The 72,089-nt window shown below is 30.3% G+C and overlaps 3 protein-coding genes across 3 annotated transcripts; 1 reads left to right on the forward strand and 2 right to left on the reverse strand.

Moving 5' to 3' along the window:
• Positions 1-10,614: 10,614 nt before the first annotated feature.
• On the reverse strand, positions 10,615-30,190 carry LOC119613021 (the record flags this gene model as incomplete). The annotated part of the gene is made up of 3 exons (XM_037968954.1): positions 29,427-30,190; positions 10,763-10,910; positions 10,615-10,693 (listed from the first exon to the last, which is right to left on the reverse strand). Coding segments are annotated over exons 1-3 (631 nt in total), but the record flags the coding sequence as incomplete, so codon positions are not given.
• On the forward strand, positions 13,679-15,412 carry LOC119613022. Its single transcript, XM_037968955.1, has 2 exons — positions 13,679-13,821; positions 13,885-15,412. Exons 1-2 carry the CDS (start codon positions 13,774-13,776, stop codon positions 15,334-15,336), a joined length of 1,500 nt encoding a protein of 499 aa, XP_037824883.1. The 5' UTR covers positions 13,679-13,773; the 3' UTR covers positions 15,337-15,412.
• Positions 15,342-16,304, reverse strand: LOC119613023. The gene is made up of 2 exons (XM_037968956.1): positions 16,067-16,304; positions 15,342-15,994 (listed from the first exon to the last, which is right to left on the reverse strand). The coding sequence occupies exons 1-2, from the start codon at positions 16,121-16,123 to the stop codon at positions 15,410-15,412; spliced, it is 642 nt and encodes a 213-aa protein (XP_037824884.1). The 5' UTR covers positions 16,124-16,304; the 3' UTR covers positions 15,342-15,409.
• Positions 30,191-72,089: the final 41,899 nt, after the last annotated feature.

The following is a 72,089-nucleotide window of genomic DNA, read 5'->3' on the forward strand; positions in this document are numbered from 1 at the left end:
GCGCCAGCAGTCTTAATATTAACATCATCCAACCAGGTTGTTTCACTGTGTTGTGCTGATGATGATAATGATGATGATGATGCCTTTAAATTGAGCAACCGATTGATTGTTTAACAACATGTCAATTGTCATGATGACAATCAATAAACTTTGCGCACAAACAGCAATGTTCTTGTTGCTGTTGTTCGCTGTCAATGTTACTGTGTTATTTGCATAACATCATCAACACATCATTGTCAAATCAGCATACATCAGTTGTCAATCGCCCCTCAAACAAACAACCACATCGTTCGCATGCTAGTACACAGTCAAATTGGAACTACTACATACTCCAATATTCCAATCGTACGTACATATATAGAAGACGACTTACATCATCACTTGGTGGACAATATCTTCTTTTGATGTATTAAGCTGGTTAAATCATCAGATCAACACAAATTTGTTTGTTTTTTTCAACATACACTTAAAGAAAAGTTTAAATGGATCGGTATATGCGATAAGTTTCTAATATTAATAAGAATTTGACAGTTTACACTCCTATTTATCCATTTGAATGAACCCAATAACATCTCGAATTGTAAGAAAAATTCCATTCAGTTGTACCATGCGCTTATATTTTAATGTGTTTTCCACATCACTTGATCACTGATCGGTAATTTGACAGTTTAGACTCCTAGTTCTGAACGAGTTCTACACGAAACCAATACAATCTCAGACAGTAAGAAACTTTCCAGGAACACTTGATGTATCGCCGTGCTGCAGTGTTGTTTCCTTCTCTTAATAGCGATCATAATATATTATATGATCGTGGACCAAAACAGTTTTGGAAAATACTTCGAAAGTGCTATAGTGGCCCGACTATACGTTGGTACTGCAGCACCCACAAAGAGTGCTGTACGCAAGCAGTTCGAGTCGTGGTACGGTTTTACCCACTATAATGAACTTTCTATGGACAAAAGTGCACAACTTGCCCGCTTACCCTTACATCCATCCCGTATCATATACGGCTTATTTCCAAGGCTTAGTGCCACCTCTGGGGGAATCAGTTGTCTCGGCAACAGCACCGAACTTATCCCTAGTGCATACAATGCATCAGTATTTTAACCAACATTCTCTTCCCAAGAATTTGAATTCAAACCACAGCCACCACGTGCTCCAATAACGGGAACAAGACAAAGTCCGAAACTCTGCCCTGTGGGCTACCGTTTCCTGTGGTACCAGATTATAAGGCTTCCTTATAATCAAATGTATCCTTCCGAGGATACATTTGACTGCACCAGTTTATAGTCCCGGCATACTAGAGGTACTGGTAGCACCTCTTTTCCCCCGGATTGCAATAACGGCAAGATGAAGGAAGATCATTAAGGTGACATGTTCGGAGGGTTGTGGGGGTGATTTAAATCACCAGAAATCAACAAAGTTTTGGAAAATTTACAACTGGAATACACAACATGAGAAATACATATAAAATCTAATCTGTTGTCATGAATCATGCCAAAAGCAAGTTCAAAAATTCCTGAAGGAAGGGATCACTGATGCTGTGCGGTAACTTTCCTTATACAGCTGAAAACAGATTATGTTAATTCGGATACATATATAGTAAGGATTTGATAGATCTATCTTTATTCACTTTTCACAAATTATTATTTCAAGTGTATTTTTTTAAATAAATAAAAACACATCTCTCATCATTTTCTCAGCTTCTTCTAAAAGTGTTCGAAAGGTTTGACGAAATTGTCGATTGATTGCTTCTTAACATACCTCAATAATACTGGACAAATCCATCATCAAATAATACACTCGCCAGTATTTAATGTTGACAACTAAAACAACAAAAGTCTTGACAATTGAAGCAATAAAATACAAGTGTATGAGTATTTGAGAATGGATGAGAAGTAGCTGAGAAGCTTAAGCTTGTCAAGCTTTATTTAATCAATCTTATTTCAATATATAATTCACTTGCGGCACTGTCGTCATCACCATCACCAACTATCGTCATTGTCAGTCAATTCCAACTCTAAATCACTACAATGTGACATTTGCAAATCACTTTCGTTTATCATTGATCATTTTTGTTTTTGCTGTTGCTGTAGCTTTTTTTGGTTAACAATACAACAACGTCCAAGTGTCATTTGCATTCCAATAAAGTAGTAGCCGGTCAAGCAGCCAGCCAGCCAGTCAGTCAGTCATTCCGTTGAAAAACAAGAAACAAACAAACATTTCATTGAGTCTTTGTTTGGGGGCCCATAAATTACTGAGACTGACCCTTAAGTTTGGTTTTGTTTTTGCAAGTTTTTCTTGGTTGGTAAGCGTAATTGCATTGTAAGTTACATAAGTTTGGTTGATACGTTATTGTTTGCGACATTCTTTATCCAATCGTCATCATCATCATGGACATCTTGGTCGCCGTTGTCAAGGTTTATTTAAGGTTGACTTTGTATTTGGAGATAGAGATCCTGCTTGATTCATGATCACAAATGCCATCTCTAAAATACACTTTACTAAACTATTGATTGACAATAATACATTGTTTATACCTCTTTTCTTCTCCGCTAGCTCTGGATTCTTTTGCTGTTCTTTGCTGGGAGTTGGTTGTTTGGTTGACTGTTATACAAAAGAAAGCAACCTTTTTGCCGAGGGATGTGCAACATGTACAACAGCAATAAGAGTACAGATATGCAAAATAGTTGACCTGTCATTAAGTTAGCAGTCGTCAACTAGATTTAAAGTTATGTCCGTCTGTCCCCCCGTTTGTCTGTCTGTCTTTCTCATTGTTTCTGTCAATACTTTAACTCGTTACTTCAAGAACGTCTACGTCTAAATGTTGTTTTTGTATTTATTTATTTCTTGAGGCTGCTGAGTTGTTGTAGTTGTTGTTGTGGTCCCCAGTTGACATGAGATTTCCATATTGGTCTTGAAGTTATTGGGAAGTTAGTTGCTCAGAATGCAAACGACTAAAGATTTATGGTCGGTATTATTGTGTTGTGGTATTCTTCGGATACATTTGGGAAAATATGGAAATTACTTTATTTTCGTTTTTGGTAAAACCGAAATAGGATACGACGATGTATCGACTACAATACAAATTGTGATAGTAGTAGTTGCAGTTGATTTTTTCTCTTTAAACTTACTTTAAATTGTAAGGATACCAAGACAAAAAGGTTTATTACTTCTTTTTTTAAATTGGCCCTAGTCATTTGTTGTTGTAGTATATTTTCTTCCAACAATTTTATCAGATCAAATGTTTTCTTAAAATATTTTCTTAGACTTCCTAAGAGTGAGAGAGTAAGAGTTAAATCCTCCTTAACATTGAGTCAATTCATCTCTCAAATGTATCTCATTTAAACCTAACGGTATTTAATGATTAATGGTTTTTGAAGGATTTAAACAAAAGATACATTTCAAATAATATTTTTTTTTCAATGTATAGATTTTTATGTTTGTGTTCTTTTTATTTGCTTCTAAAGAACGGATAAAAAAATATTGACAACTTATTTCCATTGTCAATCAATTAAATAGGAATTAATGTTAAGCTTAATATAAAATTTGAGTGAAACAAATTATAATTCTTTTGGTTAATAATGTCCATTAATAAAAAAATTTAAAAGTCATACTTTTGACAGATGACAACACCGCTCAAAACTTTTTTCAATGATGAGGAAATAACCCAAAAATGTGCTAAATTGTTTTTAAATAAGTTATAATTCATAGTCGAATATTAATTTCTTGCTCCGATTTTCTCAATGTCTGGTTATTTTTTAACATAACAATTTTAATATAAAAATTATTTTTATCGGCAGCATTTCTTGCCGTTAAATAACCGGAGATTGACATAATGGACATTTTCGAATTTTTAGTGAACTAGAACCGAACTGAACTAGAACTAAACTAGAACTGAACTAGAACTGAACTAGAACTGAACTAGAACTGAACTAGAACTGAACTAGAACTGAACTAGAACTGAACTAGAACTGAACTAGAACGAACTAGAATGAACTAGAACTGAACTAGAACTGAACTAGAACTGAACTAGAACTGAACTAGAACTGAACTAGAACTGAACTAGAACTGAACTAGAACTGAACTAGAACTGAACTAGAACTGAACTAGAACTGAACTAGAACTGAACTAGAACTGAACTAGAACTGAACTAGAACTGAACTAGAACTGAACTAACTGACTAGAACTGAACTAGAACTGAACTAGAACTGAACTAGAACGAACTAGAACTGAACTAGAACTGAACTAGCAACTGAACTAGAACTGAACTAGAACTGAACTAGACTGAACTAGAACTGAACTAGAACTGAACTAGAACTACTAACTGAAACTAGAACCTGAACTAGAACTGAACTAGAACTGAACTAGAACTGAACTAGAACTGAACTAGAACTGAACTAAACTGAACTAGAACTGAACTAGAACTGAACTAGAACTGAACTAGAACTGAACTAGAACTGAACTAGAACTGAACTAGAACTGAACTAGAACGAAACTAGAACTGAACTAGAACTGAACTAGAACTGACTAGAACTGAAATAGAACTGAACTAGAACTGAACTAGAACTGAACTAGAACTGAACTAGAACTGAACTAGAACTGAACTAGACTAGAAACTAGAACTGAACTAGAACTGAACTAGAACTGAACTAGAACTGAACTAGAACTGAACTAGAACTGAACTAGAACTGAAACTAGTACTGAACTAGAACTGAATCTTTTAATGAAAAATTGGATATTTTTAATGATACAACGATTAAAGAAACATTTTCTTTTAAAGTCGAGTGAACATATTTTAATAAAAAATGTTATCTTAAGTAAAATTTTGAATTTTAGTCAATAGTCTACTAGGCCAAGGTCCAATATATTAAAAAATCATTGCTCGCAGCATTATATATTTGGGAACCCTTTTCTATTGGCCCTCGTTGCATAATTCACCTTCAATTCCGGATTTTACTTAATTGAAAATGAGGCAAACAAAAATGTGTCAAAATGTCTATTAATTTATTTTTCTATCTAATCGCATCAATAAAATACTGTTCTGTATGTTCAACTTGGCCAAGAGACCACACATTCAGATATATTTTAGAAGCCACCTTTGGTTTTTTTTCTGTTTCTGCAGCCTTAATAAAATGCACAAATGTATATTAAATGTAAGAGAATTTAAAATGTCAAAATAAAAAGTCAACTTCATTCATTATTTTGCATGTGTAACGAGCTACTGAAGTTGGCTAAAATATATGTATATCGATGCCTTTCAATATCGAAAAGGCAGGGTTGGGAAAATAGTAAAAAAAATTGAAAAATTAAAATTTTTTATGCCATATTTTGTAATAATTTGATCAATGGTTTCACAAATATCTTTAAGAAATAATTGCATTCTCAAAAAGTAATACATCTTTTGAAAGTTTTAAGATTTTTTAAGGAACATTAACAAACCCTGGCTTAAACTCAATAATACATAGATTACCAGAGAATTTACGAATGTTGACTTGCATCAAGTGATCATGTCAATCGATAAACGATCGATTGTAGCACAATATTTCGTCTTTAATGCAAGAGTAACAAGAAAGAAACGAATTAAGATTTGCAAAGAATTCAACAAGAAGGAACATATTTTTTGAGCTCATGTATACGAAAACCAGCTGTGGTAATGATTACCATGAATTCACAAACATTATAAATTGTTTTAGAAGTTGCTGACGATGATTATTGTTGTCGCCGTTGTCGTTGTTGTCTTTGAAATGTTGTCAATACAACCTAGCAAAAATGTTGATCATTCCAAATATTGTCAAATGATTTTGCAATTCAAAATAAGCATCCACTTTGCTCCTACTAGTTGGCACTTTGGGAACCCTTACACAAAAATTGGCCAATGATGGGAACACATTTTGGTTACGTCTTTGATTTTAATTTATTTAGGTGTGAAATATCAAGGGATTTGGGCGGTAAAAGTAAAATAATATATACTGGATACTATAGAATTAAAGACAGTTAATTTCTATTGTGTTGTGGTTTGTAGTTGTAGTCACATTTCCCAATTAGAAATTATGGCGAATAATACGATGAACAGTATCACCGGTTACACTTTAATTTTCTCACTCTTTGGGAGACATTGTGTGATGATTGTTTTTGAAATAGAAGAATTGGATGATGATGAGGCACGCTTCAGAGCTTCATTTGAGTAACTTGAAACCTCTATTAAGATACAGATTACAAAGAGATTTTGCCTGCTGAAGATTTACTTTTCAGATGTTTGAAATGTGTAAAACAACATAATGGTTAATAAACAAAACTATAAAGTTTTTCGAAATGGATATAAAATCGTTATAACAGTTTATACAGTGTGAGACAAAAGTTGTGAACTGAACTATAATTGAACTAGAAGTGAACTGAACTAAATCAGAACAAGAACAGAATTAGAACAGAACTAGAACAGATTTAGAACAGAACTAGAACAGAATTAGAACAGAACTAGAACAGAACTAGAACAGAACTAGAACAGAACTAGAACAGAACTAGAACAGAACTAGAACAGAACTGAACAGAACTAGAACAGAACTAGAACAGAACTAGAACAGAACTAGAACAAGACTAGAACTAGAACAGAACTAGAACAGAACTAGAAGAGAACTAGAACAGAACTAGAACAGAACTAGAACAGAACTAGAACAGAACTAGAACAGAACTAGAACAGAACTAGAACAGAACTAGAACAGAACTAGAACAGAACTAGAACAGAACTAGAACAGAACTAGAACAGAACTAGAACAGAACTAGAACAGAACTAGAACAGAACTAGAACAGAACTAGAACAGAACTAGAACAGAACTAGAACAGAGCTAGAACAGAACTAGAGCAGAACTAGAACAGAACTAGAACAGAACTAGAACAGAACTAGAACAGAACTAGAACAGAACTAGAACGGAACTAGAACAGAACTAGAACAGAACTAGAACAGAACTAGAACAGAACTAGAACAGAACTAGAACCGAACTAGAATCGAACTAGAACAGAACTAGAACAGAACTAGAACAGAACTAGAACAGAACTAGAACAGAACTAGAACAGAACTAGAACAGAACTAGAACTAGAACAGAACTAGAACAGAACTAGAACAGAACTAGAACAGAACTAGAACAGAACTAGAACAGAACTAGAACAGAACTAGAACAGAACTAGAACAGAACTAGAACAGAACTAGAACAGAACTAGAACAGAACTAGAACAGAACTAGAACAGAACTAGAACAGAACTAGAACAGAACTAGAACAGAACTAGAACAGAACTAGAACAGAACTAGAACAGAACTAGAACAGAACTAGAACAGAACTAGAACAGAACTAGAACAGAACTAGAACAGAACTAGAACAGAACTAGAACAGAACTAGAACAGAACTAGAACAGAACTAGAACAGAACTAGAACAGAACTAGAACAGAACTAGAACAGAACTAGAACAGAACTAGAACAGAACTAGAGCAGAACTAGAACAGAACTAGAACTGATCAAAAAATCAAAATAAGACTTAAGTGATACATAACATTTAAAGATTTTTTCAGTTTCACATTTAATTTTTATTAGAACGATCACTTAAGATCCACACTGTCTCTTTTGGAAACTGTATGCTTATGAATCTTTTCTAGAAAAGAACATCCAAATACACATAATAGTATGTTAAACAAATAAAATATTAATACTCTCAGCTGGCCTGCGGTAAAATTAAGATGATCAAAGATTTTGCGAATTAAATAACTAAATAGCTTAAAACACAAACCGCCTTAGAAAAACTAAAGCACACTGAGACACAAACTAACGTTAACTAAGTAGGAAAATATTGCCAGTAACACACACAAAATAGTAGTAATGCGTCAAAAGTAACATGATATGTGGTCAACTCAACTCAAGTCAACGGGTCCATCTTATGCTTGTACACATACTACCTACTTGTATAAGACTGCGAGCTTAGATGTAGATGAACTAAGTATACAAGAGTTTGTCATGGATATTCATCCATCCATCTAACTAACGTAGGTCTAACTGAAAGCAGTAGCCCACCAGTATTAGAATAGACATTAGAGACGCTGTTAATGTTAAAATAATAATAAAATTCAAATAAAAAATCTAATATACTAAAGCAGTAAACGGCAAACGATCACACACGTTAGGGTTCACTGCTTCCTTTTATTTATTTTACTTCTTTTCGTCTTTTACTCCCTTACTTCCCGGTCTTGGCTCATTGTCATCAGCTTGTAGTTGCTACATATTCGCTGTACTACGAATGTGTTTTCATTCATCTTAGTTGTGGTTATTTTTGCTAAGATTGTGTAATACAATCTACTTGTACGAGTTAAAAAAGTACAGCATAGATACTTTATGTACACATACATATGTACGCTTACATTTGGAAATACAGCTTAATTAAAATGTTAGTAAAATAGGTCAATTTAGCGATATTATTGGCAATTAGATTGCCACTTAGATAGTAAACTTCCATTGCAATTATTTCCGAACAATTCCAATGATTTGTACTCTCCTGAAAATGATCAGTCATGATCGTTGACTCTCTTATATATTGAGTTAAAAAAATCCATATACATTGTCTGTGGCGATCATATATGTAAATTAATTTTGGATATCCCGATCATTCTAGTCCAAATTTTGGTCATGAATAAGTATACTATGCCGATCGTGAAGTTTTATATTTCCAACAGAACGGGTTTCTACCTAAATCACCGAAACTGGACGATCTTTTCAAGCGAACACCAAACATTTTCTTAGATTTTTCTCTGAGTCTATTAAGTTACTTGTATGTACTACATATATTGTTTGCTTTTTGACTTTTGCATGTCTAATAATACGACTTAATAACTTAATGTTTTTTGCAGTTTATATTTTTTTTCTCATACATTCAAACATACATACATATTTCTAAACATGGAAGGATAGATGGTTAGGTAGTGGTCACATTATTATGTCTCTAATGTTTTACGTTAGTGTGTGTGCGACTGTGACTGTTTGTGTGTGGGTCCTCTAAGTCTAACAGCAAATTTATTAGACACTTTTGTATGCACGAGTTCATGTTACGATAACGTCGAAGACGACAACAATTTTGTTTGAAGTGTGTATCTGTATAAGAGTGAGTTGGCACACACAGATTCAGTACATAGAGTTAAATCGCATAGTATAGGTATTAAAATATATTTTATTTAAACAGTCTTTCGTAAAATTTAACGAACAGTCAATTTTAGTCAATATGAAGATAAAATTTTAAACCCTAGATCTAGATTTCTAGTTCAGTTCTAGTTCAGTATATAGTTCTAGTCAGATATAAAAAAAATCTGTCAGTTCTAGTTCAGTTCAGTCAGTAGTCAGTTCTAGTTCAGTTCTAGGTCAGTAGTTCAGTTCTAGTTTCAGTTCTAGTTCAGTTCTAGTTCAGTTCTAGTTCAGTTCTAGTTCAGTTTCTAGTTCAGTTCTAGTTCAGTTCTAGTTCAGTTCTAGTTCAGTTCTAGTTCAGTTCTAGTTCAGTTCTAGTCATCTAGTCAGTTCTAGTGTCAGTTCTAGTTCAGTTTCTAGTTCAGTTCTAGTTCAGTTCTAGTTCAGTTCTAGTTCAGTTCTAGTTCAGTTCTAGTTCAGTTCTAGTTCAGTTCTAGTTCAGTTCTAGTTCAGTTTCTAGTTCAGTTCTAGTTCAGTTCTAGTTCAGTTCTAGTTCAGTTCTAGTTCAGTTCTAGTTCAGTTCTAGTTCAGTTTCTAGTTCAGTTCTAGTTCAGTTCTAGTTCAGTTCTAGTTCAGTTCTAGTTCAGTTCTAGTTCAGTTCTAGTTCAGTTTCTAGTTCAGTTCTAGTTCAGTTCTAGTTCAGTTCTAGTTCAGTTCTAGTTCAGTTCTAGTTCAGTTCTAGTTTCAGTTCTGAGTTCAGTTCTAGTTCAGTTCTAGTTCAGTTCTAGTTCAGTTCTAGTTCAGTTCTAGTTCAGTTCTAGTTCAGTTCTAGTTCAGTTCTAGTTCAGTTCTAGTTCAGTTCTAGTTCAGTTCTAGTTCAGTTCTAGTTCTCAGTTCTAGTTCAGTTCTAGTTCAGTTCTAGTTCAGTTTTATTATTTGCAATTTCATTGCCAAAAACTTCTATTGCTTACTGTACATTTTTCAAGTAACACACTAACAAAAAATATTAAATAAAATTAAATTTCCTGATGCTTAAATTTAAACCACAATAATGTTGACAATGTGTTGTGGTTTTTTACTCACGCTTTTCAGCACACACTAACATACATGTCTTGACATAAATGTGAGTACAATGTGGCTGTATGTTTCCATGTTAAACCTTTAAGACAACAAGGAGTATGTCTGTCTGTCCGGCCAGCAAAATTAAATATAATTTTTCCATAAACTTACAAAAATATATAAAAATTATCAAATAGATTTCTAGTAAAAAACACATCACGCTAAATGTCTCAAATGGCTGTTAAGCGGCTCTAGGTGACATTTCTCACAGATATTTGTTTTAGTTGGTGTCATAATAATGTAATAATATTTACTATTAAAGCGATATTTTGAGTGGAAGTTGTAGCTACCGCTTTAAAATGAAATTTTTTCAAAGTAAATATAATGCAAAACTTACCTTTTTTCAAGAGATTAGAGGCATGAGGATTACGACTTTTTGTATTTAACGATGAACAGTTCCATCTATGCCATTGAAACTGTAAAGGAAATAAATATTTTTACATTTTTTAATTAATCGAATTATTTCGTTTGTTTTTATTATTTACCTGTATTTGACATTCTCTTATGGCCAGATCTAATCCTTCTAAGGCAGCCGTGGTTACATCACTGGCTTTATAACACAATTCCAATTGATCTTTGGTTAAACCGGGCACTGAACGACAAGTCGCCCGACCATCAGGTAAACAATGAAGCCTGCAATGATAATATAAGAAGATTAAATTGTTAAGATTAATTTACTGCAAAAAGATGTGCAATAAAAGTGTCATTCTCCAAAAAAGCTCAGTTCTAGTTCAGTTTTAGTTCTAGTTCAGTTCCAGTTCAGTTCTAGTTCAGTTCTAGTTTCAGTTCTAGTTCAGTTCTAGTTCAGTTCTAGTTCAGTTCTAGTTCAGTTCTAGTTCAGTTCTAGTTCAGTTCTAGTTCAGTTCTAGTTCAGTTCTAGTTCAGTTCTAGTTCAGTTCTAGTTCAGTTCTAGTTCAGTTCTAGTTCAGTTCTAGTTCAGTTTCTAGTTCAGTTCTAGTTCAGTTCTAGTTCAGTTCTAGTTCAGTTCTAGTTCAGTTTCTAGTTCAGTTCTAGTTCAGTTCTAGTTCAGTTCTATTTCAGTTCTAGTTCAGTTCTATTTCAGTTCTAGTTCAGTTCTAGTTCAGTTATAGTTCAGTTATAGTTCAGTTCTAGTTCAGTTCTAGTTCAGTTCTATTCAGTTCTAGTTCAGTTCTAGTTCAGTTCTAGTTCAGTTCTAGTTCAGTTCTAGTTCAGTTCTATTTCAGTTCTATTTCAGTTCTAGTTCAGTTCTAGTTCAGTTCTAGTTCAGTTCTAGTTCTAGTTCAGTTCTAGTTCAGTTCTAGTTCAGTTCTAGTTCAGTTCTAGTTCAGTTCTAGTTCAGTTCTAGTTCAGTTCTAGTTCAGTTCTAGTTCAGTTCTAGTTCAGTTCTAGTTCAGTTCTAGTTCAGTTCTAGTTCAGTTCTAGTTCAGTTCTAGTTCAGTTCTAGTTCAGTTCTAGTTCAGTTCTAGTTCAGTTCTAGTTCAGTTCTAGTTCAGTTCTAGTTCAGTTCTAGTTCAGTTCTAGTTCAGTTCTAGTTCAGTTCTAGTTCAGTTCTAGTTCAGTTCTATTTCAGTTCTAGTTCAGTTCTAGTTCAGTTCTAGTTCAGTTCTAGTTCAGTTCAGTTCTAGTTCAGTTCTAGTTCAGTTCTAGTTCAGTTCTAGTTCAGTTCTAGTTCTAGTTCAGTTCTAGTTCAGTTCTAGTTCGTTCAGTTCTAGTTCAGTTCTAGTTCAGTTCTAGTTCAGTTCGTTCAGTTCTAGTTCAGTTCTAGTTCAGTTCTAGTTCAGTTCTAGTTCAGTTCTAGTTCAGTTCTAGTTCAGTTCTAGTTCAGTTCTAGTTCAGTTCTAGTTCAGTTCTAGTTCAGTTCTAGTTCAGTTCTAGTTCAGTTCTAGTTCAGTTCTAGTTCAGTTCTAGTTCAGTTCTAGTTCAGTTCTAGTTCAGTTCTAGTTCAGTTCTAGTTCTAGTTCAGTTCTAGTTCAGTTCTAGTTCAGTTCTAGTTCAGTTCTAGTTCAGTTCTAGTTCAGTTCTAGTTCTAGTTCTAGTTCAGTTCTAGTTCAGTTCTAGTTCAGTTCTAGTTCAGTTCTAGTTCAGTTCTAGTTCAGTTCTAGTTCAGTTCTAGTTCAGTTCTAGTTCAGTTCTAGTTCAGTTCTAGTTCAGTTCTAGTTCAGTTCTAGTTCAGTTCTAGTTCAGTTCTAGTTCAGTTCTAGTTCAGTTCTAGTTCAGTTCTAGTTCAGTTCTAGTTCAGTTCTAGTTCAGTTCTAGTTCAGTTCTAGTTCAGTTCTAGTTCAGTTCTAGTTCTAGTTCTAGTTCAGTTCTAGTTCAGTTCTAGTTCAGTTCTAGTTCTCTTCAGTTCTAGTTCTAGTTCTAGTTCAGTTCTAGTTCAGTTCTAGTTCAGTTCTAGTTCAGTTCTAGTTCAGTTCTAGTTCAGTTCTAGTTCAGTTCTAGTTCAGTTCTAGTTCAGTTCTAGTTCAGTTCTAGTTCAGTTCTAGTTCAGTTCTAGTTCAGTTCTAGTTCAGTTCTAGTTCAGTTCTAGTTCAGTTCTAGTTCAGTTCTAGTTCAGTTCTAGTTCAGTTCTAGTTCAGTTCTAGTTCAGTTCTAGTTCAGTTCTAGTTCAGTTCTAGTTCAGTTCTAGTTCAGTTCTAGTTCAGTTCTAGTTCAGTTCTAGTTCAGTTCTAGTTCAGTTTTAGTTCAGTTCTAGTTCAGTTCTAGTTCAGTTCTAGTTCAGTTCTAGTTCAGTTCTAGTTCAGTTCTAGTTCAGTTCTAGTTCAGTTCTAGTTCAGTTCTAGTTCAGTTCTAGTAGTTCAGTTCTAGTTCAGTTCTAGTTCAGTTCTAGTTCAGTCTAGTTCAGTTCTAGTTCAGTTCTAGTTCAGTTCTAGTCAGTTCTAGTTCAGTTCTAGTTCAGTTCTAGTTCAGTCTAGTCAGTTCTAGTTCAGTAGTTCAGGTAGTTCAGTTCTAGTTCAGTCTAGTTCAGTTCTAATTCAGTTCTTGACAGGTTTTGATGATATAGATATTGACAAATTCTTCGATGATTTTTTTAATTTTTATGAATAAAAGGCAAACGTAATTGCTTGCATCTAATACAATTTTGAAACCTTACGAATTTGTAATGAAATCTAAATCATCATACGATTATCAATAAATATTACATTATTATTAATAAAGCCTTCAACAGTTTTTCCTAATTAATCTGGAATTTACATCGCCAACGTAAAATCTAGATTAAAATCAATTTGAAACTACGTAAACGTTCACGCGTATCTGGTATTAGTATTAAGCATCAATCCTTCTGTGTCATTATCAAGTCAAGTATACATATATATAAAATAAACACTATTAAAAAAAAACATAAAAAGAAACTAAAATTTACTGATAAGAAATGACCGGGAGAAGCCATGAAATTATACAAATTTTGTTATGAATTATTTCGTTTCAAACTTTTGAATTCAACGTTTGTGTGTAAACAAAATATTTAAGAAAAATTTTATAATAATAAAAATATAATAATAAATAACTTTAAAAAATGAAAACAGTTCCGCAAATTTTAATAGTTCTATTACTAATAACAAAAGTAAGTTTGTGAAATTAAGCAAAAAAGTGTTATTGAATTAAAAGAAAAATATTATTTCAACAGAATTTGGCTCAAGATGAGGAAACTTTGCAAAATAGTGAAATTACTACAAAAATTAGCAGAGAGAATACTACAATAATAGCAGGAGGACTGGATACTGTACAATACATTACCACCGAACATTCTGTAATAAATGTGATATTGGAAACGACTTCGAAAGTTACGACAGATGTTAAAGAAATTACTGGTGAGACTGCTACCACTATAAGCCTTTCCGATAATGAAGTCCATGTTAAACATGAAATAGTTTCTGAAGATTCTAACAAGTTGAAAAATGAAAAAGCAGTGGAAACTGAAATTAATCCTTCAGAAAATGAAGAATCAGTTTCTCAGTTGGAAAATGGAAATGAAGCAGTAACTAAAATAAGCATTTCCGATAATGAAGTATATTCTGATCAAGAAAAAATTTCTGAAGATTTTAATAAGTTGGATAACGAGGAAACAGAGATAACCGTTAAAAGTCCTTTAGAATCTAAAGTACATTCTGAACAGGAAACTGTTTCTGGTTTGGAAAGTGGAAATGAAGCAGTAACTAAAATAAGCTTTTCCGATAATGAAGTATATTCTGAACAAGAAATAGTTTCTGAAAATTCCAATAATTTGGAAAGTGTTAATGAAGTAGTATATAATATTTCTAATAAAACCGAAACGAACAACGAGGAAATAGTTTCTAAAACTGTAAACGAGGAACTTCCCAATATTATAAAGATTTTGAAACCTCTTACCAATAACCAAGAAGAAATTAAAGATAATTCGGAAAAATCTACAGAATCTATAACAACAAGTAAGCAAGAAGATATTTTAGATAACTCTGAAAACTCTACAGAATCTCTAATAGAAGACGCCACAACCACAGTTGTAAATGAACTGAAACCCAAATCATTAACTACTCTAGAGGATTATGCTCTTAAACAAATGAATTTCATATTAGATAATCTGCTAATCGAGACACAAGAATTTATAGCGAAAGTTTTACAGGCTTCGGTTAATATGGTATTCCAAAGAGATCATTTAAAACGTTATGCAGAAGGTTTAAATCGTATACTAAACCCCGATACCGACAGCGAGTACAGTGATGAAATTATAGAGGATTCAAAAATTTTAACTCAAGATGAACTTTATGAAGAAATTATACTTAAACTGAACTTTCTTAAAAGTAAACCCAGCCGCTATCTGCAAAGACATTTGCCGCAGAACTGGATTAAAGAGTATCTTAATAAAAGAGAAGAATTGATCATTTGGTTGGATAAGGCCTCCGAACAAATGCATCAGGAATTTAATCTTTATGTAAACGAAGAAGATGATTATATTAAATATCAATATTTCAATGAGGCTTTTGATGATATTTCACGAGCCACCGAGATCCATCAAAAACTGGCCTTATTGGCTGATTTAGTTCAAATAGTTAAAAATAAGAAACAAATCACTTTTATGGATTTATACATGCAAACATAGTTTTGTTCGTTTTTTTTTTATATTTAGAGTAAATATTTTATTAATAAATTGTTGTTAAATATTTAAAACTACTTTATATTTCATTAGCTTTTAGTTCTTTAAAGCGGGCAAATAATTTTTCCCTTTGTACAATGTTATGTTCATCATTGAGTTCTTGCAACAAATCGAAAAGTTCTCTATGACGTTGTATGCCCTCTTCAGTGAAACGTTGACGTAATACAGTGGCCGCTTTAGCAAATCTATTATTGCATTTTCTTTCCTCTATGGAGAGACGAGCCAACAATTCGAACATGCCCAACAGGCCACGTCTTAAAATAATATCTTCCCTTTCCTGTTTGGCCAAACCGGATTTAATGGTCGCAATCAACTGTTGCAATTCCATTAATAAGTTCTCTTTGTCTTCTATACTGCCTCCCTGCTCTCTGAGTCTCTGCGAATTCATTCTATACTGATACAACATTTCAGCCGTATTGCCTCGCTCCCCTAGTGGTATAGAATCCAATAAAGTATCTGTAAATTCTTGGGTCATCTTCAACATATTGTCCAGTTTAATGTTCATTATAATATCCACATAATTGTAGAATTGTCCAATAATTTTACGTTCATCTTCTTTATTATTTATGTAAGCGGAGTATTGTGTAGATTGAGCCGAGATGACCTGTTTGTTTAAACAATATTAAAACGCAATTAATTTTTATAAATATTTGTTGATTTCTTTATTCCAACTTACTTCTAGACCGATCGCTATTAAAATTATAAAAATTGTTGTTGAAAATTTGAAATTCATGTTCCACCGTTAATTGTCGGAAATATACTGTCTGTCGTCTTAAGCGTTCACTTGCATTTTTCCATTAGATGTAATCTCTGTTTTCAGTTTTCAGTTTTCAGTTTTAATTTCTATTTTAAATTTTAATCTCTCTCTTTTGACAATGAAAACTCATTGTATTCCGTTGTATCATGAATGTTTTTACTCAGTGACTAATTAATATGTGCTTCTTAAAATAAAACTAAGAATCAAAGACAAAAAATGAGTGTGGACTTAGTTGAATTGTTGAGAATGATAAGAGTGCGGCTTTAGGGAATTGAATCTCATTTATTTGATCAACAAATTAAAAGGGTATATTTGGTTGGTTATTCATTTAGTGACGCAGCGTGGAGTAAGAAACTGAACTAGAACTAAACTAGAACTGAACTAGAACTGAACTAGATCTGAACTAGATCTGAACTAGAACTGAACTAAAACTGAACTAGAACTGAACTAGAACTGAACTAAAACTGAACTAGAACTGAACTAGAACTAGAACTCAAATAGAACTTAACTATAACTTAACTATAACTAGAACTGAACTAGAACTGAACTAGAACTGAACTAGAACTGAACTAGAACTGAACTAGAACTGAACTAGAACTGAACTAGAACTGAACTAGAACTGAACTAGAACTGAACTAGAACTGAACTAGAACTGAACTAGAACTGAACTAGAACTGAACTAGAACTGAACTAGAACTGAACTAGAACTGAACTAGAACTGAACTAGAACTGAACTAGAACTGAACTAGAACTGAACTAGAACTGAACTAGAACTGAACTAGAACTGAACTAGAACTGAAATAGAGTTTTAGGGTATTTTGCAATCAGTGTTGATCGTCATCTATATCTCTCTTTCCTAAATATTTATGAGTATCAGTTTAATTTTTTGTGCATAAGTTTTTCTTTGGTTCTCATCGTTTAATTAAATTTAATTGGAAAAATAAAATGAAACAATCGCTGTCCGATTGTCGGTGGCAGTAAGAGACTGCAATTGTTCGAATAACCCCGTATTAATTCAATGATTTATATAGAATTTCTTTATAATATAGATTACTAGAGCAAAACAAACAAAAAATGAGATAATAAAGACAATACATTTGATTAACCCATGTTTACAGCTGTGGTACCGGCGTTTACTTGGTAATTTATTTTGATATACAGCTTTTCTAGTTTGGTCACTTTTGCTTACAAACACATCTTCAAAACTAGTACATTGTAGACCACCCACAATGGGTTAATAAGTTCTAATGATTAGACATCATATGATGCCACCTGCATTGAATGAATGAAATTTTTTGAAAATTCTATTAGTTCGTTGAATTTTGTTTAAACCAAATAAATAACTTTTTTTGGTTAACAGAATTAAGTAGAATTTGTGTTTTTTAATACAACATAGTTTCACGCTTCATAAACTAATAAAATTACAGACTATGGCGCACAGTTGAAAAAAATACTTAAAATTAGAGGCACTCTATACTTGAAGCAGGGTATATAAAGTTCCTCTTCATATTTGTATGATATTAAATGAAGATGTTTATGATATTAAATAAAGATTTTTTTAATTCGTTATTGCCGTTTAAGTTTGTAATTTTTTTCAAAAGCAAATAAGTTTTTTTTTTTTTTTTTTGATATATACATGAAATCAAATTTGTTACGGTCTCGTACAAACTTAAAATGATGAACTTCAACTGATACGCGATACTCGTACAACATTTTTAAACGTGTGTGAAAATGACACGTACGCATTTTAGCGTAGGATTTTTTTCTCATTTAATGTATCCACATTAAAGTTATAAGAAATCCGAAAATAAACTAATGTAAGTTTCGAATAAATAAAATAAAAAACTGTTATAAACCTTTACATTCATTTAGCAAAATATATTCGTACATCTGTAGCAGCAAGAGTATGCGGTTTTAATATTAAATTTTAATTAAATTAACAATGTAATTTTAAGGTTAATTTCATTTTTAAAAGTAATTATTACAATTTAGGAAATTTTGATATTAAAAGCTACTAGTTCAGTTCTAGTTCAGTTCTAGTTCAGTTCTAGTTCAGTTCTAGTTCAGTTCTAGTTCAGTTCTAGTTCAGTTCTAGTTCAGTTCTAGTTCAGTTCTAGTTCAGTTCTAGTTCAGTTCTAGTTCAGTTCTAGTTCAGTTCTAGTTCAGTTCTAGTTCAGTTCTAGTTCAGTTCTAGTTCAGTTCTAATTCAATCCCAGTTTAGACAATTCCAGTTTTATTTCTGCTAACTCTACCCTATGTGCCCTGCTTTCCCCTCCATTGGACAAATTTTAAATCGTATCGAGTGAAAGACGCCACTTAAATCAACATTTGTAGGGGTTTCATTTATTTCACATTTTGTTGTTGTTGTTTTAAAACCAAAGTTATCTATAATTTTAGATCACCTTTTGACCTTGAACATGCCAACATGTTAGTCAAACAGTGATTTGCCACAGCAAGTTTTTCTTAATCTTCTTCTAAACGTCAAGAGGTGTGGCTTGTGGGTTTTTATTATTTCTTTCTTTTTTGAAATTTTTAAGTTCTCTTCGAAAGAAAAGAAGCCACTTTGGACAAACAAAAAACAAAATTGTTCAGTTGCTGCTGATGGCGATGACTCTTTTTATGATGGTGATAAACAAATTATGAAACAATTTCGTTTCAACAAATCTACGTTTTTAATGGTTTTAAGGAACATGTTGGATTGTTGGAATTATGAGCCACAATATTTGTTAATGTCTGTTTTGCTCTGTTAGAACCTGTCTGTCTTGTGACATGTCAATCATTTCGCATACACGTCTGTAGGGCGGTGAATCACTTGCTCATTTTAAAACTCTACACCTCTAGACATTTGGCGTTTGAGACGAATTTTTTTAAAACATTTTATTGCGTTAGATTTAAACAGATCTAATAATCGTAGTCATAAAAAATATTGTAGTTTTTGTTGTTGTTAGAGATTTTAAAATATTTATGATTATTATTTCATAAAAAATATTGTAGTTTTTGTTGTTGTTAGAGATTTTAAAATATTTATGATTATTATTTCAGATTTAATTTTAATTAAATTCTCGTGAAAACAAACAACAGATGAAACAAAAAACAAACATTATTAAAATTAAAATTCCATGAATTTGAAACTAAATCTGATGTTGGCAATCAGTAAAAATGCAGTAGCATTTCATTTGGAAACCATTAAAATATGACGTATGTTTGATTAAATCTGTAAAATGTTTTAACAAAAAAAAGAAAAAAAAAATTAAACTACAAACAATAAATAGCAATTTGTTCTCAGCCAACCCAAGGTTAATTATTTTAGCAACCTTTTTCTAAGATTTTTACTTCGCTATTTCGGTTTTTGTTCTATGAGTTTGTATCTATGAATGAATGTCTGCTTAATTTGATTTTCAAAATTCAAATTCTTTCATTAATGTGAATATGTTGTATACAAGTTTTACATCGTTTTAAACCTCAAAAAATAACAAAAAAAAAAAGTATTTGCTTCTCTCCACATTCCTAATAAATTGAAATTGTTGTAGTTTTTGATTTAATTTTAATTTTAGACTTGCGGTTTTTATTGTATATTGTTGTTTTTGTATTCTGGTTTAACTCTTGAAATGAAAATTGTTAAAAACATTTTTTATTTTATTTTGTTGTTGGTATAAGAAGAGTCTTAACCTAAAAGCAGACAATAGATGAATTTATTTACAGCAATTTTGTGGAGCCCTAAATAAATCCTTCCATTTTTTAATTGACAAAATAATTAAAATGCTGGAAATTTTGTGGAGAAAGGGAATTTTTAAACGTTGTTAACGAGAAATCAACTTGTATAAAACACCGAATAAATATGTCCTTTGCCAAATTGGACGTAATAACCAGTGTTCAGTTCTAGTTCAGTTCTAGTTAAGTTTTAGTTCAGTTCTAGTTCAGTTCTAGTTAAGTTTAAGTTCAGTTTTAGTTCAGTTCTAGTTCAGTTCTAGTTCACTTCTAGTTCAGTTCTAGTTCAGTTCTAGTTCAGTTCTAGTTCAGTTTCTAGTTCAGTTCTAGTTCAGTTCTTGTTCAGTTCTAGTTCAGTTCTAGTTCAGTTCTAGTTCAGTTCTAGTTCAGTTCTAGTTCAGTTCTAGTTCAGTTCTAGTTCAGTTCTAGTTCAGTTCTAGTTCAGTTCTAGTTCAGTTCTAGTTCAGTTCTAGTTCAGTTCTAGTTCAGTTCTAGTTCAGTTCTAGTTCAGTTCTTGTTCAGTTCTAGTTCAGTTCTAGTTCCGTTCTAGTTCAGTTCTAGTTCATTTCTAGTTCAGTTCTAGTTCAGTTCTAGTTCAGTTCTAGTTCAGTTCTAGTTCAGTTCTAGTTCAGTTCTAGTTCAGTTCTAGTTCTAGTTCAGTTCTAGTTCAGTTCTAGTTCAGTTCTAGTTCAGTTCTTGTTCAGTTCTAGTTCAGTTCTAGTTCCGTTCTAGTTCAGTTCTAGTTCATTTCTAGTTCAGTTCTAGTTCAGTTCTAGTTCTAGTTCAGTTCTAGTTCTAGTTCAGTTCTAGTTCTAGTTCTAGTTCAGTTCTAGTTCAGTTCTAGTTCTAGTTCAGTTCTAGTTCAGTTCTAGTTCAGTTCTAGTTCTAGTTCAGTTCTAGTTCAGTTCTAGTTCAGTTCTAGTTCAGTTCTAGTTCAGTTCTAGTTCAGTTCTAGTTCAGTTCTAGTTCAGTTCTAGTTCAGTTCTAGTTCAGTTCTAGTTCAGTTCTAGTTCAGTTCTAGTTCAGTTCTAGTTCAGTTCTAGTTCAGTTCTAGTTCAGTTCTAGTTCAGTTTTAGTTCAGTTCTAGTTCAGTTCTAGTTCAGTTCCAGTTCAGTTCCAGTTCAGTTCTAATTTAGTTCTAGTTCAGTTCTAGTTTAGTTCATATGTTTTGAAACTTTCCAAACATGGTTCTCACGACTTAAAATTGTTCGTTAAAGTTTTAGCGAGAAACAAAAAATATTAAAAGAGTTATTTATACAAGCGCCGATATACATATGTATGTATGTTTTGAACCTTAACTAACTACATTGTATGGGAATAATATTTTGTCCCTTTAAAATATTTCAATAAATTTAAAATTTATTGAATTTATAGTTTGGTCTTCAAAATGAATTCTCTATGGACTTTTTCACAATTTGACGGCAAACAGAGTACAAAAAGATTGGTGTGTTGGTTGGTGTTTAACAAATGTAAATCCTTGATTTATTGATAATTTGCGGTCCATTTGATGAAGGCGCTACAAAAGAATGTCAGCTTTCCATCAAATTAAAAATATACAAAGAATAATAAAGTAGTTTATTTTCTATAAAAGCCAATATAAAATGTCTTTTGTTTTAAACCGTGGGAAAACTTTTAAAAAGCTTTTAATATTTGTTTCACGTGTTTTTTATATTCAATATATTTTGTCGATTCAAAGGTATTTTTGAGATTTGAATGAAAAGAAAATTAAAAGTGCAGCGTCAATGTTTAAGAAAAAATATTTAATGGAACGTTAACGTTACAGAATCGCAAAAAATTACCAAAAGATCTGAACATCATAAGGTGGAGATTATGGAAATAAAGACTGTTATAACAACAACAATAGTAATTATAATAAAAACTCTTAGTCTGTGTTGTTGTTAAGCTGTGGTGATACACTTTCATTTGCTCATAAACAGCAAAATTAAAAAGAACGAAAAAATGAAATACTTTTTATCTAAAACACATTTTAACGCTGATAAGCGCCACATTTAACACAATATTCAGCTTTGTAGCCAGCAGACGGACGTATGGATGCATGGACGAACAGAATGCCCAGATAGAGTTGGATAGTGTGTTAAGAGGAATGAATATCATGGTCATTATATTCATTTATTTTTCAATTTTAAATGCATACCAACGATAAATTTATAAGCGATCAATTATCGATCGCTTAAAAAAAGTTGATTTTTAAATATTTACCTCAACGTTGTTTGCCATCATGAGCAACAGGATCATCATCAATATGATGATGGTGTTGATCATCAGCATCATTATTATCATCATCGTCATTGCGTGTTTTACAATCTTAAGACATAGAAGAGGATTGAGAGATGATTCACCTTTTACACATGCTTTAAGAGTTTCCTGGCCTGATCACTTTACGATCAATTTATTCTTAGTTGTTGCTCTGTTTCAGTTTTTGTTTTGCCTGATTGTAGCTATTTTAGTTTAAATCTTTAGCCATTCAATTCTTATCAATTTTATTGACTTTAATGTTATTTAAATAAACACTGAGAGAAATTTAATACTTTTAGAATTAAAATATGTCTTTATTTATTTATAAATATTTTGATATCATTATGTCATATTTCTTTTACTTTGAAAAGAAGGAAGTAATCATAGCCTTCTGCTTTTTGAACATAATGCTTTTTCTCCGTGTACCCACAACTACTAACTAGTCGTCGCACATACTACTTGTTAGTTTATAAAGCTGTTAACACAAAGTATTTATCTTTAGCGAATCTTTATTTGAAATTCTTTATCGGTTCTTTTTTGTTTTACATTGAGCAAAAAGATGTACAGGGGAGAAAAAAGTAGGAATGTTTTGCATTAAAATTTTTGAACCCAATTAAAATGCATTTTGTTTGTTGCATTATCATATTTTTGCATCGCCATATCTCCACGAAAATGCAAAAGAACTAAATTGAAAAATGAAACTGATAATAAACAGTGTTTTCTTTTATTTATTGCACCAATGCGTTTATTTGCAAAAATTATTGAAATATTTTTGGAAACAAACAAAAAAATGTGTTGAGCATTTTATGGGTTGAGATTTGTAGATAATAATATTTAAATACAACAGTGAGAATGCCTATAATCTATATAGGGATTATATTTAGGAAGAAATAAGTTGAACTTAACTAGAACTGAATAGAACTGAACTAGAACTGAACTAGAACTGAACTAGAACTGAACTAACTGAACTAGAACTGAACTAGAACTGAACTAGAACTGAACTAGAACTGAACTAGAACTGAACTAGAACTGAACTAGAACTGAACTAGAACTGAACTAGAACTGAACTAGAACTGAACTAGAACTGAACTAGAACTGAACTAGAACTAGAACTGAACTAGAACTGAACTAGAACTGAACTAGAACTGAACTAGAACTGAACTAGAACTGAACTAGAACTGAACTAGAACTGAACTAGAACTGAACTAGAACTAAGGCTATTGTACATGATTCTCTCGTTATGCTCTTGCCAAATTTTTTCTCAGTACTAATTGCCTTTTTAAAACCAACACTTATAAATATGCCTCCAATTTATCTAAGTATTCATTTTGCTATTAAAAACATTGTTGAGAATTTTAGGTTGCCTATAAGGAAGTAACTCGTAAGGTGTATATTTCTTTAATTTAAATCTGCCTTTCGTTAGATTCTTTAACAAACTAGCGTTAAAATATCTTGGTTTCTTTGAATAGGCGGAGTAAAATCAACACTTCAGCTAATTACTCGTTGCATGTCAACACAACTTGCGTAAAAGTAACAACATTTCTAGGTGGCACTTAAAATGTGCGTTATAAACCAAAAAGAGTAAAGTCCTTTTGTGCGAACATGTTTTGCCTATACTTCAAAACTGCTTAGAGAAACTGTAGAAACTCTATTCAAGATTCCTATTATCAGTACCTACATATTTACAAGACGTCATCAAGGGCCAATAATACATAATAACTTCAAAGCTTTGTTAACTACACATTTTCCATTTCAGGTACTCCTCGAGAGAGAGTGTTGTGTGTCATTCAAGTAGAAGCGTAATGGCTCGCGGCCATTCAAAATTCTTTAGAAAAAAGTAAGAAAAGAATGTGTGTAAGAGTTATAAGAAAATAGTTAAGTGAGTGCGAAACTTTCTCTTCAGAAAAAGTATTTTCCCCTTCTATTTATTTCGTTTTCTATTTTTGTTGTTTGTTAATTACAAAAGAAATAAAAATTTTGTTTGTGGAGGGATTTTAAGTGAAAATAACAATAAAAAAAGTATTGCATACTTGAAGTTACAATTAAATGTATAAAAACATTGCATATTTTTAGGGGTTTAGTTGATGCTGAGAGTTGGATATAATAGATAAATTTCTATTTTAATAAGCTTGTTTATGCCACCAAAGAGGACTCATGTAGTATTTAGTATTTTTTAAATTATAAAAAAATTTATAAGAATGGAATGACCTCAAAGGGTTGCTGTGTGTGGGTGAATGGTGGGAAAACATGCACAATTTGCTACTCAATTAGGAGGCACATTATTAGAACCTGTAAGCATCATTTGCATATCATACACAAGTGCTTACGTGCACACACCTCAACGCACAGACGCAAGAAGCCAGCCTCGTGATTTTGTAACCACCATTGAATGAATGGCAACACACAAACCCAAGACAACAACTGACAAATCCAAAAACAAAAACGCCTTTTATTCTCCCTCCGAGTAGGGATGTTGTGTTGGCAGAAAAAAAATAAATCATGCTTAAGCTCGTCATGTCATTGCAGCTAATTTATATACTCCTCTTAAACAAAACATTCAGCCATTCCATCCAACAATCTATCCATCCATCCAATACTTGTAATTCTTATCTTCTTCTATTCGAGCATCATTCAAAACAATGCGTGAGTTTGTATTGGAATTTGAAAGTGTGTGGTTGTGTATGTGTCAGGCTCATTATGCATTTGCAATTATGACTTGGTAATGGCGTCAACTACGTTGTTGTTGATGATGATGCTGCAGCTGCTGCTGCAAGATCTAGTGCATTGCAGTTAAGTTTTTAATGCAATTTTTTAAGTCGTTGCTGATGTCTTAAGATGTCAACAAGCCAGAAAATTATGTTGACAACAATAATGATAACAACTGCTACAACAGGGAATCTCATCCTTCCATCCACGTTTCCTACTAACCAGGAGGTGTACATACATATTTGCTATCTGTCGTTGATTGTTTTTTAAAGTAAAACACATAACAGTTACAAATATCGACGACATCATCTCTTGCATTTGCATCTGCAACATCATCAACAGTATCACCAATTACTCAATGCAAAATGTGTTTGTGCCTCCTCTACTGCAGTAGCTACATACTTACATATGTACATATAACGTAGTATCTACCTTAAGAGCTACTAAGGATGAATGCCAGCATCGAGGTTTTAAGTTGTTTGTAGAGTAGTTGTAGTTAATAAGATGTATGTGAGTTGTGTTGGCGAAACCCCCGGTTTGAGTGTAGAGACCACCCTTGTGAGAATATTAAATAAATGCATAGTTTAGCTAAATTACTGTGTGAACGAAAACGCATCTAATTAGTTGCATTGAGCCCTAAAAGTATGCTGTACACTTTCAGTTTATTTATGCCTAGAAAACATGCAAGTTTGAAAAGCCTCTCATGATACAAGTCAATTACTAACCACTGTTACTTTTACATGTAATAAAAACTGTACATTTACTTATTCATAAAAATACTTATATAAATATTTATGCGAGAAGTCCTTAAGTTTTTCTAAGTTGCTAACTTCATGAGAAATTAATTCAAGTGTACAATTTTTATTACATTTTATTACCTTTTTAAAGACATACTTGAGATAGTTTTCACAGCATATAATAATCCGCTTTAAAACTTTGGAAGAATGTAGGGAATAGTGTTTAGCTTAGTTGTTGTGATGTGATTGTTGTTTTGTATTTTCATCAGCAATTCTGTTCATCTCAATTCAAAGTTTCAAATACAGTTTTTGGTCCAAAGATATTCACCTAGACCGCTGTGGTGTCTTTTGAGCACTCCTTTACAAGTATTATAGTTCAATGATCAGAAAATCAACTGCCTGGCAGGTTTCTCTGTAACTCGATTCAAAAACAAAAGTGTCCAAATTTGCTTCTTCATTCCAATCGAAATACGGAGTAACTCTTGGACTATCAGAGTTCCTGAGGGTTGTAATAAATAGATTCTTTATATAACTAACCGTATGGGATTTTCCCCATGTTGTCAATACCCTTCTCGTTGCAAGATCATTTGCTCTTTGATTGCCGATTACTCCCGAGTGCCTTGGTAACCTTAATAATTACTACAGTCATTATAATATACAATTTATAAAAGAAAATACGATTTTCCTTTTTGTTTTGAGCTACATATTTTGACCTTGGTCATAGGTCTCTAGGGTTCTTAAGGAAAGTTTCTCGATAATAGTAATTCGCACTAGATTCTCACGGCATCGCCAGTTACTTTAATAGTAATTCGATACGACACCGTCAATAAATACGAGTTAGTCATTCGTTTTGTAACAAATCGAAATATTGGACCCATATATTCTTGGTTCTCATTAGATTCTAAAATGATCTAACTTTGTCCTTTCGAACTAAGAATGCTAAAATTTTCCACAAATACCTCTTATTAATACAAGTTGTTTGGTATGGAAAATGGAAAAGATTTGAACAGGAGATTTGTCTTCAGCCAAAATGACGGAAGTTTTGGAAATACGAATATTTATGGGAAAAAAAGGGAAAATCCGGTAACCTCATATCTCCTAGTCTGAAAAAGTTGAAACAAAACTTTAATACCCACCGTAGTTCATTAAAAAAATAAGTGGACAGGTGTCCGGTACTTTTTATAGCCTACATTACTATAGTGGGGAGGGTATTATGCGTATTTGCTGAAAACCCAAAAATATTGGTCCTACAAGTCCTTAAAGTCTATTGAAAATGATTAAAATCGGTCCATTATTTTGTATAGCCCCCGTACAACCTCACCCCCCGAATAGGGCTTTTAAGTTCATTAATATGTAAAATGTTCTTGTATCACTTCAAAAATCGGCAAACACTTAGTTTTATATAAGTCTTAATGATACTGCTGATATTCATAATTATTGGGCCTATCGCCCATACAAATTCCCATTCAGAAAATGACCTGATGGTCAAAACACAAATATCACGATGATATTCTGCATAAATAACTGATGTAAACGTAAATCCCTCTACCAAAATTTATAAGGATAGGATAATATTAACCCCCTGCCCTCATATAACTGACTTTCCTTTCATTCGTATTTTATGGAAAACTTAATACGAATTCTGTACCTTTGGAATATTCCGACGTTTAATTGTACTTTTTTTGGTACTTTTTTTCATAAATTATAGTTTTTTGTTTATTGAATGAATGAATTGAACATGAATAGGTACATAATACATGGGTTCCCACTACGATATTGCAACTTTTTAAAGCTAAATGTTTTTTCCCGTAAAGGGAAGAAAAAAAGTACCAAAAAGGGCTAAAACGGGAAATTTGATTTAATTGAAACTTATTGAGCCAGTTTTGATAAAATTTGAAAAATTGGTAATTTTAGTAATACTAAATATTCCAAAAGGGAGTAATTTGGAACTCTGGTAACAAGGACTAAGATAATTTTTTGTTTTTCATAAGGCACTTTTTTAATTTTCTACAATATTGAACCTAGAAACATGAAATTAAGAGCTAATTAAAGGGGACTTTTTGGTGCTGTTTTTCCGAGGTAAATAAGAACCTATAAAATGGTACTTTAGGTACTTTTTCATTCTTCATTCAGGTACTTTTAGAATTTTCTATAATATTGAACCTAGAAACATGAAATTAAACTTGTAGAGCCCGTGGTAAATGTTATCCTATAAAAAGGGACTTTTTAGTACTTTTTAATTCTTTAACTGGTACTTCTTTAGTTTTCTACAATATTGAATGAAGAACATGAAATTAAGAGCTTATAAAAGGAGAATTTTTGGTATTTTTTCTTTTATCAAAAGGTACTTTTTGAATTTTCTAAAACCCGAAGTAAATTATAATCCATAAAAGGGGAATTTTTGGTACTTTTTCGTTTGTCAAAAGGTACAAATTTATTGTGTCCTGATTGATTGAAAAGCTATACAAAAGGAACTTTTTGGTAAATACACATTCTTTTCGTCGATTTAGTTTGATCTAGCTTTTTGGTACTTTTTTTTTATCATTAAATGGTATTTTTGAGTTTTTTTTTATAACACATATTGAACCCAGAAACAAGAAATTAAGAAATTAATGAGGCTGAGGTGAGTTAGAACTTATAAAATGGGACTTTTGGTACTTTTTCATTCGAAAGATACTTTTAGAATTTTCTACAATACTGAACCTAGAAACATTAAATTAACAGCTTATAAAAGGGGATTTTTTGGTACTTTTTCGTTTATCAAAAGGTACTTTTTGAATTTTCTAAAGCCCGAAGTAAACAACAACCTATATAAGGGGAATTTTTGGTAATTTTTCGTTTATTTAATGGCGTTTTTTGAGTTTTAAACTTGCATCACACTGATTAAATAAAAAACTATAAAAAGGGACTTTCTGGTACTTTTTTGTTCTAATTGGTACCTTTTGAATTTATTGGGACTATAATCATAAAATCAAATTCATTGTGTTCTGATTGCTTAAAAAGCTAAAAAGTGGAACTTTTAGGTAATTATAACTTCTTGTCGTCGAATAAGTTTGATCTGCTAATAGTGCCTTAAGTCGTATCGGTATAATCAAATAGCACCCTACTTCATCTAGTAATTTTAAAACAAGTTATATCAACAGTTTCCAACATCTCACTATTAATCATTTAATAACTCATCAATAATCCATATTTTCTTTATTCTTACAGATTTAACATAATTTTTTTAACAAAACTGTGAGGTAAGTGACAATTATTTATTTTTTTTTTATTATACGTTTTTTATCGTTCCTCCATTAGCGCGATGCAAATTAAGTTGCCTTATTAAATGGGCGTATTTACAATTCTATTAAAACTTTAGATATTTAAGGGGTCACATACAGCACGATTTGTATTGTCCGTGTATTTTTTGTTGTTTGTTTTTTGCTTTTTGGTGTTGATGGAATAATTAAATGATTGATTAATTTGTCTTGTCTTAAGCGCTGTTTACAATGAATGTTTAATTTTTTTTATGGTTTATGGCCTGGTTAACAATCAATTTAAAAAACACCTTTTTTTATTTAAATGTAAAGAAAGAAAAAAAATTGTTGTAAAAAAAGTCGTGACGATGACAATGAGTTGGATAGATGGATGGATGGATGGATGTTGTTAATGATGATGGTTGAGGTTTGTGCTCATGAGTTATACTAGAGTAGAGTTTTAGTCATGTTGGTGATGGCGACGATGTTGGCTTTGAAAGTGATAAATTTGTAACGTTTTTTTTCGTACATGATTCGATGGTTCGTTGGTTTGTTTATAAATGATGTACAACATGTTTCTCTAAAAGTGTTAGTATGTATGTGTGTGTGTGGGAATAGGAAAGGGGTACTTACCATCTTGTACAACAGGCCAAGATAATCACAATAATTAAATGCAAATGCAGGTGTAGGCAACGAGGCGTTACAGTTAAATTTCCCGTTGTTGTTGTTGTTGTTGTATGCAGATGAATATTTGTTGTTGTTGTCGTTGCTGCTGTGATAGTATTTCGATTTCTTTTGTTGTTGCTGCTGTTTGTTGACGATGTTGATGATTGTATAGCAGTTACTGATGAAAAATTGTTCAATGTTGTTGTTGTTGGCAATGTTGATGATTTGTTGATTTGTGATTGCTTTTGGCATTGCTGTAGTTGTTGTCGTCGTTGTGTGGGAAATTTGTATGATTGTTGTTGCTGCTGTTGTTGTTGTTTTAATAGTTTTTGTTGTATTTGTAATTGTGTTAATTCGGGCAATACAAACATTGCTAATTCTTTTGTAAATTTGTTGTAATTGCTTTAATTGCTGCTCTTGGTCCTGCCGCTGTTTTTTTAGTTGCTCTCTTTTTAGCAATTGTTGTCGTTTTTTGTGCTGTGGCTGTTGCTGCTCCTTCTGTTGGGTTTGAATTTTCACTTGCTGCTGTTGCTGGGAATTTGTTAGTTTTTTGTTGTCGTTGTTATGGTTGCAGTTGTTTCTTTGCTGTATTTTAATAATAACACAAACACTCTGACATGGCTCAATAAAAATTCTTGTAATTTTAAAAATGGCCGTAAACATTTTTGCGGTAACAACGGCCCAAAATACAATTTAAACATTGAATATTTCAACATTTAGTCAATTTTAACTCTTTTTTTTTTTTTTTTTTTGGTTTGTTGCACTGTTTTGTGTGATTTGTTATTTTTTTTAAATTTTAAACTGAGATTTATTTTTCACATATTTTTTTTTGTTTTGGTTTTTGCCACTGATGAGGCTTAATTATAAATAATTATTTGTTTTTTTTTTTAATTTTTTCTTCAAAATTTAGTTGAAATCATTAACAAATTACAAAATTGTTTTGTTTTTATTTTATAATTCTTATGTAGTTGTCGTTGTTGTTTCTTAACTTAAAAAAAATTGAACAACTGTTTAAGAGTGACGCTAACTGACTGTTTGTTGGTTGTTTTGTCTTCTTGTTGGCGGTTGTTTGGTTGGTTGGTTGTTCTTAACTCAACTAAAGTGTCTGTGTTTTACTTCTGTGTATTTTTTATAAAGATTTGTTGTTCTTTTTTGTTTTGATTTTTGGTATAAAAGTGTTGAAGTTTAGAGCTGTTGTTTTTGTTGTTATTATTGGGCGGTATTTTTTTGAGGTTTTTATGTTGCTGCTATTGACTTATGTACTTATTTATGTATTGCTTTTCCTTTGTTTTATTTCTTTTATTATAACTACATACACATTCACACATGTATTCTCATTATATACTATTTGTTTATTTATTATTTCGTTGTTTAATCACTTTACTGTTTTAGTCATTTTTAGTTTTTTTTTCTCTAAATCACTTTTCTAGTTCAGTTTCATTTTTCATTTGTCAGATTAGTTTCCTTTTTATTTAATAAATGATGTTTTAAAATTGTTCATATATTAGCAATGTTTTTTTTATTTTGATTTATTTCATATTACTCATACGTCTGTAGGCAAAGGTATACACTTTAGTATGTTTAAAAAAATTTTATTCTTAAAACTATAATTTATATTTTAAATCCAGCTTAAATAAATGAATTATTTTAGTTTAATATAATATTGTTTAAATATTGATTAAATACCAAAACACACTCTATAAAACTAAATGTTTATAATCGCTTAAGCCGATTCGTTTGAAATCGAGAGATTTAAGAAATTTTTATAATTTTATTTGAAAATAACAATTTTCTGCGAAAATGAAACATCGTTTAAAAAAGATGGGGGATATATTGATTTTGTCATTCCGTTTGTAACACATCGAAATATTGATCATAGACCCACAAAAGTATATATGTATATATTCCTTATTAAAGTCCTTATAAATTCTAAGACGATCTAGCCATGTCTGTCCGTCCGACCGTCTGTCCATCTGTCCGTCTGTTCGTGCGTCCGTCTATATGTCTGTTGAAAGCACGATTAAGTCCAAACGGAAAGAGCTAGAGTGTTGAAATTTTTCACAAATATTTGTTATAGGAAAGGTTTGTTTCGTATTGAAAATGGGCAATATAGGTAAGCGTTTTCGCATAGGCCCGATACAAGTGGCCCCCCGAAAAACAGCTTTTACAATCATAACTGTTTTAAAAACGCAAGTATAGCCATAAAATTCGACATAAATAAGTTTTATATGAGCTAAATGCTCTTTACCAAATTTTATGAGAATCGGTACATAATTTACCCTACCTCCTATATAAGGCCACCCTCAGAAAATGACTTAACGTTCACTACTGGCTTGAAAATACGCTGAAATTCAACATAAGTAAGTTTCTTACGAGCACAAATCTCTCTACCGAATTTTATGAGAATCGGTCCATAATTGACCAAGGCCCCCTTCAGAAAATGTCTTTAACGCTCACTACTGGCTTAGGGTATATAAGATTCAGCATAGTCGAATATAACACTCTTACTTGTTCAAACTGTTCTCGAACCAGTTCTTTAATCAATGATTTTTGTTCCAATTTATCAAACTTGGAACTAGTTCTAGGGATCTTTAGAGAACGTTTATGTACATCTTATTTAAAAATAGTTCTTTTCTGTTCGAAATTATTAAGATTAGCACATATTTGGAGAAACTGTCGAAGAATTACTTTCATTTATAGAATTTTACTTAATTTTCTTAAATTTGTGATAATACTCCAGATACAATGCAATTAGAGATCTGTTTAATTCTCTCGAGTTCTGTTTTATTAATGAATATGTTAATAATTTAATTTTTTTTCAACTGGTTCCAAGAAGTTGTTTCGGAATTAGTATGTTACAAGTGTAATACCAATGTATAGTTAGTTTCAAAGAATTAGTTCCTTTCAGAACTCTTGAGAAGTATTTTAGAACCACAGCAATGTTTCGAGAAACAAGTTCCAGAAGTAATTGCGTCACCACTAGTTCCAAGTTTGCTGTTAAAAAATCTGAAGTGATTATGTTTTAGAATAAGTTATACATATTTTCAGGTCTTGTGCTTTTCTCATCTTATATTATTAACTAAAATTTTACCATTTTCTTGAATAAAAAATTGGAAAATGTCGAAGCCCAAACTTTTCTGAAGAGCAAAATACGAATTTGGCTTTAGAATTTATTCATCACATCCGTTTTTTCCAGATATCATGTCATGAAGATTGATAAAACCCCCGATTTTGGTCATATTTGAGATGCTGTAACAGCACGAAAATAACTTCAAATTTATGACACTATATTTGAAACACCTAATGTAATAGATACATTTTGAGGTCATATTCGGATTCAGCACTGCCTGTATGAAAAGATTTTGATAAATTCTTAATTAAATAAAATTTGCGATTAGTTTAAATTTTTGGAAATTTTCTCTTTTTTAAAGATTTTTTTCCTCAAACTTCCTATTTATAGGAAATTCCTGAAAATTCCGTATTTCAAGATCAAAAAAGTTGAGCAATATTTTTTCGAATTTTATAGACTTTTGAGGAAAAAGTAAGAAAACTAAATTTTAAATTATTAAAAGATGAAAAAAGCTTCTTTCAAAATAAGATTTCAATTTTAAATTTCCATTTAATTTAATATTTTAATTAAAATTTAAATTTTAAACAAAAATTTTTAAATGCAAGAAATAGTTTAAACATAATTTTGAAAAGAGCTGTCTATAATGTTTTACTTCTATGGATTTAAAATTAAATTCATTTTTAAATTAATTTCACATTTTTCTATATTTGGTCTTACATTGTATCGATTAATTCAGTTTTTTTTACACAAAATTCCTTTATTTAAATTTTATATAATATTATTTATTAATATTCGTTCGCGATCGCTTTTTAAATTAATAAAATTTCTCACAATAACTTATTTATGTTTTTTTTATACACTGTTATAAGGTTTTTATATTTTAAATTTTTATTAAAATTTAAATGAAATTCTTAATATTTTTATTTAAATAAATTATTTGAAATCTCAATTTTTTCAGTTATTTAAAAATTTATGAATTTAAAGAAATCTCTTTAAATAAATTTCATCACTTCTTTAATGTTATAGAATGTTTTTCTTAAATTTCTTAAATTTTCTCTCAACACTTTAAGTTTTTATATAAAAAGATGTTTCAATATTAATTTGAAAATTGTCCGTTAGAAACATCCTTGCACGGAGATGGATTAAAATATTCTGAAACAAAATGTTACAAAATTTCCAACATGCAAATTGTACTCTTGTTTGGTTCTTTATTTTTACATTTTTTTTATGTTTTAACTAATAAATTAGCAGCAACAACAATAAATAACAATATAGTAGTTATACGAAACGACGACAAAACGCTCTCTCACACATCGTTAAAGTTAGAAACATGTAGAAAAAGAAGAAGAAACAGAAGGAGCAGCAGTAGAAGCTGCATATCCTGTAAATTAAATAAATTCTATAATGGTTGTGCGCGTGGCAAACGTCCTTGTTGGGGTGCGTATAAACAACGAATGATACAAAAGTTTTAAACACACGAAAGCAACAACGACAACAACAATAACTAAAACACAACAAAACAAGGATATTAAAGCCTTTACACAAGTAACCACAATGACAATAACAAAAACAACAGCAGCAACAACATTCTTTATTAGACAATAAGACAGCAGGATGCCCGAACATTAAAACAAAAAACGAACAACAACAACAACAATATAAACAAAACGATGAACAGGATTAGAAACAGATACAGCGAAACAACAACAATAACAACCACAACATTTGAAAGGAAAACAATAAAATATAAATCTCATCATGCATCGAATATTGTCAGTCATCACTGACTGATTCACATTGCATTCATGCATGATGAAATGCACTTGCACAACAGAAGAATTTGCAAAATTTTTTTTTTGATTTTTTTCGTATTCCTGCATTTGCATCTACAGAATGCATCCAAGGAATGTGCAATTCTAGAATTGTTATGCATATTTCTCTATTGTTGTTATTGCTGTTGCATTTAGAGGAAGGCAGCAAAAAAAAGGAATATTTATTTGGTTTAAAGCAAAATATAAATGATAAAAATGTTTGGATGGTTGAATGCCTGCATCCATGCGTATGTATTTCAATTGCACCTTAATTAACTGCATTTTTCGTTTTTTTTTTTGTTTTTGATCAAAGATTAAAGAAAATTCAAATTGTTTGAAATTAACACGTTTCATTGATATAAAATAATGAAAAAATGGTTAAAAATAGAAAAAGTGCCACATCTCACTTTGTCATGATAAAATGCAAGGAGAAATCCTACTTGAGACGCTTTATTTTTTTCTCCATCTCTCAGACTTTATTTTCACTCTTTCTTCCTCTTGGTTTAGTTTAGCTAATAAATCGCTTCATTTAAAACAATTACTCTTTGATTCCTGCTGTTTTTTTAACTTTAAATCCTGTGTCAGAGCTTTTAAAGGATGAAATATGTATTTTAGTTCACATTCTTTGATGAAAATATTATTATTTTATTCAGAAAAGATTTCATTTTGAGAAAACTTTTTTTCTATAGAAAAAAGCTATTCTCAAAAACAAGCTTCGTTTTAGAAACCGAATTTCAATTCTAATTCAGTTCTAGTTTAGTTCTAGTTCAGTTCTAGTTAGTTCTAGTTCAGTTCTAGTTCAGTTCTAGTTCAGTTCTAGTTCAGTTCTAGTTCAGTTCTAGTTCAGTTCTAGTTCAGTTCTAGTTCAGTTCTAGTTCAGTTCTAGTTCAGTTCTAGTTCAGTTCTAGTTCAGTTCTAGTTCAGTTCTAGTTCAGTTCTAGTTCAGTTCTAGTTCAGTTCTAGTTCAGTTCTAGTTCAGTTCTAGTTCAGTTCTAGTTCAGTTCTAGTTCAGTTCTAGTTCAGTTCTAGTTCAGTTCTAGTTCAGTTCTAGTTCAGTTCTAGTTCAGTTCTAGTTCAGTTCTAGTTCAGTTCTAGTTCAGTTCTAGTTCAGTTCTAGTTCAGTTCTAGTTCAGTTCTAGTTCAGTTCTAGTTCAGTTCTAGTTCAGTTCTAGTTCAGTTCTAGTTCAGTTCTAGTTCAGTTCTAGTTCAGTTCTAGTTCAGTTCTAGTTCAGTTCTAGTTCAGTTCTAGTTCAGTTCTAGTTCAGTTCTAGTTCAGTTCTAGTTCAGTTCTAGTTCAGTTCTAGTTCAGTTCTAGTTCAGTTCTAGTTCAGTTCTAGTTCAGTTCTAGTTCAGTTCTAGTTCAGTTCTAGTTCAGTTCTAGTTCAGTTCTAGTTCAGTTCTAGTTAAGTTCTAGTTCAGTTCTAGTTCAGTTCTAGTTCAGTTCTAGTTCAGTTCTAGTTCAGTTCTAGTTCAGTTCTAGTTCAGTTCTAGTTCAGTTCTAGTTCTAGTTCTAGTTCTAGTTCTGTTCTACTTCTGTTCTAGTTCTGTTCTAGTTCTGTTCTAGTTCTGTTCTAGTTCTGTTCTAGTTCTGTTCTAGTTCTGTTCTAGTTCTGTTCTAGTTCTGTTCTAGTTCTGTTCTAGTTCTGTTCTAGTTCTGTTCTAGTTCTGTTCTAGTTCTGTTCTAGTTCTGTTCTAGTTCTGTTCTAGTTCTGTTCTAGTTCTGTTCTAGTTCTGTTCTAGTTCTGTTCTAGTTCTGTTCTAGTTCTGTTCTAGTTCTGTTCTAGTTCTGTTCTAGTTCAGTTCTAGTTCAGTTCTAGTTCAGTTCTAGTTCAGTTCTAGTTCAGTTCTAGTTCAGTTCTAGTTCAGTTCTAGTTCAGTTCTAGTTCAGTTCTAGTTCAGTTCTAGTTCAGTTCTAGTTCAGTTCTAGTTCAGTTCTAGTTCAGTTCTAGTTCAGTTCTAGTTCAGTTCTAGTTCAGTTCTAGTTCAGTTCTAGTTCAGTTCTAGTTCAGTTCTAGTTCAGTTCTAGTTCAGTTCTAGTTCAGTTCTAGTTCAGTTCTAGTTCAGTTCTAGTTCAGTTCTAGTTCAGTTCTAGTTCAGTTCTAGTTCAGTTCTAGTTCAGTTCTAGTTCAGTTCTAGTTCAGTTCTAGTTCAGTTCTAGTTCAGTTCTAGTTCAGTTCTAGTTCAGTTCTAGTTCAGTTCTAGTTCAGTTCTAGTTCAGTTCTAGTTCAGTTCTAGTTCAGTTCTAGTTCAGTTCTAGTTCAGTTCTAGTTCAGTTCTAGTTCAGTTCTAGTTCAGTTCTAGTTCAGTTCTAGTTCAGTTCTAGTTCAGTTCAGTTCTAGTTCAGTTCTAGTTCAGTTCTAGTTCAGTTCTAGTTCAGTTCTAGTTCAGTTCTAGTTCAGTTCTAGTGAAGTTCTAGTTAAGTTCTAGTTCAGTTCTAGTTCAGTTCTAGTTCAGTTCTAGTTCAGTTCTAGTTCAGTTCTAGTTCAGTTCTAGTTCAGTTCTAGTTCAGTTCTAGTTCTGTTCTACTTCTGTTCTACTTCTGTTCTAGTTCTGTTCTAGTTCTGTTCTAGTTCTGTTCTAGTTCTGTTCTAGTTCTGTTCTAGTTCTGTTCTAGTTCTGTTCTAGTTCTGTTCTAGTTCTGTTCTAGTTCTGTTCTAGTTCTGTTCTAGTTCTGTTCTAGTTCTGTTCTAGTTCTGTTCTAGTTCTGTTCTAGTTCTGTTCTAGTTCTGTTCTAGTTCTGTTCTAGTTCTGTTCTAGTTCTGTTCTAGTTCTGTTCTAGTTCTGTTCTAGTTCTGTTCTAGTTCTGTCCTAGTTCAGTTCAAGATCAGTTCTAGTCCACTTCTAATTCTGTTTCTCACAAAAAATCTTGTTTTTTAAAAAAAAGCTTTTTTTTGTGAAAAATTGACATGCTAGGAAAAAGATAGCCAAATACCATAAAATGCGTCTTTGTAAAATAAAAATATGAAGAGAAATTTTCTGTTAAAAATAATGTTAAACGAACTTATATAAATTTCACTCCTTTCTATATCTGTTCCATATTAAATCTATATTGTCTTGTCTTTATTTATTATTAAATCATCAAACGATTAAGGGTTTCCTTGCCATGTGTTCAACAATTTGACAAGGACATCCCTGTAGTCTGAGTGGCTCTTCAGGACTGAATGAATAAATAAATAACAACAAAAAATGCAAAAAAATTGTAACTAAAAAAACAACATCAAAGGATTTTTATAAAACCATTAACATGAAAATACCAAAAATAAAAGAAAAAACACTAACAGCAGCAGCAGGAGCAAAAGTAAAGCGTAGAATGAAATGAAAACGAGATCAGAGGCCATCGTCATCCTTATCGTTGTCGTCGCCGTGTCTAACTGGTTCACGCATAAATATTTTGTATATGCGGAAGCACAAAAATGATGCTAATTTCAAGATGAATTTCTAATTTTGAATATTCTGGGCTAAAAGACAAACTGTGAGACGGCTAAGGAGAGGGGGAGCTAAAGGCAGTTAGTTGGAGTAACAGTCCTACTCCATATGCAGCAGGAATTATTTAATTGATTGTTGTTGTAGGTTTTTTTACTCTCTTTTTTTGTAGTTTAATGCCGCTTGCCGCATTACATGTCATGTGTTAAGCCATATTGAGTTGAGTGAGTCAAGTAAAAGTCTTTAACTTGTACATGATTATCCCCATCTATCTTTTCTATACATTACCACTTTCTATCTCTATCACGGCCTAATAACAAAGTGCAATGTAATGAAATTTATTAAAATCTAAAGAATCTGGGTCGGCTTTTGCTTTTGATTTAATTTTTGTTGTTTTTTTTTTTTTATTTTAGCTTTGAACTTGGTGTTTTAAAGTCTTTTTGTTTCACCAATATATACTTTTGAAGGTTGAACAAAAGGACACTTGTTGCCTGATATGTTTGTTTTGAATTTTTCTTTTTTCTATTTCCTTGAACTTCTACCGAGATACTTTTAGATATAAATTTAAAAATAAATTTATTTAAAATTTTTGCATTAAAATATGAAGCTGTATGTTGTTATTGCAAGTATCAGGGATGGAAAATTGTATACGTATAAAAAAATGAGCAGAATGGAAAAAAGGAACAAATTAAAATTTATTTACAACACTTTATTTATAACACACTAGTTTAGTTCCAGTTCAGTTCTAGTTCAGTTCTAGTTCAGTTCTAGTTCAGTTCTAGTTCAGTTCTAGTTCAGTTCTAGTTCAGTTCTAGTTCAGTTCAGTTCAGTTCTAGTTCAGTTCTAGTTCAGTTCTAGTTCAGTTCTAGTTCAGTTCTAGTTCAGTTCTAGTTCAGTTCTAGTTCAGTTCTAGTTCAGTTCTAGTTCAGTTCTAGTTCAGTTCTAGTTCAGTTCTAGTTCAGTTCTAGTTCAGTTCTAGTTCAGTTCTAGTTCAGTTCTAGTTCAGTTCTAGTTCAGTTCTAGTTCAGTTCTAGTTCAGTTCTAGTTCAGTTCTAGTTCAGTTAGTTCAGTTCTAGTTCAGTTCTAGTTCAGTTCTAGTTCAGTTCTAGTTCAGTTCTAGTTCAGTTCTAGTTCAGTTCTAGTTCAGTTCTAGTTCAGTTCTAGTTCAGTTCTAGTTCAGTTCTAGTTCAGTTCTAGTTCAGTTCTAGTTCAGTTCTAGTTCAGTTCTAGTTCAGTTCTAGTTCAGTTCTAGTTCAGTTCTAGTTCAGTTCTAGTTCAGTTCTAGTTCTAGTTCTAGTCAGTTCTAGTCTCAGTTCAGTTCTAGTTCAGTTCTAGTTCAGTTCTAGTTCAGTTCTAGTTCAGTTCTAGTTCAGTTCTAGTTCAGTTCTAGTTCAGTTCTAGTTCAGTTCTAGTTCAGTTCTAGTTCAGTTCTAGTTCAGTTCTAGTTCAGTTCTAGTTCAGTTCTAGTTCAGTTCTAGTTCAGTTCTAGTTCAGTTCTAGTTCAGTTCTAGTTCAGTTCTAGTTCAGTTCTAGTTCAGTTCTAGTTCAGTTCTAGTTCAGTTCTAGTTCAGTTCTAGTTCAGTTCTAGTTCAGTTCTAGTTCAGTTCTAGTTCAGTTCTAGTTCAGTTCTAGTTCAGTTCTAGTTCAGTTCTAGTTCAGTTCTAGTTCAGTTCTAGTTCAGTTCTAGTTCAGTTCTAGTTCAGTTCTAGTTCAGTTCTAGTTCAGTTCTAGTTCAGTTCTAGTTCAGTTCTAGTTCAGTTCTAGTTCAGTTCTAGTTCAGTTCTAGTTCAGTTCTAGTTCAGTTCTAGTTCAGTTCTAGTTCAGTTCTAGTTCAGTTCTAGTTCAGTTCTAGTTCAGTTCTAGTTCAGTTCTAGTTCAGTTCTAGTTCAGTTCTAGTTCAGTTCTAGTTCAGTTCTAGTTCAGTTCTAGTTCAGTTCTAGTTCAGTTCTAGTTCAGTTCTAGTTCAGTTCTAGTTCAGTTCTAGTTCAGTTCTAGTTCAGTTCTAGTTCAGTTCTAGTTCAGTTCTAGTTCAGTTCTAGTTCAGTTCTAGTTCAGTTCTAGTTCAGTTCTAGTTCAGTTCTAGTTCAGTTCTAGTTCAGTTCTAGTTCAGTTCTAGTTCAGTTCTAGTTCAGTTCTAGTTCAGTTCTAGTTCAGTTCTAGTTCAGTTCTAGTTCAGTTCTAGTTCAGTTCTAGTTCAGTTCTAGTTCAGTTCTAGTTCAGTTCTAGTTCAGTTCTAGTTCAGTTCTAGTTCAGTTCTAGTCAGTTCTAGTTCAGTTCTAGTTCAGTTCTAGTTCAGTTCTAGTTCAGTTCTAGTTCAGTTCTAGTTCAGTTCTAGTTCAGTTCTAGTTCAGTTCTAGTTCAGTTCTAGTTCAGTTCTAGTTCAGTTCTAGTTCAGTTCTACTTCAGTTCTAGTTCAGTTCTAGTTCAGTTCTAGTTCAGTTCTAGTTCAGTTCTAGTTCAGTTCTAGTTCAGTTCTAGTTCAGTTCTAGTTCAGTTCTAGTTCAGTTCTAGTTCAGTTCTAGTTCAGTTCTAGTTCAGTTCTAGTTCAGTTCTAGTTCAGTTCTAGTTCAGTTCTAGTTCAGTTCTAGTTCAGTTCTAGTTCAGTTCTAGTTCAGTTCTAGTTCAGTTCTAGTTCAGTTCTAGTTCAGTTCTAGTTCAGTTCTAGTTCAGTTCTAGTTCAGTTCTAGTTCAGTTCTAGTTCAGTTCTAGTTCAGTTCTAGTTCAGTTCTAGTTCAGTTCTAGTTCAGTTCTAGTTCAGTTCTAGTTCAGTTCTAGTTCAGTTCTAGTTAGTTCTAGTTCAGTTCTAGTTCAGTTCTAGTTCAGTTCTAGTTCAGTCTAGTTCAGTTCTAGTTCAGTTCTAGTTCAGTTCTAGTTCAGTTCTAGTTCAGTTCTAGTTCAGTTCTAGTTCAGTTCTAGTTCAGTTCTAGTTCAGTTCTAGTTCAGTTCTAGTTCAGTTCTAGTTCAGTTCTAGTTCAGTTCTAGTTCAGTTCTAGTTCAGTTCTAGTTCAGTTCTAGTTCAGTTCTAGTTCAGTTCTAGTTCAGTTCTAGTTCAGTTCTAGTTCAGTTCTAGTTCAGTTCTAGTTCAGTTCTAGTTCAGTTCTAGTTCAGTTCTAGTTCAGTTCTAGTTCAGTTCTAGTTCAGTTCTAGTTAATGATTCTAAGTCGATTGGTATACTTCAAGGTGGGTGTGGGACCAATATTATTGTGCGTTACAAACATCACCACTAAAGTGGTGGAAATAAATTCACCAATAATTTGATAACTAGAATAATTCAGCAAAACTTTATAATTTGTCTAAACGTCTTAAATTCCCGTTTTTATACCCTTTTATCTAGTACTTTCCCTAAAATTTGTTACTAAAGACCTAAACATTTGAATACGCTTCTTTTTTTCGTTCACGGTGGATGATTTTTGGAAAACGTGAGCTTACACACTCGTTTGCCTAAATTAAGCATAAATTATAAGGATTACAGTGACATCAAGATGAAAACAACAAAAAAAATGAAGTATGATATGATTGTATTTTTGCATTTCGTTTCTTTTGTTTATGAAAGTGAAATCGTAAAAAAAGGGAAAATGAGTATAATAAATAAAGTAAGAAGAACCGTTGCATTAAAAATTCGATCATTTAGCAGTGATAATGTATAACATGTACATACAATATTAAATAAAAACATACAGTAGATGGTCAAAATATTAAGGACAAACATTATTTCGAATAGTTAATGGTTATAGCAAAAGTTGATGAAGTCAGATTTTGTATGATATAAAATTAAATAAAAAAATAAATAAAAATAAGATTAATGGAAATTTAAACAAATTTAAATAAAATAAAAAATAAATTAAATATTCTTTTAAATTGAGTTGATTTTTTATCATTTACAATTAAAGGCCTAAAACTTAAACTTGTACTTATTATTATGGCCGTATACTGTTGTCGTTATAAATAAATAAGGTGTGCTGGCAAAGTATTATTGGTATAGTGGTGAATGAGTAAGTTTTATTAAAGTATAATTTACACAACATGATATTTGATGCATTCATTGATAGAGATGTTAATGGGAATAAATCTAAATACATTTCGTTCATGCAATGAAACAGTCCGTCATGAATAACATTTTAGCATCATCAACTACATCTCATCAAAACATTTTTATTAGCTACAACACAAGTCAGATGTGACAAATTATCACATTTTAAGCCTACCAGAGGGAGGAAGGTAAGAAAGGAGGGGTTGAATTGTTGTCTAATTATACTTTTTAAAACACATTAAGTTGAATCTGCATTTATTCCATTTACTGGGTTACAAAAAGGTTTAATGGACACACTGTGATGACAAAGATTATGTGGCATGTTTAGTTTAAATTATTTTGTATTTTTTGTTTTTTCTAGGGATTTAAATTTGTTTCTCTTGCTTTAGAATTGGGTGGTGAGTGGTGATGTTGTTTAAAAGGGTTGTTAATAAATTTTGATTAAATACTTTTTTTTTAAACAGATGACATGTAATTGATATGTCACAACAACAAATATTACTGGTAATAGCACTATTAAAATGGAAATTATAACAGGATTGTTTAAATCTTATAGGTACATATTTACAAGTAGATTGCAATTGTTTAAATAAGTTCTTCAATTTCTAAATACTTATGTTTCTAAATTCGCCAAACCAACTATATCTTTTATAGCAAATTAATACTTGATCGATCTATGATTAAGATTTGAAGAGCGATCGGTGTTTATGATAGTTTCTATTGATTAATATCGGGCTTTATTTAAATTTCATTGTTATATTAATGTTTATAAATCACGTTTCTGAGAGGAACTTTGAATGAGACCTTGGGGTCAAATGAGGCCCGATTTTAAGAAAATCGATTGGAGCATTAAGGCTAATATAATTTGTATTTATAATTTTAACCATTTCTAATAGTTTTCGTTCTTAAAACGTATGTGCCAAATTTCATCAAACACATAATACCCATCAGCACAAATCCGTTATAGTAGTGTAGGGCATAAAAATAATAATATTCAGATTATAGTCTAGTCTATAGACTAGTCTATAGTCTAGTCTATAGTCTAGTCTATAGTCTAGGCTATAGTCTAGTCTACAGTCTACTCTATAGTCTAGTCTACAGTCTAGTCTATAATCTAGTCTATAGTCTAGTCTATAGTCTAGTCTATAGTCTAGTCTATAGTCTAGACTATAGACTAGTCTATAGTCTAGTCTATAGTCTAGTCTATAGTCTAGTCTATAGTCTAGTCTATAGTCTAGTCTATAGTCTAGTCTATAGTCTAGTCTATAGTCTAGTCTATAGTCTAGTCTATAGTCTAGTCTATAGTCTAGTCTATAGTCTAGTCTTTAGTCTAGTCTATAGTCTAGTCTATAGTCTAGTCTTTAGTCTAGTCTATAGTCTAGTCTAGTCTATAGTCTAGTCTATAGTCTAGTCTATAGTCTAGTCTATAGTCTAGTCTATAGTCTAGTCTATAGTCTAGTCTATAGTCTAGTCTATAGTCTAGTCTATAGTCTAGTCTATAGTCTAGTCTATAGTCTAGTCTATAGTCTAGTCTATAGTCTAGTCTATAGTCTAGTCTATAGTCTAGTCTATAGTCTAGTCTATAGTCTAGTCTATAGTCTAGTCTATAGTCTAGTCTATAGTCTAGTCTATAGTCTAGTCTATAGTCTAGTCTATAGTCTAGTCTATAGTCTAGTCTATAGTCTAGTCTATAGTCTAGTCTATATAGTCTAGTCTATAGTCTAGTCTATAGTCTAGTCTATAGTCTAGTCTATAGTCTAGTCTATAGTCTAGTCTATAGTCTAGTCTATAGTCTAGTCTATAGTCTAGTCTATAGTCTAGTCTATAGTCTAGTCTATAGTCTAGTCTATAGTCTAGTCTATAGTCTAGTCTATAGTCTAGTCTATAGTCTAGTCTATAGTCTAGTCTATAGTCTAGTCTATAGTCTAGTCTATAGTCTAGTCTATAGTCTAGTCTATAGTCTAGTCTATAGTCTAGTCTATAGTCTAGTCTATAGTCTAGTCTATAGTCTAGTCTATAGTCTAGTCTATAGTCTAGTCTAGTCTAGTCTATAGTCTAGTCTATAGTCTAGTCTATAGTCTAGTCTATAGTCTAGTCTATAGTCTAGTCTATAGTCTAGTCTATGTCTAGTCTAGTCTAGTCTATAGTCTAGTCTATAGTCTAGTCTATAGTCTAGTCTATAGTCTAGTCTATAGTCTAGTCTATAGTCTAGTCTATAGTCTAGTCTATAGTCTAGTCTATAGTCTAGTCTATAGTCTAGTCTATAGTCTAGTCTATAGTCTAGTCTATAGTCTAGTCTATAGTCTAGTCTATAGTCTAGTCTATAGTCTAGTCTATAGTCTAGTCTATAGTCTAGTCTATAGTCTAGTCTATAGTCTAGTCTATAGTCTAGTCTATAGTCTAGTCTATAGTCTAGTCTATAGTCTAGTCTATAGTCTAGTCTATAGTGCTAGTCTATAGTCTAGTCTATAGTCTAGTCTATAGTCTAGTCTATAGTCTAGTCTATAGTCTAGTCTATAGTCTAGTCTATAGTCTAGTCTATAGTCTAGTCTATAGTCTAGTCTATAGTCTAGTCTATAGTCTAGTCTATAGTCCTAGTCTATAGTCTAGTCTATAGTCTAGTCTATAGTCTAGTCTATAGTCTAGTCTATGTCTAGTCTATAGTCTAGTCTATAGTCTAGTCTATAGTCTAGTCTATAGTCTAGTCTATAGTCTAGTCTATAGTCTAGTCTATAGTCTAGTCTATAGTCTAGTCTATAGTCTAGTCTATAGTCTAGTCTATAGTCTAGTCTATAGTCTAGTCTATAGTCTAGTCTATAGTCTAGTCTATAGTCTAGTCTATAGTCTAGTCTATAGTCTAGTCTATAGTCTAGTCTATAGTCTAGTCTATAGTCTAGTCTATAGCTAGTCTATAGTCTAGTCTATAGTCTAGTCTATAGTCTAGTCTATAGTCTAGTCTATAGTCTAGTCTATAGTCTAGTCTATAGTCTAGTCTATAGTCTAGTCTATAGTCTAGTCTATAGTCTAGTCTATAGTCTAGTCTATAGTCTAGTCTATAGTCTAGTCTATAGTCTAAGTCTATAGTCTAGTCTATAGTCTAGTCTATAGTCTAGTCTATAGTCTAGTCTATAGTCTAGTCTATAGTCTAGTCTATAGTCTAGTCTATAGTCTAGTCTATAGTATAGTCTATAGTCTAGTCTATAGTCTAGTCTATAGTCTAGTCTATAGTCTAGTCTATAGTCTAGTCTATAGTCTAGTAGTCTAGTCTATAGTCTAGTCTATAGTCTAGTCTATAGTCTAGTCTATAGTCTAAGTCTAGTTAGTCTATAGTCTATAGTCTAATCTATAGTCTAGTCTATAGTCTAGTCTATAGTCTAGTCTATAGTCTAGTCTATAGTCTAGTCTATAGTCTAGTCTATAGTCTAGTCTATAGTCTAGTATATAGTCTAGTCTATAGTCTAGTCTATAGTCTAGTATATAGTCTAGTCTATAGTCTAGTCTATAGTCTAGTTTATAGTCTAGTCTATAGTCTAGTCTATAGTCTACTCTATATTCTAGTCTATAGTCTAGTCTATAGTCTAGTCTATAGTCTACTCTATAGTCTAGTCTATAGTCTAGTCTATAGTCTAGTCTATAGTCTAGTCTATAGTCTAGTCTATAGTCTAGTCTATAGTCTAGTCTATAGTCTAGTCTATAGTCTATAATCTAGTCTATAGTCTAGTCTATAGTCTAGTCTATAGTCTAGTCTATAGTCTAGTGTATAGTCTAGTCTATAATCTAGTCTGTAGTCTAGGCTATAGTCTAGTCTATAGTCTAGTCTATAGTCTAGTCTATAGTCTTGTCTATAGTCTAGTCTATAGTCTAGTCTATAGTCTTGTCTATAGTCTAGTCTATATTCTAGTCTAGTCTATAGTCTTGTCTAGTATATAGTCTAATCTATATTCTAGTATATTCTTGTTTCGGTATCGGTATTTTAGCGGTAACGGTAGTAGTGCTGAAATGGTATTTGGTGAATTATTCTATTGACAAGAAATTTAGTCGCTGCAATAAATTTATATTCTTTCTGCTGTAAGGACTACTAGTTGTAGACCTATAATTGATGAATTTAATATTAAAGTAAAGATTTATCATCGATTATCTACATGTTGTGCTGCAAATCTTTCAATTTTTTTTATTTAAAGCAACAAGTCTGTTAAGTTTTCTTGATATATTAAATCATTTACAAAATGGCAACTGAAAACACAACAATGTTGCAACAAATAAATTTAAGGGGGGATTGATGTATACAATGATGTGTAATTGTAATGATACAAATACATATAAAAATATTTGTATTTCTTGTAATCAACAGACACGCCCTTCTGGTTTAATTTTTTTGTTTCACCAAACTGCAACCATTCGTAAAGAAACTGAAACCAAAAGAACTACGTATTTTTTGTTGTTGTTTCCTTAAGTTGGTGGTACTTCAAAAAAAAAAAAAAAAAAAACAACAACAAAAGCAATAACAACTGTTGCTACTCTATGAGTAACATGTGTTGATGATAATCACGATATTGTGTTGTTGATGATGGCATTACTAATGCTGTTGCAGTGGCTGTTGTTGATGTTGCTGTTAGTAATGAAATTACTGATGAACAACAACAATCTATACGACATGTTGAACAGTCAAGCAGTCATTCATTTTTTTTTGCCCCACCATATTGAAATGGTAAAAAAATTTTTGTAATTTAAGAATAAATATCACAACAAATGTACAATTTATTATCATTATTATTGTTATTGTAGTAAGTATGTTGCACATTGATGCTGGCTATTGTGCCTTAATGTGGACTTTGTTTTTTTATCTTTTCTGTTTTAATGCCTCGTTTTTTTATTTGTTGGTTGGTTGATTTTTTGACATGGTCGTTGTGGAAATTTTCATGTTCATCATCATTGTTCGCATCTTCATCAACATCCTGTACTCTGTACTGCACTTTTTAAAGATGGCTGCTGTTGCTCCATTGCTCTTAAGTTTGCTACACAACATGCACTTGAACTTTCATTTTATCGTCATCATCATCGTCAGCATACTCCTCAGCTTCTGCTGCAACAACAACATCATCAGTAATAGCAAAACAAAATACTTCTTCTTCTTCTGTATGTAGCAAATAACTTCGAATGTTGTTACGATGATGATAATGATGGAGATTTTTTTCGTCATTTTTGTTTTATTTATTTGCGAGTTTTGTTTTTTTTATTTATTTTCTTTATTATTTGTGGTTTTCTAAAGCACATGCAACTATTTTTAATTGTATTTTTTAAGTTGTATTTTATTGTTGTAGTGATTTTTTTTCATTTTATTGTATTTTGTTGCTGATGCTGCTTCTATATCAACATTATTGAAATTCTGAAATTCCTCAGCTTGTTTATGCCAGTTGTATGTATATGAAGAATATGTGGATGGATGGATGGCTGGTTAGTTGTTGAGATGAATGTTAGTTCGTCCGTCCGTCTGGTTGTATATATGTATATGTATGTGTGTGTATTACCCTTTCCTGCAACAACTACTACTGCTATCAGTCTTCATATAACCATAGATGGATGGATGGATGGTTGAATTTTCGTACTACATTCATAGCTACATACCACTACATACTACGTACTACCGTTTGCTGTTGCTTTCTACTCTTGCACTCGTTGTTGTGTTTGTTGTCGTAGTCATCATACGTACTTGTAGTGCCACAGCTCCTCTACTCGTGGCATTTAAAACATTTTCAGTCTCTCCTTTCAGCCACTTGAGCTGATTATTTGAATTATTTTTCCTTTCCACATTGTTTTGGGGTGGGTTTTTAGCTTTTTATTTTTTTCATTTTTGGATGAAATCTTTGTGGCAAGAAGCATACTTTAGCTTGAGTTGAGAGTTTTGTTATACATTTCGTAGTATCTCGTACATGGTATGTAGACATTGTAGGCAAAAATCTTTTGCTACTATTTTGGTTGGAAATTGTTTAAAAAAAACTGCATGAATTTCAATTAAATTTCTTTTTAAATAAAAATTTAACTCTTAGATTTAGTAAGTAAAATAGAATATGGTTGCTTTGGTTTATTTTAAGTAAACTGATGATAGATGTTGTAGAAAGATTTTTGCTGAAAAGTTACATTTAACAACAAATTTAATTTGACAAAAAATATTTGTGGTATTAAAGGATTAAATGAAAAGTTTTTATAATTTTTTTTTGTGAAATTAAGAATTTGAAACCGATAGTGTTAACCGAAGTCTCAATTATAGCTTCGACTCTTTAAGCTAAAGTCCCGACTGACTGAACTCTCGAAAAATTTTTAATTGCAAGAAAGTCTATAGTTTCGACTAAAGTCATTACTAATGTCTTATTTTAAGTCTTGACATGAATCGATTAATGTCTTTAATTATATCTCAACAAAAGTCCCGACTCTAGTAGTCTATACTCCCAACGAAAGTCTAAGGTAAAGTCTTGACTAAAGTCTAGATTGAAGTCTTCCCTCAAGTCTTGTCAAAAGACTTGACTCGACTAAAATCTCGACTGTAATCTTAAGAAAAGTATTAACTAAAGTGTTTACAAAAGTCCCAAGTCTATATAACTATAAAGTCTCAACTAAATTCTTCACTAAAGACTCAGCTATAATGTCGACTATGTTTCTAAAAAGTCTTGTCTCGAGTAAGTCTTACCAAAAGTCTCGACAAAGGTTTGTTACTGTTGCCTATAGCGTTGAAAAAAGTCTTGACTAAAATATCGGTTATGTTATCCATTGTAGTCTCTTCTAAATCCTAGGATAAAGTTCCAACTATAGTCTAGACTTAAGTCTCTACTAAATTATAAACTAAAGTTTTGACTATAGTGTCGACTACAGCGTTTATAAAAGTCTCGAATAAAATATCGATTAAATTCTTCTTGACTATATCCTAGGTTAAAGTTACGACAATAGGAGTCGAAAGTTTAGGTCTTAAGTAAAGCCTCGACTGTATAATAAACTAAAGTATCGACTAAAGTAGTGTCTTTGTTAAAGTAGTACGTAAAAAAGTAGATCTATTAGGCAATAGTTTACCGGAAGATCTACAAATAAAGTAACAATCTGTGACTAAAAGGCTTATTATGACCCTCGTATAAACCATTTACTTGCAGCAATTATCTCTGTAGTTACTTTCCTAATTGTCCTTTAACTCCCCGATTTTATGCCTGGATTCCTAATAACGCTTGATTAAACTCAACTAAACTAAACTTTACACACAAATTACTAACACATATGTACATGTAAAAGAAATCGGTTTAATTTTTTTCAACCAATTTTCTCTTTAATAATCGTTAAAGAAGAATTTTCCATTAATTTGATTTTCACTTCTCTTGACCACTCACTATTAACTTCATACAAAGTTTAGCAAAATTTTTTGTTTTGGTGGGCCAAGAAAAAAAAATCAACTTGGCTCGTTTCTCCTTAAAGTAACAATTAAAAATGAAAAATGTTCCCACGAGTTGGACAAACAAAAAAACTATAGAAGAAGCAGAAGAAGACCATTGCCACACCACAAACCATACCTCAACAACTTGAACAAACATCTTCTGTTTGCCAACCATGCTGCAGAAGTCCAGGCTAACTTAAACAACAACAAAAACGGCCATGTTTTGTTGTGAACTTTTTAGCAGCAGCAACAACTACAATAATAACAAGAAATATACATTTAACCTTTTTGTTGTTAGTTGTATGTACATGATGTGGAACACACACACATCTATACGGGAGGCAAGATATGTATCAGACATGCAAAATGCATACAATTACAATTAGTACTTTTCTGATATATTAACAAAAGTACTTTTTGTAATTAAACATGGAATTAGAAGAAGGAGGAGTTAAAGTTTCAAAGCTCGACTATAGTCTCTACTATAGATTCAACTACAGACTCTACTATAGACTCGACTATAGAATCGACTATAGACTCAACTATAGACGCGATTATAGGATCGGCTATAAACTAGACTATAGTTTCCACTATAGAATTGACTATAGCCTCGCCTATGAGCTCAATTATAGTGACGACTATGAACTTGACTATAGTTTCGAATATAGACTCGACTATAGACTCGATTATAGACTAAACTATAGTCTCGTCTATAAACTCAATTATATTGACAATAGACTTGACTGTAGTCTCGACTAGACTTGTCTATAGACTCGCTAATACTTGACTATAGTCTCGCCTATGGACTCGATTATAGTGACGACTATGAACTTGACTATAGTTTCCAATATAAACTTGACTATAGTCTCGACTATAGACTCGATTATAGTGACGACTATGAACTTGACTATAGTTTCGAATATAGACTTGACTATAGTATCGACTATATACTCGACTATAGTCTCGCCTATGAGCTCAATTATAGTGACGACTATGAACTTGACTATAGTTTCGAATATAGACTTGACAATAGTTTCGAATATAGACTCGACTATAGACTCAATTATAGACTAAACTATGGTCTCGTCTATAAACTCGATTATATTGACAATAGACTTGATTATAGTCTCGACTAGACTTGTCTATAGACTCGACTATATAGTTGACTATAGTCTCGCCTATGGACTCGATTATAGTGACGACTATGAACTTGACTATAGTTTCGAATATAGACTTTATTATAGTCTCGACTATAGTCTATAATCGAGACTATAATAGGGTTTATATTATAGTCTCGATTATAGACTTGAATATATAATCTACTATAAACTCGACTATAGACTCGACAATAGACTCAACTATAGACTCGACTATAGACTCGACTATAGTGTCGACTATAAACTCGCCTGTAGTCTTGGTTATAGACTCGACTATAAACTCGTCTACAAAGTCGACTATTGATTCGACTATAGACTCGATTATGTACTTAACTATAGTCTCAATTATAGACTCGACTATGCTTGACTATAGTCTATAGTGACGAGTATGATGTCGAAAAAGTACTTTTTAGCACTAAAGCACTAAAACCCGTACAATTGTGCCAATTAAATTATCTCTGATACATATGTAAAAGAAACCTTGTACATGCAACAAACAAAAAAAATCTCAACAGTAACAACAAACATTTTTAGCAACAACATCTTTCACATACCAATACAAATTACACTTGGTTTTTGTAATGGTGCGTAAATGATTCACAAACAAACACACGTACGTATACTACTCACTTATTTACTCACTTGTTCACTCACTTTACTACATGCAACAACATCAGCAACAGCAGCAAAAACAACAGCTTGAGTATTTATCAAATGTTATGTAGGTTTTTGTTGAAATTTTCAAAACCCAGAAACTTACATTCTATATGAGAAATCAGTTGAAGTCATGTCAAGATTTTAGTTTTCTGTTTGCTAGTCAATGTGCACTGATTTCTTTTTCTTGTCAAAAAGAGCAAAAACGAAAAAAAAACACTGCACTTCTTCATTTTTTCTTCTTTTTCTTCTTTAATGTTGTTGTAGACCTTTTTTGCCAAGATCTTCTTCTACTCTAAAGGAATTTTTCCCATAAAAATTGGTAAAAATTTCACAAGCTAACAAAACAGTGATGAAGAAAAAGGACTGTTTTAGCCACCAGTTAAATATGTATGTATGTATGCCTCATCTTACAGATGTGTTGATTTTTTGTGTTTAATTTGTTGCTTTCTTTAACATGGCAGTTGGGCATTTACGTATGTATGCACTACTTACTATTTGCCTTTCTTTAATCAACAAGCAAATATTTGCCCAAAAAATGAAGAAATAAGTTTCCAAAAAAAATCTGTAAGAAAGATGAAAAATATGTTAACTGGAATTTTGATTCGTCGTTTCTTTATAATGAGGAAGTAAAGCGTGAATGAAGTTTTTTTTTGTATTTTTTGTTTTTTCTCCATCTTTCTTTCAAAATTACTGCCAACAATTTGATATTGGTTTTTTATTTCTTATTTTAAAAAATATTTTAAATTCTAATTGCATACATTTGTTTTTAGTTTGAATTTCTCTGAGAAATAAAATTTGGTTTAGAATGTGTTGTTTGTGAGGAAAAGAAATTAAAAATAAATAGATGCATTCTTAAAATTATTTAATTATTTATAAAATTAGTCGACTATATACTTGGCTACTGTTTCAATTATAGTATGGATCATAATGTCAACTATTATTTCCACTATAGAGCCGACTATTGCCTTGTCTATAACTTTGATTAGAGTCTGTATTATATTCTCATCTGTAGTGTCCACTACATTTTTAATTATAATTTCGACTATTTACTTGAATATGGATCTGACTTTAAAAGAAATCTCTCGATGTTTCGAATATAGTCTTTTCTATTCAACTATATAGACTCGCATAAAGACGACTATCATTTTGACTAAATTTTAACTATAGTCTAGTTAAAAGTTTTGACTATAGTCTAGAGACTAACATCTTGATTAAAGTTGTGACTATGGTCTCGCCTTAACTATCGTATAAAGTTTCAACTATAGATTTGTCTAAAGTTTCGCCTATAGCTTCGACAATAGCTTTTCGACTAAAGTTTTGACAATAATCTCTACTGTAGACTATAGTCCCAACTATAGATTCGACTATAGACTCGACTATAGTGCCAACTATAGATTCGACTATGAACTCGACTATAGTCTCGACTATAGTCTAAACTATAGACTCGACTGTAGTCTAAACTATAGACTCGACTAAAGTTTCAACTATAGAATCGACTACAGACTCGGCTATAGTCCTGATTATAGTCTCGAATATAGACTCAACTATAGCCTCAACTATAGACTCAACTATAGACACATCTATAGTCGCAACTACAGATCCGACTATAAACTCGACTATAGTCTCCACTATAGACTTAACTATAGTCGCAACTATTGATTCCACTATAAACTCTACTATAGTTTCCACTAGAGACTCGGCTATATAATAGACTATACATTCGACTTAGACTAGACTATAGACTAGAATATAGACTAGACTATAGGCTCGACTATAGACTATAGTTTCAACTATAGACTCGACTATAGTTTCAACTATAGACTCGACTATAGTTTCAACTATAGAATCGACTATAGACTCGGCTATAGACTCAACTATAGACTCAACTATAGTCGCAACTATAGATTCGACTATGAACTCGACTATAGACTAGACTAGACTATAGACTCGTCTTTGTCTTAACTATAGTTTCGATTATAGTTTTGACTATAGTCTCAACTATAGACTAGACTATAGTCTCAACTATAGCCTAGACTATAGTCTCGACTTTAAACTCGTCTATATACTCAACTTTAAACTGGACTATAACTCGATTTAAAATTCGACTTTAAACTCGACTCTAGAGTAAACTATAGACGCGACTATAGATTCGACTATAGATTTGACTACAGACTCGACTATAGAGGCGACTATTGATTCGCTTTTTGTTTCGACTATAGACTTGACTACAGTCTCAATTATATACTCTACTATAATTTTGGTCAATGTTTTGACCGTCTCGACAATAGTTTCGAATATAGAGACTATATTCGAGTAAAGGTATTACTACAGTTGTAATAATTGTCCAGACTATTGATTCGAGTCTTAACTACTAAATATTTGACTGTAGTCACGATTATAGTCTCGTCTATAATCTCACTAATTTTGACTTTATATACTAAAATTCTGACTAGGGTTTCGACTTAATTTTATATTAAAGATGCGAGATAAAGTTTTTACTATAGTTTTGACTATTGTTTTGACTTTATGGACTATAATAATAATTGTAGCATCAACTATAGAGACCATAATCTCTTATTAAGTTTTAACATTCACTTTGAAAACCAAGAGTCCCGACTATAGCCTAGAGTATAAGTTTTACTGTAGACATTATAATCTGGACTATAATTTAAACTTAAGTTTCGACTACTTAAGTGTTAATCTAATTGATCTCGACTGTGGTTTCTATAGAGACTACGCATACATTCTCGATTATAATCTGTAGGTTTCATTTAACAACTCCTTCAAACTTGTTCACTTCTGCAAATGTCTAAAGGTACATTCACACCTACCAAATATACCACTATTTTTGGTAAGTTTAGATGTTTTAGTGAAAACATATGTATTTATTTTAGTGGTCACGTCAATTTCGTGAATTATTTGATAGGTGTGTAAATGTTTAAGTTTTACTTTTACTTCTTTATATACAGTGTGTTCCTTACCGGTGAGCTTAATATTTTATCACATTTTCTTTATTTAATATCTAAATTATATAGATTTTCTTTATTTCTTTATTACTTCCCAGATAATTGATTGTGATAACCAAACTATAATTTTGTGCAATATTCGAATATTGTTTACAAATAATAAACGTTATTAATTTATTTAATCAATTCATAAAATTACAAAATTATGGTTATTTATTTTATGGTTCCTGTTTTTTTTTGTTACAAAAATAAATATTTTTTAACAAAAATGAACTATAAATAGAAAAATCATGTCTTTTCTTACAACAATTGTAACTTCGCTCTGATATTGTTTGATTTTAATTTCCAGTTGCCAACCTAAAAGCAAATAGTTGGTAATTCAGATTAAAACTTAAGCTTTTAATCTAAAACTTAAAAAATACACTATTTTATCTCTACGTTAACAATTTTCAATACAAAAATTTTACTTAGTTTATTTGTTTCTATGACAAAATTACCCCAAAATTCCTATTTAATTAGAAAACTAAATTCCATTTTAATTATGTAAAACTATTTAGTTTTAATTTAATTAAATTAATTATAAAATGACATTTTTAAATGCTGTTTAAACTTCAAGTATGCTGCTCTCAATGTTACTCCTTCATTTAAATCTCCAATAATGAAATGAAAAGATTTTGCTATGTAATGGGATCACTCACTACGTAAATAGTGCTATTGTTAATTTTTGGGGTTGGATTTGTACACACGCATACACATCCATCCACCTGACAATTTTGTTCGTATAAAAAGTTTTGGTTTGAACAGCGCATGCCAGCTACTGCTGCTGCACTCATTATCATAGAGCAAAAGGAGGAGTCACAATTAAAATGGCATAAATCATTTTATAACAATAGAAAACTTTTGGGTGAGCTTTTGTGTAAAAAAGCTTGTAAGAAGCTTTATTGCTTAAGAGCTTTTTTATCTAAAGCTTTTTTGTGTTTGGTTTAAGGAAATTAAAAAAGGGAATAATGCTGGTACTGTGTAAAAGAAGATGTTTGAATTTACATATGAAAGCTTTCAGGAGTTTATTTTTGTTAAAGACGCATGCTTAACGATTTTTTTTACTAAAAAATCATATTTTTTATCAAAAGTTTAATATTTCGACTGAAAACATTTTGTGGTAATTATCTATCAAAGATTAGAATAATAAAAATTAATTAAAAATTAAATTAAAAATAATTAAAATCCTCTCTCAACACTCGGTTGGTGTAGATGGGCAAACAGTTGGGGTTCTATTTTAAAAAATTCTTTATCTTTATTTTCTTTATAAATTTATTACATTCTTTATTACATTGTAGTAAACTAATGGATTTCAGATTGATAAATGTTTGATCATCATTGATGTCGACATCATCTCAAAAACCTTTGTAAACAACGTCAACACTTTGTATTCATTCATTATTCTTTCGTTTACTATTTATTGCTCAAGATCTTAAGACTAAGAAATTTACAACAAATAAAATTGAAATCATCAATTTGTGAGGAAAAAAACAAAAACAACAAATTGCAAAATACTAATTGATCGTGTGTTTTTATTTTTGATCAATTTTGTTTTTGTTTTGCAAAATTTTTGAAAGAATAAAGGTGTCTGAGAGGTTGCCATTTAAGGACCGCACACTTTGGTTGAAATTTTGCCAAAATTTTGTTTTTCATTTAATTAACCTTTAAAAGACGCCAATAGTTACTTTAACCCCTCGTTGAAACAGACATCGGTACACGAAAGTGCGAGTCACAACAGAATTCCCCCTCTTAGGTGTCTTATGCTTAATAAATTTCCACCCAAAAAAAGCTTTTTTTAACAAAAGCTTCAAAAAGCTATAGCAAAATCTGTATGAAATATATTTTAAGAAAAAGCTTTTTATTTTTATTATTTTTTTAACAATACGACTGTATTAAACAATTGTTTTTAAAAAACTTTTGTAATAAAAAATAAAAAACGTTTTCTAGAAATTCTTAAAAAATTAGCTTTTTACAAAAATAACTTTTTTGTAAGAAAAAGCTTTTCACTGTTATTTTTTTAAGAATATGACGGTATGAAAAAATTATTCATAAAAAAGCTTTCTTAATGAAATAAAGAAATTTGTTCAATAAAAAAAAAAAATCTCTAACAATTTCCTTATAATTCCTTAAATTAAATGGTTTTATAAAATATTACAAACTATTTAATAAAAGCTTTCAATATGATCGTAATCTTCTTTATAAAAGTAGCTTTTTTTTATTAAAGCACTTTACAAAATAAGTTTTGTTTATACTAAAGTCTTTTAATCAAAAAAATATTGACAAACATTTTCAATAAAAATATCAATTGAAAAAAGCTTTACGGTACAAAAAAAAATAATTTTGAAAAGCTTTTGAATAGAGAAGGATCTTTCTAAAAAGCTTTCAATATTAAATACCTTTACAAACAGTCCTTCATAAACTAAAGCTTTCATAACAAGGCTTAGTAAGGAGAAAGTTATTTTATTTAAAAAAGATTTAAAAAATTTTTTATCTTTGAAAAAAAAGAAGGGTTTTAATTAAAATAAATATTTGTAAAAATTTTTCACAACATAATTTAAAAAGCTTTTCATAACATAAAAAGCCTTTGAGTAAAAATTTATATTTTAAAAAACTTTTGAATAAATATATATTTTTTCGTTTTTAAGAAAAGGTTTTTTCATAAAAAGCTTTTTAAGAAATTAATAATATTTTCAAAACAAAGTAATTGACCAAAGGTTTTATAATGAAAATTTTGAATAAAAAAAATCATAAAAAAAGTATTTCTTAAGCAAAAGCTTTTATAAAAAAGCTATTTTATAAAAAACAATATTTAAAAAGTTAATTGTTTACTATTACGAAAAATTTTAATAAAACTGGGATTTTTTCTATCTTATAAAACGAATTTTAAAACAGCTTTTTTAGCATAAAGTCTTATTTGTCATCTTTTAAGTAAAAAGCTTTTTAGGAATACTTTATTTTCAGAGAAAGTTTTTTTCTTTTCTATGGGTTAAATGAAATGCGTAACAAAATTAACTTCATCTAAAACGCAATTAATCAAGATCATTCAAAAAAACTCCTCATGTCCAAACACCACAATTTATACCAACTATTCCCAACATTTAAAAAATAAATCATCAAAACACCTTAAATACAGGGAAATTATTATGTTAATTTTCGGTTCGCTACAAATATTTTGATCTTTGATCCTTTATATTAAAGATCAAAATTTGCTTAAATGACATGACTCCATTAACCTTAAAAAAATTCATTAAGAATAAGGCAACACAAGTATATTTTCTACAAAAACAACCAACGGAGCTTTTAAATTATAAGCTCTGTTTATTAAGTCTCCTTTCTACAGCTTTGCAGGTAAATAACCACTAATGTTATAGATGTTTTCATCGGCAAGGAGGGGTTTGCTGAAGAAATACTGAAAATTTAAGAATTGTTATTGAAATGATGTTGAACGATTAAAGTGCTTTTAGAGATTAAGTTATTAATTTTTGTGGTTGGGGCCATTCAAACACAGCGGGTGTTAAAAGTTTAAACTAAAGGCAGAGAACAAAATAAAGCAACAACAACAAAAAAAGAACAAAGTTATTTATTATAAAATTTAACTGCATTTTAACAGTTTTTGTGTTTAAATAACACAAACACGCTCATTTCAAACATGCACAAAAACACGTTAAAGGATTAACTACTAAATTAAAAAACAAAAAAACAAAAAACAAATAAAAATTTTACACCAAAAATCTTTAAATGAACAAAATGTGAAACAGATCAAGTGCGAAATCCTCGGTGGTAAATACAGGGTCTGGGTGTTTTTTATTTTCTTTTGTATTTGACTCGATTATAAATATAAATTTTGTGTTTTTATGCTTAAAATGTGTGTGATTTAAAATATTTATTTTGCCACCTCGGAGGTCTCCATTTATGCCCATCATCATCATCAGCAGCAGCATCAGCTCTTTCTTCCTTAAAGGAGTTTTACTTCTACAACAAGTTTCATTTAATTTTTTTTTGTTTTAAGGAATATGAACAAAAATAAATAATGTTTGTGTTTCATACAATAAATGTACTGCTGATGTATTGGCCTCTGGGTAATAAACAGATATTAATACAATTTTTTATGTTTTTCGTTGTATGTCCGTCCCAACTATGGACCACGGTGGGCAGAGCACATGTATATGAAGTATGGGAATATTAGTGGCTGGGATATGCAACAGAAGTTTTGAATTTGTACGATTTCTTTTTCTTAAAGGTTTCCTTTTATGATATGGTTACACTCTAAGTGAGCACCAATGATGAGATGAAATAGAATTTCTTACACATTGGGTCAAAGTTGAATTTAAATTTGGATTTGATCTGATATTACAAACCAACTAACTAACTAACTAACTAACTAACTAACTAACTAACTAACTAACTAACTAACTAACTAACTAACTAACTAACTAACTAACTAACTAACTAACTAACTAACTAACTAACTAACTAACTAACTAACTAACTAACTAACTAACTAACTAACTAACTAACTAACTAACTAACTAACTAACTAACTAACTAACTAACTAACTACTAACTAACTAACTAACTAACTAACTAACTAACTAACTAACTAACTAACTAACTAACTAACTAACTAACTAACTAACTAACTAACTAACTAACTAACTAACTAACTAACTAACTAACTAACTAACTAACTAACTAACTAACTAACTAACTAACTAACTAACTAACTAACTAACTAACTAACTAACTAACTAACTAACTAACTAACTAACTAACTAACTAACTAACTAACTAACTAACTAACTAACTAACTAACTAACTAACTAACTAACTAACTAACTAACAAACTAACTAACTAACTAACTATCTAACTAACTAACTTACTAACTAAGTAACTAACTAACTAACTAACTAACTAACTAACTAACTACTAACTAACTAACTAACTAACTAACTAACTAACTAACTAACTAACTAACTAACTAACAAACTAACTAACTAAATAATCTATGTATATATCTATCTATCTATCTATCTATCTATCTATCTATCTATCTATCTATCTATCTATCTATCTATCTATCTATCTATCTATCTATCTATCTATCTATCTATCTATCTATCTATCTATCTATCTATCTATCTATCTATCTATCTATCTATCTATCTATCTATCTATCTATCTATCTATCTATCTATCTATCTATCTATCTATCTATCTATCTATCTATCTATCTATCTATCTATCTATCTATCTATCTATCTATCTATCGCCTATTGAAGAAAATTTAACCTTTGACCTAGAGCTTAATTATTTTAAACTACTGGACTTTTGAAGACTGGTTTTTCTATATTTTTATTAAGATTCTATTAATTATTTAAATTTACCGTTATCGCCTGACGTTCTAATTCTAATTTCTCTTAATGATCTTTTGACATTTCTGTTTAAAAAACTGATTAACAAAAGTAATATTTTTCATAAAATCTTTACGTTTCACTTGTGCTCGAGGTACGAGAGATAACATAAAAATTTGTATTTTATCTTATTTGACGTAAATTCCCCTAATGAGATTTACTTGTCGTTGTGTCTGTCTGTGACGGTGAAAAAGATTCGTATCATTTACTTTCAATTAATTGCATCACAACTTATTAGTCATCAATCTAAAGGCAACAACATGATTTGGACATAATGTTTTTGTTGTAGAAACGAAAAAAAAAAAAAAAATTAAAAGAAAAATAAAAACAAATGAAATGAACAAATAAAATTTGTTGCATATGAATGAATGTTGAAAGAATAAGAGTAAAGGCCCAGATACAGAGAGAAAATGTGGCTGCTGAAGAAGTCGTCCGTTGACCCAATACCTTAATCAACCTTGATTTTGAATATTGATAAGATTTTTATTTTATTTGGTTTGTTTTGGTTTTGAAATTTTATTTAAATTAATTTGGCATAGCGCCACAACAATGCAAGGGGTCTTCCTGGCCTGATTTCAAAAAGTAAGAAAAAAAAAAAAATAAGAAAAATAACACAAACGGAAGGCAGACGGACAGACGTTCGTAAAGACAAAATATAAACTAAATAGTCTCAAACTAAAAAAATAGTGGGTAGAGAAAGGTAAGGTGCCACTGGCAAAAATATAAAAATTGTGATAAATATAAAAAAACGATAAGAGTTTTTGGTTGTTTTAAAGATATCAAAAAAATAAGTGTTGCAAAAAAGAAAAACCATTAAGTAAGTGCATTAAATTGTGTATTTCATGGGTGATAAATTTAATAGTTTATTCCAAAATAAATTTAAAACCTCCAAAAAACCCGGTTTAATATCATTTGGCGCTAAAAATGGCGCCTTCAAATATACTTAATGATAATTGTCCCTAGAGATCAAACAACATCCAGCCAACAAAAATCTCTCAAGATAAATGTTTTAGATTTTAAACATGATTTTACATTTTGTTTTAAATGTATTTCACTTTTGCCAGTTTTATTTCTTTTATTCCTGCAAGAAGCTAAAGCAAAAATAAAAGATACAAAATTTATTTAGTGTCCAAGATAGAGAGAAAAAAGAGTTAATGGCTTCATTTTAACTGGGCAACACCCGATTTAATTTACTCCTTCAAAAAAAAGTTTCTTCTTTTCTTTCTTTCTTTACTTACAACAGAAAAAAAATAAATATTGGCCGAAAGGATAAATGTTGATTTTAAGCCTAAAGTTGATTATAATAATGAAGCTGATGATCATCAATGATAATGATGATAAAAATCTTTTTATTGAACCTCTTGCAATACTAACAGTCAGTCTGTCGGTTCACAGAAAAAAATAATTTTCACATTCAATAACAAAAATCCCGGTATCCAATAATTTTTTTTTCAAATTTCCTGTGATCAACATTTTCGCCAAACCAATGACCTAAATTGTAATATATTCGTAATTTTTTCACTTAATAAAAAAAGTTATTGAATTAATAAAACATTTTATTGATATGCATCATATCTTTACCAAGGTATGTTTCTAGATTGAACAAATATTTTATTGAAATTTTAGGCAATAACTAATAAAAAAGTATTTAAACCAATAATTATGATTTTTAAAAAAAACAATATTTTTTAATAAAAATTTACTTAAAACAATAAATTTTTTTGTTGCAAATCTAAAATTTTTTAATAAAAATATTACTTGAATCAACAAAGTTTGTTGTTAGAATTATAAAAAAAATTCAATAAAATAATATTTGAACTAACAAATGTTGTGCTTGTATTAAAAAAGAAAAGCAATCAAAATTTTATTGAATTTTATCCCAAATTCAACAAAAATGTTGTTGAATTTATTCCAAATTTCAAATATTTTTTCTTTAAATGAAATGCTTTTAAATTTGTATGGTTTTTTATTTTAAATTAAATCAAAATATTGCTGTTTATTCAATATAAATATATATAATTTAAGATATTTGTACATAAAATTGAGTTTATATAATTAAAAAAAGAAACAATTTTATTTTTTAATTCAAAAATGTATACGAAACATAAAATAGAATTTTGTACTATAGATATTATGAGTTTATCATAACCAAATTACATTACAAATCACTTAGATTTAAAATCTCATTTTTAATAGTAAAAATTTTTGTAAATTTTTTATCTGTTTTTATTTCATAAAAAAATACTTGTAAGAAATTGAAAAATAATTCTGATTCTTTGGGAAATTCCAAATTGAAAACAAAAAATATTTTGAATAATATGTCAACAGCTGTTAAAACTCTACACATAGGATATTTTATGTCATCGAAGTACACAAAAATTTCTTTTACATCTAAAACACTGCCAATAATTAAAAGTTTTGGCTGTATATTTAATTTTTGAATCTTTAACAAATTTAGCTTAACGTTAAGTTCTTGTTGTGTATTTGCAATTATAGCGAATGCCTCTTGAGAATCGGACACTGAAAATTTTTTCCTTAATTTGGCCCCTTTTTCATCCATTATAACTTTTTGTTGTGGGGGAAACAAGTAGTGAAGATTCCAAATTATTCCAAACGTTTTTGATTCTGAAAATAATAAGTCTTTAAATAGAAATAATAGCACAAACAAAAAACTTTTTGATACCTTGATTGCATGAAGTTAACGTTTTTAGTTGTTGTGATACAAAAGAACTGGTAATTTTTGTTGTCAGCAAATATAACAATTTGTTCTCGTATGTATTCCATCTTGATGTCAAATCCATAGCATCCTTATATTTTAAATGGAAGTCAATATCAATCTGAAAGTTATCAATACTATATATAATACATAATCACATTTGAAATTCATCAAAGTTTAATATATATATTGTTTTTAAATTAATTTAAAAAAATTTTAAAATTTGATCATTTACATATTTATTAAATTTAGATTTCTTACCAGCTGGAATCCAGAAGGTCTTGTGTACTCCGGCCATTCATGTAAGATATCTGCAGTGGACTTAGATTCTATCATTTGTTTAAATCTATATTGCGAGCACTTTCTCCAAAAGATATCGAAATCGTCAGCTGATATACCTTTACTACGGAGATTTTCAACAGCATATTTGGCATCTGATTCTGAAACTAAAAAAAATAATTATTATTATAAGTATTTCTACATCAATATATGTATTTATACCATATTCTTGATGACATTCCTCCTGAGCAGGCTCTTTAGGTTGAAGAACTTGTTTTGAAAGCCTTTTTAAATTATAAATTTTGGAATATAACTTTCCTCTTTTCCCATTGTTGTAATATTCCTGAAATAAAAAAAATTCATGAATAAATTGTGAAAATTCTAAAGAAATAAAGCTTACCAATTGTTCGGTGGGAAAAATGGAGCATATTTCTTTTTCCATTTCCTTACAATCGGTCATCGAGTAAGTCATATCCTTGGATTCAATATAAGCTGCAATAGTTTTAATAAGCAACTGCCTCTGCTCTTCGTGGAGGATTTTGTTTTCCTCATAATACTGTAAAATTGATCTTCCATTTTTTGTATTTTGAAGCATGGTCAATACAGAACAAATTGCTTGTTTTGCGATTACGTTTTGTGGGGAAGTTGTTATAGTACCACAGGCATCTTTTCTCCAGCTTTCTAAGTTTGATTCAAATAGAGCTTGGTCCCCGACTGCAAGACCTTGAAAAAGTGTTCGTATGTGGTCAGGTTTTAAAATTTTTAAAACTTTAGTTGTTATTCGATGTTCTGGAAGAAATGTATGCATTATTTTGTGTAGTTCGATTTATATTAGCAATGTAGTTGAAAATTCTTACCAGTAAAATGATTATGAAGATGTTCCAAATCCCATTCGATTAACAAGTCAAGTAGAGTGTTGTCAACAACTGTATTCATATTATCCTATATAAGACATGTATTAGTACACACTTTTATAAAATTCATGTAATTTAACAAAAGTTTTGCCCAGAGAAGTTTCAACTTTTTCAACTGGCGGTCCTACAACATTATTTAGTGTAATAATTTCGAAAGTATTTGAAATACTTTTTATTTCATAAGCTGCAAAGTGAGAGTCATAAATAGTTGTAACTTTTTGACCACATATAAGAATGTCATCAGATTTAGTTTTACAAATACATATAACCGCAAATATATCTACATCATTTAAAAATCGTCCAATGAAACATTTATTGTCATATAGATAACCCCATATTACTGCTTCTGAAAATATTACTATATCGTTATTTTTTAATTTTTCTCGTATCTGTTTTTTAATATTTAAATCAGTGCATATTTTTCTAAAAAGATAATCTTGATTGCTTTCTGAGTTTATTAAAAAATTAGCAAATTTAATTTGGTGCTTAATTGAAAAAGATTTTGGTATGTTTTTCTAGAAGTAGTTATATGAGAATATATTTTAAACTGCTTGTGTTTTGCCTCAAATTTGAAATTCCACAGATTTCTCAGCGGACCACACTTTTTCATTATCATAGGATAGTGTAGAAGTATATGAAATTTGGGTGTAAGGTTTTTTTTGAACAAAATCTGATAATCTCTATTCAATATTTCAATTTTATTTTTAATTTTTATTATTAAATCGTTTGAAATTTCATAGCATAAAATATCTTCTATCAACTCAAAAAGTATTTTTAAAAATGCCCACACTTCATCATTACGTGGAATATATTCTCCAAATAACAAAGGAAAGTAATAGCAGAATGCCATCATTTGTTTGGCAGATGTCTTCATTTTACAATTTTCAAGCTCTTTATGTGTGAAATTAAACTTTTCCAACCCCTTATCCCTTTTAAAGTACGCAAATGACTTTATTCTGCTATTTAAAGTATCAATACTGAAATATTCCATTTTCTTAATAAAATAAGTCAACGATTGGCAAAGAATATAATGGCATATCCCTTCGTATATATCATGCATAATATCAACTGCATAATTTTCGGTCGCATGGAATGAAGGTATATCATTAAAAATCGAATTGTCTGTAATTCCTGTCTCAAAAAATGTCTTTTCTTCGATACCAAGTCTGTAATTTATTCTATTTCTAAGAAGATCTGAATCTTCTTTGGTGCATTTTTGCGAATCAACCTTTTTTATTAAACAAAATCTACAGAAATGATTAGCTGAGAAAGATTTGGCGAAATTTAGAGTAACATTCAAACCTAAGTTGTCCCCCAAAATAAGACCCATTATAAAATAAACCTTTTTAGTTCCATTTTTAGTATTTATGTCTATACCGTTAACTTCGATATCTTTTATTAATTCAACTAATGTTTTAAATGAATTGTTTCCATATTTTTTGACATCTACCGAAAGTATGGAACATGCCAAAAATACTTCATTTAATTTTGAAGACTTTTGCGGCATACAGGGGAAATTGTAATAAAAATTACAAACAGAATGTTTGTTAGATTTTGCACCTAAAGGGTTATTTATCCCAAAATCGTCATTGTATAGAAAGTACGGAATCAGAGTTTTATTTGGATACAATAACTTTTTTTGCTTCCATAACTCTGATTGTATAAAATTTGTATGATTTGAGGATTTTTCAATGGTGTCCATATGAGCTAAAACTATTTCCAAACAGTCATCTTTTTCAAATATTTTTTTAAATTGAAAACGTAAAGGCATTACTGTGCCTTTAGAATTTGAACTATTTTCAATGGAAAATGTTTCGGCTTTATCTGTAAGTCCCATTTTTGTAAGGGATTTTTCTAACATATAATCAGATTTGAAATTTTTAAATAGATTTTGCAAATCGCTTACAACCCCCACTATTGTTTCTTTGTCATATTTTATATTATCGAGACTATTTTGAATGAAATTTAAAATCGGAGTTACTATATTATTTTCTATTAATTTTTGTAATTTTATAATATCAGATCGAGTGTAATTATTGTTAGAATGCATTTGAATTACAAATTTGTTTATGGAGGTATTTACGTTTTGTAATAAATCATTGTAATTAAATTTAGGAACATTTGGGGTTTCTGATTCTACATTCTCTGTTAATATAATTGAATCGTCACAACTTGCATTAATCTCTTCACTTTTACTTTTTTTAAAATGTTTTAAAATGTGCATTTTAAAATTATATTTTAAACTAAATCTTTGGTAACAATTTTCAACATTACAAATGTACACTGTTCCAGGAGGAGTATAGTGTAATTTTAAATGTGTTAAAAACTTCTCTGGGCAATCAAACACGTCACTGCACATAAAACAACTGATACTAACCATTTTGGCAAATTAAATTATTATATAACTATTATATATGTATATAACTATTATATGTAATTATATACATAGTTTAATTACTATTTAGTTTAATTTATATTTTAATTTTATTTAACTTTTTTACACACGCACGATATAAAACACTTTCACTTAAGAAGATCAAACGTCAACTAATCATAAACTAAAATAAAAAGAAACAAAAACTACATTGTTTTGTCTATTCATGATTCTTAATACTCTAAGAAACAGGTTTTTTTTTGCAAAAAGCAGAAGCAAAACAAAAAATATAACCGTTATTTTTCTTCTTTGTTGAGAAAAAATGCAGAATTTTTTGTTTCTAGGTTGTTGTTGTTGCCAAAGAATATTTTTTTTTACTGAAAAGGCAAAAAAATGAATGAAAAAACGTGAAATAACCGTCAAAATTCAAAAAATTAGACAAATTATTTAATTTTGCAACACTGTTTATTGAATATATGAGAAAATTCGATAATTTCTTTATCAACTACTTTTTATTGAGTGATATTTTTAATTTTGCCGTATTGATAAAAAATTTATTAAATTAATGAGCTTTTTTATTGAATTTTGTAATATTTATTAATAACATGTGTTTATTGAAAAAAAAGTTTGTCTATTTTTTTCTGTGTTGTATACTTCCTTTTTTTTTTTGTTTAACAATTTCTTATTTTAATAATGTTTAAATGGCTGAAGTATGTTTAAAGAAAACCTAAAGACCAAGTTATATAGCAGTTGAAAGAAGGTAGGAACTATACAACAATAACAACAAAAAACCATTTTAGCCAAATTGCATGTTTTAACCATATGTCCGTCTTTCTGTTGGGATTTTTTTTTGTTCTTTCTTCAAAACCATTTGGCTGTTTGACTTGTTGCTTGAGTATGGCCCGTCCAAGGATGCTTGAGTTCTTCTCTCTTTTTCTCGTACATATTTAGAAAACTAAAAAGAAACATGAAATTCCTGAGTAATTTGTAAGGAAAGGCGTGAAGAACACCAACGAAGGCAACACCTTAATTAATGTTATAAAATTGGTATGAAAAAGAATGCAACTGCGTCAGCAGCAGCAGCACCATCAGCTTCAGTCGCCATAAGAACAAATGTTTGTAGTCTTTAGATTTAGACTTAAGATCGTTAAAAAGAACAGAAACTAATCGTAGAACTCAAAATTGTAGAATGTTTTTGTTATTGTTGCTTTTATGTTAGTTAAATAAGGCGTTATTTTTATTATTTTCCTTTTTTTATTTGATATTCATTAGCTCATCGCAATTTGTTAAGGGTTGTATGTTGGCTTAATTAATTTTTTTATATACATATATAAATTCCAAGTCGTTCTCAGTCCTTAGATTAGTAAACCTAAAAGTACTTTAAAGGGAATAAATGTTTATCCTCTGATTTATAATTTAACCTTTGACCTAAAGCGTAAATCATCTAAACCAGCGGTCTAATTGTTGGGCAATGTATGAAAAAATCTAAGGATGGACTTAAGCTTTCAGAAAGTTTAGCTTAAATTTCCAGTATTAAAATAATAAAGGAGTTACGGAGTGCTAAAGTTTAACCTCTTGAAGTGACTATTTTAGAGCTAATTCAATATAAATCTTTTGTAAAGTAAATATGTATATGAAATTTATTCTAGACAAAGACCCTGCTCTTTTTCTCTATAACCGATTGCATTAGATATCCAAACTCTTAATATTCAAAATGATTCGAAATGGTATTATTGGATTTGGTTAAAGAAAGTGTTAAAGTTTATTTCATTATTACTATTCCAGCTGTTGGATTGATAACTGCCAAATATTATAGACGTTTAACATTTGACCTTGAACAAAACATAATGATTTAACCTTTGACCTAATGCGCAAAACATTTAAACTTAAGCTTTAAGAAAGTTTAGCTTGCATTTCCAGTATTCAAATAGTAAGTGAGTAACGGAGTGCTAAAGTTTAACCTCTTGGAGAGAATATTTTTGAATTAATTCAATATAAATCTTTTTAACCTTTGACCTTAAACGAAAATCATTTCAACTACCGTTTCGATTGTAAAATAATGCATGAGAAAATCATAGAAAATGACTTAAACTTTCATAAAGTTTAAATTTAAATTTCTTTATTTTAATAGAAAGAGAAAAGTATTCTTGAAAATTTAACCTTTGACCTAGAGCGTAAATCATTTAAACCAGCGGTGCAATTGTTAGGCAATGTTTTAGAAAATCTAGGGACGGACTTAAGCTTTCAGATAGTTTAGCTTAAATTTCCAGTATTCAAATATTAAGGAAGTTACCGCTAAAGTTTAACCTCTTGAAGTGACTATTTTTGAATTAATTCATTATAAATCTTTTGTAAAGTAAATATATGACATTTATTCTAGACAAAGGCTCTGCTCTTTTTCTCCATAACCGATCGCATCTCAATTTATATATACAAACTCTTAATATTCAAAATGGCATTATAAGATTTTGTTTTTCCAAAAAATTTTTCTAATGTAAAAGTTTTTAGGTTTATTTCATTATTATTTCACCAGTTTTACTGATAATTATAAAAAAATTTATAGAAAGTTTAACCTCTGTCCTTGAACGAAAATAATTTCAACTACCGGTCCGATTGTAAAATAATACATGAGTAAATCATAGAAAAGGAACTAAACTTTCATAAAATTTAACTTTAAATTTCTTTATTTTAATAGAAAGAGAAAAGTATTCTTTAAAAATTTAACCTTTGACCTCAAGCTTAAATCTTCTTAACTATAGTTCCTATTGTAAAACAATATATGAGAAAATTGTAAAGAAGGGCCTCAATTTTAAGAAAATTTAACTTGTAGTTCTTCGGTTTGAAGAGAAAGTGAACAACAAGATGCTAAAGTTCATCCTTTTGAATTGCCATTTTTTTTGGAAAAAAAATTTTAAAATCCAAATTTTCTATTAATTAAATCAAATAATATTTAAAAATATTGTCCGATGTAAGAGAGCAAAAGTTTTTATTCATAAAATTTTATATGAATTTAAATCCAGAAATATTTAAAAAATCCAGAAATATTTAAAAAATCCAAAAATATTTAAAAAAATTTAACCTTTGACCTCGAGCTTAAGTCTTCTTAACTATGGATCAAATTGTAAAACCTTATAAGAGAAAATTATAGAAAAGTATCTTAACTTGTAGAAAGTGAACACAGCTCAATATAGAATAATGAAATATTATAGAAAATTTAACCTTTGACCTAATGTGCAAATCATTTCCGATTGTAAAGTAATGTATGAAAACATTTTTAAAAAGGACCTTTGCTATCAGAAAGTTTATCTCGTAATTTGTCTAATTGAGCCGAAAGGGAGTACTACGGAGTCAAAGTTCAACACTTAAAATCGATTTGTTTTGAAAAAATCATTGAATTTTTTATAAGTCTGATTCTCCCTATAAATGTTTTGAAAACGAATTTATTAGTTCTGTTTGAATAATATGAAGCAAAATTTGGTACTTTTTTCCTGACCGATGAAAATAATGCAGCTTTGTAAATTTTTATGATATAACGGTACTTTTTGATTTATCCAAAAATTAAAGTCTTAATTGATACTTTTGATCATATAGACAAATTGAGCCCAAGCAAAGTGAGATACCACAGCATGGTACTTTTCTCTTCAAAAAGTACTTTTTACTTTTTTAATCTTAAAAACTGAGACAAAAAACGAAAGTATTTTTTTAATATTTTAAAATTTTTATTTTTTTACCAACATTTTCTTATGAGTGTATTTATATCACAAACGACACTATCTTGATCTATACAATAAGTTATAAATTAAAAAAAAACAAAACTGTTTTCTATTTTAAACACATTTTGAATCATTTTCTGTTGCTTTCATAATGAAACTAGTTAAAAATTTAAATATAAATATTCAATGAATTTGAGAATGAATGAATCAAAACTGAATGAAACATTAATAATACAAAATTATTTTGTATTAATGATGGGAAAGAATGAATGAAAAAAAAGCAAATAAAAGTATGAATTACTTAATTTGTAAATATATTTTAATTAATTACAATAAATTTATCAATAAAAAAATATATTACAAAATTAATAAAAAAAAAAAAAAAAAAAATCAACGTAAAGTTATATGAATGAATCGTATAATAATGTTTATTTTAATGATTTGTTAAGTCATTAAAATAATTTTTATTTGAGTAGAAATTGTGTTTTTTTCTTGTTTATTTCTCATGTGGATCAATTAATTTTATTATGTATTTTGTTAAAATAAAAATTTATTTGTTTTTTTGTCGTAATTATCTTTATTTTTTTTTTCAATATCATTTCACTTTATTGTTTTTCAATTTATTTTTTTGCGAATAATTTACATTCAAAATTATCAGTGGTTTCTAATATAATTTTTATATATGAAAATAAAACTTGCTTGACTTTTATTTTTCATACATTAAAATGTCGTTAATTTCAGTTTTGTTGTGGGATATTTTATTTTTTAGCTAGAAGATTTAAATTTATAAAAGAAATATAAAAAATTTTTAGATTTTAACACCTGATTAGCAATTTTAATGAACGTTTTTATGATCGATTAAAAACAAATTGAATTCTTTTTTATTAATTTTATATATGCATTTTATGAGAATATTAATTATAATAAAAAAAGTATGTAGTAGTAGATATTTAATGAATATTAGAAGCGATTAGAAGAAATTTAATTTAAAAGGGATTTATAGTTAAAGTCGGATTTTGTTAAAAAATCGTTTTTTTTTTTCAGTGAAAGTTCGTTTTTATTGTGAAAATCTAGTTTTTTAAGTGAAAGATCGAATTCAAATTAAAAAAACACCATTTCAGGTAAAAACTTTAAATTTAAGTTTTAAGCATTTTAATCAAACACATCGCATTTTAAGTGAAAATTAGATTATTAGTGAATTATTGAATTTTTAGAGAAAAATAAAATTGTTAGTGAAAAATTTTATTTTTAGTGAAAAATTGAATTGTAGTGAAAAATTTTATTCTTTGTGAAAATTTTACTTTTTAGTGAAAAATTTTATTTTTTGTAAAAATTTTACTTTTTAATGAAATTTGAATTTTTAGTGAAAAATTTTATTTTTAGTGAAAAATTTACTTTTTAATGAAAAAATGAATTTTTAGTGAAAAATTTTATTTTTAGTGAAAAATTTAATATTTAGTGAAATTTTTTTTTAATTATTTTAAAAAATTCAGTTAATTTTATAATTTTCTCAAATTTTCATGCATTTAGAAAACTAACAAAACTGGCAAACGAACTGTCATATTGCAATCACTTTATGATCTTCATGATCCTTATAATCTGACAAAACATCAGAAATACATGTATTGATGCTTGAAATTTTTTTATAAAAATCTGTCATCGATACGTGGAAACTGAACCGATATTTTATCTCAAAATCGTATTCGGTGATTAATCTCAAAACATAAAATTATCGCATATAGAATGACATTACCCTATAACTCCATTATACATTATCGGATCTTATTTCTTCAAAAAATAAACCGGAGCTCACTTTACGGTCAATGAAGATCGTTACCGCACATTCATCCAGGCGAGATGCAGTTTTAACGGTACAACTTACGTGCAAAAGGCAAGGAAACCATCCATTTATTGAAATCAAGATTTTTAGATAACTTGATTTCGGGAAATATCTTTCAAGATCGTGTAAATTGACCTCTCGATTAATACCTTTGGGTCTTGCAGAAGTCGCTAGTTTATGCTGCTAAACCAGCAACAATTGACGCTTTAAAGGGTAACATTCGTTCGTGTTATTCATACGACTCGCGAAAGTGACGAAAATTGAACGTCCAGAATGCGCTTCGCCCAAAACAGCAGCGGTTACCATGTGCCCGAAATGATTTTCAATTGTCATTCATATTTTTCTAAAATATTTTCACAATTTCAAGATCATTTTACAAACAAAGTCCATCTGAAAATGAAAAAAATAGTGAGCGACAAAATTAGGTAAACACTAGAGATTTTTTATACCTTACACCCCTATTGAGAGGATAGGGTGTTATGCGTTTGTGCTGATGTTTATAACACCAAAAAAAATTGGTTCGACACCCACCTTAAAGTATACCAATCTGCTCGATTTAGCTATGTCCGTCTGTCCATCCGTCTGTGTGTTTTATGAAATGTGACACATACTCTTCTTTTGGACCAAGGACACAGCCTATTGAAAATGGTCAAAATCGGTGCATTATTTCGTATAGTCTCCATAAAACCGTACCCCCCGAATAGGGCTTTTGAGCTCATAAATATGTTAAATGTTCTTGTATAACTTCAAAAATCGGAAAAACTTAGTTTTATATAAGTCTTAATGATACTGCTGATTTTCGTAATGATCGGGCC

This window comes from Lucilia sericata, unplaced genomic scaffold (genome assembly GCF_015586225.1).
Source record: "Lucilia sericata isolate MDLA Ls3-8-SP2 unplaced genomic scaffold, ASM1558622v1 Contig001922F_arrow, whole genome shotgun sequence".
Taxonomy (NCBI): domain Eukaryota; kingdom Metazoa; phylum Arthropoda; class Insecta; order Diptera; family Calliphoridae; genus Lucilia; species Lucilia sericata.

Excerpts from the sequence above, each read along its gene's own strand:
- LOC119613023 (XM_037968956.1), bottom strand. The coding sequence starts at position 16,123 with ATGAATTTCAAATTTTCAACAACAATTTTTATAATTTTAATAGCGATC. Across the intron at positions 15,995-16,066 it reads TAATAGCGATCGGTCTAGAA|GTCATCTCGGCTCAATCTAC; the intron begins GTAAGTTGGAAT and ends TTAAACAAACAG.
- LOC119613022 (XM_037968955.1), top strand. The coding sequence starts at position 13,774 with ATGAAAACAGTTCCGCAAATTTTAATAGTTCTATTACTAATAACAAAA. Across the intron at positions 13,822-13,884 it reads TTCTATTACTAATAACAAAA|AATTTGGCTCAAGATGAGGA; the intron begins GTAAGTTTGTGA and ends TTATTTCAACAG.